This window comes from Papaver somniferum, unplaced genomic scaffold (assembly GCF_003573695.1).
Source record: "Papaver somniferum cultivar HN1 unplaced genomic scaffold, ASM357369v1 unplaced-scaffold_137, whole genome shotgun sequence".
Taxonomy (NCBI): Eukaryota; Viridiplantae; Streptophyta; class Magnoliopsida; order Ranunculales; family Papaveraceae; genus Papaver; species Papaver somniferum.
Window position 1 is genome coordinate 22,909,250 of NW_020622934.1, and position 72,089 is coordinate 22,981,338.

General features: G+C 36.8%; 4 protein-coding genes across 4 annotated transcripts; 2 read left to right on the forward strand and 2 right to left on the reverse strand.

Annotated features, from left to right (window-relative positions):
* The first annotated feature begins 14,282 nt into the window (after positions 1–14,282).
* On the forward strand, positions 14,283–17,838 carry LOC113334457 (ubiquitin carboxyl-terminal hydrolase 13-like). Its single transcript, XM_026580704.1, has 9 exons — positions 14,283–14,984; positions 15,810–15,894; positions 16,000–16,119; positions 16,323–16,445; positions 16,579–16,659; positions 16,783–16,871; positions 16,968–17,076; positions 17,168–17,236; positions 17,368–17,838. The coding sequence occupies exons 2-9, from the start codon at positions 15,841–15,843 to the stop codon at positions 17,620–17,622; spliced, it is 900 nt and encodes a 299-aa protein (XP_026436489.1). The 5' UTR covers positions 14,283–14,984; positions 15,810–15,840; the 3' UTR covers positions 17,623–17,838.
* Positions 17,839–21,486: 3,648 nt separating this feature from the next.
* LOC113334703 (serine/threonine-protein kinase prpf4B-like) lies at positions 21,487–22,104 on the reverse strand. The gene has a single exon (XM_026580894.1). It carries the CDS (start codon positions 22,102–22,104, stop codon positions 21,487–21,489), a length of 618 nt encoding a protein of 205 aa, XP_026436679.1.
* A 32,896-nt stretch (positions 22,105–55,000) lies between these two features.
* LOC113334402 (cytochrome P450 76A2-like) lies at positions 55,001–56,156 on the reverse strand. The gene is made up of 2 exons (XM_026580661.1): positions 55,863–56,156; positions 55,001–55,703 (listed from the first exon to the last, which is right to left on the reverse strand). Exons 1-2 carry the CDS (start codon positions 55,989–55,991, stop codon positions 55,263–55,265), a joined length of 570 nt encoding a protein of 189 aa, XP_026436446.1. The 5' UTR covers positions 55,992–56,156; the 3' UTR covers positions 55,001–55,262.
* Positions 56,157–56,389: 233 nt separating this feature from the next.
* On the forward strand, positions 56,390–58,168 carry LOC113334354. The gene is made up of 2 exons (XM_026580627.1): positions 56,390–57,115; positions 57,357–58,168. Exons 1-2 carry the CDS (start codon positions 57,012–57,014, stop codon positions 57,667–57,669), a joined length of 417 nt encoding a protein of 138 aa, XP_026436412.1. The 5' UTR covers positions 56,390–57,011; the 3' UTR covers positions 57,670–58,168.
* The last annotated feature ends 13,921 nt before the right edge of the window (positions 58,169–72,089 follow it).

Here is a 72,089-nt window from a genome sequence, read left to right on the forward strand (position 1 = left end):
TATCCCTATTGGCTTGGTAAAAGCCAGCCTGAAAACCATCAGGTCCTGGAGAACTCCAAGCTGACATATGTTTAACAGTATTATGTATTTCATCACCAGTAGGAATTCTAGTGAACTCAAGATTGTCTTGGTCAGAGATGATTGTAGGCGAAATATCAAAAGTAGTAGCAGATAAGCAAGGTTTAGAGGTTTTACTAACAGACTCAAAATGATTAATAAGTAAATTGGCAATGTCATCTCTATCATCATACCAAACACCATTAGCATCACACAAAGAATCAATATTTTTCCTACACATTCTCCTATTAGCCAATGTATGAAAGTATCTAGTATTGTTTTCCATTTCTGTAATAAACTTATCACCAGCTTTTTGTCTATAAAATTCAGTTTTAATATTAAACCAGTCATCCAAATTCTTAGTGAGACTAAATATCCTATCATGCAGAGCTGCTGTAATAGGAGCTCTCTGAGCCACTTCCAGTTGGGTTTGAATATTGTTGATATTCCTATCTATGTCACCAAACTCAATTCTATTCCACTGGGATAATCTTAGCCTAGTGTTTTGCTGTTTAGAGACAAGTTTAAAAGCAGGAGAGCCATGGGTATCATCATTCCAAGCAATTTGTAACTGATTTTTAAAAGCAAAGTGTTTCATCCACATGGCAAAGAATTTAAAAGGTCTCCAAGTTTTAGGATTGTCAATTCCAGTAGGAGTAAGAAGAATAGGATAGTGGTCAGAGCCAGCTTGCACTAAATGGGACAACTTAGCCTGAGGAAAATTCATGCACCAGTGACTGTTTCCTATATCCATGTCAATTCTAGATTTTGTTATGCCAGTGCCAAATTTATTACTAGACCAAGTAAAATCCCTACCAGTATAGCCTATATCCATGAGGCCACATATATTCATTTGGTCTTGAACATATTTGTCATCATTAGTGTAACCTGTGCTATTATGCAAATCATGAATATTGAAGTTAATATCACCTATAACTATCCAAGGTTGCATTATATTTTCATTAATATTTAACAAATAATCCCATTGCTCCTTTTTTTTCATCAAAGTAGGTGGAACCATACATGAAAGTAACTAGAACTTCTGGCTTATTAGGTTCAATCCTAGTAACTACATGAATCATATTATTAGAAACATTTTGAACATCACAGATGATACCATCTTTTCACATGAGAATCAAACCACCAACAAGACCTACTCTATCAATACAAACATGATTACAGTAGTTCAAAGAGTTAGCAAGAGCATTCATTCTATCACAATCAATTTTGGTTTCAGACAGAAATAAAAAATTTGGGGATTGTTTCTTAATAAGGATAAAAAGTTGATCTTTAGTGAATTTTTTGGCCAGACCTTGGATATTCCAAGCTAGAATTTTCATTTTTGGAACTAAACCATGGCAGCAACTGATGTGATTTCAAGTTGAGTTGTAATAAAAAGTTCGTTGAGACTTGTGAAAGCAATAGATTTTAGACTTAATTTTAAAGCAAAGAAAACAAAGCAAATAAATGTTGATATGTTGTGAAAATTATGGAGAGGCTGGAGCTAGGATTTCACCATTCATCAATACTTATGTGGTTCTAAATTAAATTATATCATGCAATTTAAACAATTGATTCGATTCTAAAGTATTGCCAAAATCATATTCCCAAAATATCAAATGTTAGTCACAAGTATAACGCATCAAGAGTCTAAAACTAAGCATGCATCATCAAGAGAAAACACATTTGATTAATAAGAATCATTTAATTTATTTTTTATCAATGCAATTAATCATATAAAAATATCGCATAAATTTATAAAATAAATATTACTATCTAATTCTTGAGAGAATGGCTTCCTCCGTCGCCCCAAGGATTGGGTTTAGCTCATCATTAGGAAAACACGCTCAAAATTCATTTTTTATTGCTCAAAGGTGGTGTACAAATGATGAATGGGAGAAACAATGATAATCGGGTTTGCAACAGTTATAAGTGTTACAAACTGAAAAGAACGATAGAATAGTATTGTTGCTGATTCTCGACCCACGGCTGTGTGTCGTTTCCATTGTTGAAAAATGACTGTCTTGGATGGTATGTTCTTCGCGTTCTTCAGATAAGCAGCAGCAGAAAAATATTTCTGGAACTTGATTTTCTCAACTCTGTGATGCTCTATAATCTCCCAAACTCTCTGTAAACCTTATATGATATCCCAACACCTATTTATAACCCAGCAACAGCAAAATCTCACGTAATAACTTCATATAATTCTCCATTATTCTTCACAGCCAGTTTAGGAAATAATTCAGATTTTTGATTTCTACACGCGTTCTGAAGCTTCCAAATTGCCAACTCCTTTACACTCTAGATAAATGTTAGGGTCTTCCAAACACGTGCAAACTCCTCTGCTGCTCGCGCAAATCTCGTGATAACCTCTTCCGAGAATAAACTCCCATGTTTTCTTCTCGCGAGTTATCTAGCCAAATTTAGTCGATCAAATCACTCATGATAGTTTTGTTGGGACATATCACAACTACCCAACAAATTTCAGCCCTTTAATCTACCCAGAACTCCTTCAAATATCGATCGAAAAATCACACAGTTCTGTTTTTATTTTCCCACCAAAATTCAGTTTTGAAATGTTGAAGATAAAGTGCCCCTATCCTGTTCTAGGGTGCGAATAGCAGATAGGTGTCGAGGACAAATTTGGGTGCTGAGGATGAATTTGGGCTACGCATAACCTTGGATGCCCCTTAGCCAAATCTTGGGTCTGTATAGCAAATGTCCTCCAGGGGTCCAAATAGCACTTTTTGAGCAACTTTTTCCACACAAGTGTATTTCTCCAAAAACACCTACACAAACATAAAAACACCATAATATGTACAGAATCAAGCACTAGCAATACAGACACTGAGGACAATTCAGACACAAAAATGTGTCTATCAAATACCCCCAAACCTATTATTTGCTAGTCCTCGAGAAAAACTAATAAAAATAAAAGCCTAAACTCACTAGGTGGCCCTAGTGACCGAGATATAGTCTGGGAAGGGTTTACCAGAGGTTTACCCTCAAAACCATGACTTCTAATTGGTCACAAGTATCCAAAGAGCTATGAGGACATATAGATTCTCAACCTATCTCCAAGTAACTAGAATGCCAGAGAAATTAAAGGTGTCAGCTCTAAAGCTGAACAAAGAATAGGGGATACACATCCGCAACACTTCTAGATAAAGAGATATCCGCTACACAGCTAGATAAACATTGTAAGATGCATCCGCTTTACAGCTGGATAAGATTAGGAGAGAGATAAAAATGAGAGGGACATCTACTACACAACTAGATTAATTACGTGTGATGAGTTGAACCAGTGCTATAAAGATCTTGTGCCAGATGGAAAACGGACTAACAAAGAAACCAATATGCATCTCTCTTCGACTCTCTCATTGTGCTCAGTAAAAACAACGTCTTCTTCGGCTTCAACTGTTGATGATAAACTATCTAACCTCAAAGAACCCTGACAATTAACTCTTATCCTCGATTTCTTGCTTGAAACTTCCTTATAGATTTCTACTTCCCTATGGCCTTATTAAACAAAATTTAAATGTACTATTTTTTTATTTTATTTTTGAAACAAAGACAACAATTTACATGGCCATTAGAGAAGGACTTTAGAACTTGGATCTTCACAACTTGTAATGTCTTGGTATCATGAACTTCAACAACGTATATCGTTTGATTTTCTTTGCTCTTGTAACTCAATCTTCAACTTTGATATTTTTTTTTTGAATTATTCTTTTCTATTGTTGCTTCTAAACCTTAAACGTCTTCAACTTTGTTCATATATTTTTATGTCGCTCCGCTTGTTGATGATGATAAGTTTCTACTGACAGAGAGTCGTAATCCAGTAACTAAGACTACATTGTGAGGTTGATTTGTATTTCTGGCATTTCCTTCTGACCTACTTGCCTTTCCATCATGGATGGTTAGGTCCATCACGGCTACTCTCTAAAAGGAACAAGTTCTCTCCTGAATGTCAAAGATCTCAATGTCTTTTTCTCTAATGTCTCAGGAGAATGTTATCCCTAGTAATTCCAATTTTCATCTTTTCGGTGAGAAACCGTATGTAAACTTAGCTAACCGGATACTATGTGACGCTAGAAGTTTCAAAAATGCAACTAAAAATTTCTTCCCCACCCCCAAACTTAAATATAACATTGTCCTTAATGTTTCTAATGAAAGAGCAGTACCAAAAGTAAAATAACTCGAGGAGAAGTTGGAAAGATAGTACCTGGGTGAAGAGAGAAATCAAAAACTAATATACAACATACAATCGCCTCGATGGTCAATCAACGGTAAACATGGTCCTCCAGAGGGACCTCCTCAACATCACCTATAGGAAAGGGTTCTAAAAAGGGTGTCAATCTCTGACCGTTAACCTTCAAAGAACTACTACCATCCGGTGTCTCAATCTCAACAGCTCCATGAGGAAAGACAGTGCGAACAATAAAAAGGACCTGTCTACCGAGAACGTAACTTCCCAGGGAAAAGATGCAAACGGGTATCATACAGAAGAACTTTTTGACCTTGAGAAAATGACTTTCTTAAAATATTCTTATCATGCACAAGTTTCATTTTGTTCTTATACTCCTTAGCACTATCGTATGCATCTCTAAGAATCTCTTCCAACTCATTGAGCTGGAGTTTCATATGGTCTCCTTCCTTGTCTAGTGAAAAATTTAGCTGCTTAACATCCCAATATGCTCCTTTTTCTAACTCAACAGGTAAGTGACATGCATTTCCATACACAATTCGATAAGGTGACATTCCAATGGGGGTCTTAAACGCAGTACGGTAAGCCCATAAGGCATCAGTAAGCTAGACGACCAGTCTTTCCGATTAGGATTAACTGTTTTCTCTAATATACGCTTTATCTCCCTATTGGAAACCTCTACCTGACCACTAGTCTGTGGATGATATGGGGTAGCTACCTTATGTGTAATACCATATTTCTTTATCAAAAGCCTAAAAGGTCCATTATAAAAGTGCGACCCTCCAGCACTAATTATAGCTCGCGGTGTACCAAAACATGTAAGTATATTATTTTTCAAGAACTCAATCACAACCCTATGGTCATTGGTTTTACACGCAACCGCCTCAATTCACTTAGAGACAAAGTCTACGACGACAAGGATGTAAAGTTTACCAAAATAATTAGGAAACGGACCCATAAAGTCAATACCCCACACATCAAAGACCTCAACAACTAAAATAGGGTTCAAGGGCATCATGTTCCTATGGGAAATGGTTCCTAACTTCTAGCAACGCTCACAAGTAACATAGTGACTATGGGAGTCTTTAAACAATGAAGGCCAATAGAATCCACACTGCAATATCTTAGCAGCAGTCTTCTTAGCACTAAAGTGACCCCCACAAGCATGATCATGACAAAAGGAAATAATACTGGACTGGTCACTCTCAGGTATACATCTCCTAATAATCTGTTCTGGACAATACTTAAACAAATAAGGATCATCCCAAAAGAAGTGCTTCACCTCGGCTAAAAACCTAGAAAGATCTTGTTTACCCCAATGTTGCGGCATTCGACCAGTAACAAGATAATTCACTATATTCGCATACCAAAGTGCTTGGGTAACAAAGAACAGTTGTTCGTCAGGAAAACTATCCCTAACAGGAGGAGAATCATCAAGGGTATCCACAACAAGCCTAGACAAGTGGTCTGCTACTACATTTTCTGCACCTTTTTTTTATCTCTAATGTCTAAGGAAAATTCCTGCAACAATAGGATCCATCTAATCAATATAGGTTTAGTATCCTTCTTGGAAAGAAGATACTTGAAAGCAGCATGATCAGTAAAGATTATGACCTTAGAACCTAAGAGGTAGGATCTAAACTTGTCTAAAGCAAACACAATAGCTAATAGTTGCTTCTCCGTAGTGGTATAGTTCAACTGGGCATCATTCATAGTTTTTATAGAATAGTAAATCACATGAAGTAACTTATTTTCTCGCTGACCTAGCACAACACCAATAGCATAATCTGAATCATCACACATGATCTCAAAGGGTAGGTTCCAGTTGGGTGCCTGGAATATGGGGGAGGTAGTGAGTAAATTCTTAAGCTTATCAAAAGCCTCTAAACAAGCATCATCAAAGAAAAACTTAACGTCTTTGCAGGTAAATTGCAAAGAGGTCTAGAAATTAAGCTAAAATCCTTAATGAATCGACGATAAAAACCTGCATGCCCTAAGAATGACCTAATATCTCTTACGGTTTTTGGGACCTGTAAAGTTTTAATAAGGTCAACTTTGGCTCTGTCTACCTCTATACCCTTCGAAGATACGATATGCCCTAGAACAATTCCTGAACGAACCATGAAGTGACATTTATCCCAATTAAGCACTAAATTCTTTTCCTTACACCTAGTCAAAACTAATGACAAATGATGCAAGCACTCATCGAAGAAGAACCAAACACTGAAAAATCATCCATAAAGACCTCTAAGAACCGTTCTACCATGTCAGAAAATATGCTTAGCATACAACGCTGAAAGGTCGCAAGGGCATTACATAGCCCGAAAGGCATGCGTCTATACGCAAAGGTACCAAAGGGACAGGTAAAAGTGGTTTTATCTTGGTCTTCTGGGGCAATAACAACCTGATTATAACCGCAATATCCATCTAAAAAGCAATAATGGCTACGTCCAGCTAATCTCTCTAGCATTTGGTCGATGAAGGGAAGGGGAAAGTGGTCATTCCTAGTGACCTTGTTTAATTTCCTATAGTCAATACAGACACGCTAACCCGTGGTCACCCGGGTTGGGATTAGATCATTGTTATCATTCTGGACTACAGTAATACTGGATTTCTTGGGAACAACCTGAACGGGGCTGACCCACTTACTGTCTAAAATGGGGTAGACAATGCCTATATCTAACAGCTTAAGAACCTCGGTTCGAACTACTTCTTTCATATTAGGGTTCAGTTGACGTTGCATCTCCCTAGAAGTTTGGTGTCACTCTCTAAATAGATATGATGCATACAATCAGTAGGACTTATACCCTTAATGTCTGCTATGGTCTACCCTAAAGCTTTCTTGTTTTTCTGAAGGACGGTCACTAGCCTACTTTCCTGATCACTATCCAAGTCGGATGCTATAATCACAGGTAAAGTTTCAGATGGGCCTAAAAACACATACTTCAGGGAATCTGATAATGGTTTAAGGTCCAACTTAGGAGGCTTTTATAACGAAGGAACTAGGGTAGACTCAGAAATGGGTAGAGGTTTGAACTTAGGTTTCTAGCCATTACTAGTGTCTATCAAAGGGGTTGAATCTAACAAAGCATTCACCTCATTAATCACATCGTCATCATCAAAATCAATCCCGAAGTGGGCTAGGCATTTATCTAATGGATCTTCTAACAAAGTGTTTGGTAATGACTCCTCGATTAATGTTCCTATCATGTTCACCTATTCTATGCTCGAGTCACCTAGTTCAGAGGGTAGCTTACTAATATTAAAAATGTTCAGCTCAATAGTCATATTAACAAAAGACAAATTCATAATACCATTTCGACAGTTAATGATCGCATTGGATGTAGCTAAAAACGGGCGACCTAAAATCACTGGTATTTGGTTCTCTGGGTTAGGGACAGGTTGGGTATCTAGGATAACAAAATCCACTTGTCGACCTCAATAAGAAACTTGTTGACCTCAATAAGAACGTCCTCGATCACACCACGAGGAATTTTAACGGACCTTTCAATAAGAACGTCCTCGATCACACCACGAGGAATTTTAACGGACCTTTCAGCTAACTGAAGTGTCATCTGGGTAGGTTTCATCTCACCAAGTCCTAGCTTAAGGTACACATGGTATGGCAGTAAGTTCACACTGGATCCTAAGTCAAGCAAAGCTTTCTCGACACGGTATTTACCTATTGTGCAAGAAATAGTAGGGGACCCTAGGTCTTTATACTTAGGAGTAGTGGTATTCTGAATAATATAACTCACATAAATAGCTAGGAAGGCTTTCTTATGGACACTAAGTTTTCTCTTTCACATACACATATCCTTAAGAAACTTGGCATAAGCGGGAATCTGCTTAATCGCATCTAACAATGGGAGGTTGATAGTAACCTGATTAAAAACCTCTAATATATCATTAAAGTTGGACTCCCTTTTAGTTGGAACTAGCAGCTGGGGGAACGGGGCTCTGGGAACAAAGCCAGGCTCAACAGGACCCTCATTGGTCTCCTTGGAGACTCTATCAGTCTCCTCATTTTCTGGCTCAGAAGGGTGAACTACAACATGTTCACTATCAGGCATGACAACCTTATTGTCAACTTTCTTTCCACTCCTAAGGGTTGTTATAGAATTCACATGATTATACGATTTATCTCCTTTAGGGTTATGATCAGTTTGACTAGGGAATCTTCCATCTTATCTTTCACTAAGAAACTTGGCTATTTGGCCGATTTGAAGTTCTAAGTTAGCAAGAGACTGGGAATTATTCTTAAAATTCTTCCGGGTTTCTTCTTGAAAACCTTAGTGGTTCTTTGATAACATCTCATGGTTCTTTGCTAACATAGTAAGGGTTTCTTCTAAGGTGGAGATCTTTTTCTTATTCTGAAACTGGGGTTGACCTGAAGAGTTCTTAGCATAACCAAAACCTGAGGGAGGCTGAGAATTACTAGACTGTCCTTGAATGGTTTCTCCAACCAAGAAAAATTAGGATGGTTTCTCCAACCAAGGTTGTAAGTCTCTGAGTATGGGTCAAACTTTTGTCGATTCTCAAACCTAGCATTGTTATAGACAACATGGGCTTGGTCTTCACTAACCTGACCTTCCCAAAACGAGTTATTGGGTTCTACTCCACAACTAGACACTTGAGAGGCTCTAACCCTATCATCAAGTTCAACAAGAGACCCATGTTTAGGATGATTCAATTACAAAGCTTCTAACCTTCTAGAAAAAGCAGCAAACTTAGCATCAGACCCGAAGCTTGTATCTACCACATTGGTGCTACTTCTATTGACCTAGAGTCTTTTGGGGGGTTCAACACAAGACTCCCACTGTTGGGATTTTTCAGCAACAACTCCTAAGAAGGTGAAAGCGTCATCAGCACTTTTACTGGTGAATTCACCAGCGCACGTAGACTCAACCATGTCTTTGGTTGAATAGTCTAAACCATCATAAATAATCTCTACGAGTTTCATCTTATCAAATCCATGGTGAGGACACTGGGATAGGAGATCATTGAATCTCTCTAAGAACCTATAAAGAGACTCTCCCTCTTGTTGCACACTAGCACTAATTTTCTGTCTAACAGACGCAGTTTTATGCTTAAGGTAGAATTTCATATAGAAAGCAGCAATAAGTTCCTGCCATGTTTCAATGGATTCAGATAGTAGGTTTTTCAGCCAGGTCTTGGATTTATCTCTCAAGGAAAAGGGAACCATCTTAAGTTTCAAGACTTCATCAGTAAGGTCTTTTTTTCTAATTGTCCCACAAATTTCCTCAAAGTCCCTAATATGAAAATAAGGGTTCTCATCATCTTTCCCTAAGAATATAGGGATCATATGAAGAATACTAAGTTTTATCTCGAAATTAGCCGTAATGGCTGGCAATTTAATGCACGAATCTCGGGTGGACCTAGTTGGGAACATGTAATCTTTCAAAGTTGCCATCGCTGGCACAGCTGAAGTACTAGGGGTATTTTCCTCACGAAGAGACAGATTCTCAAAACTGAAGTTTCCAAAAACAGGGCTCTCAAAAGAAGATTCTTCGATCTCCCCGCCTTCACAAGAAGAACTACTAGGCTTATCATTAATCAAACGACCTAGAGTGTTTCTTTTCCAAGCCCGCTCTTTAATAACCTTGGGCATACACTAGAAAAACAAAAGAAAAAGAAAGAAAACCTAAAAGGAAGGGAAGTTCTATGCAAACACAAACAAGGCTGACTCCACCACAACAAACCTACTGATTTCTAGCAAACAAAAAGCATGGTGGCTCCACTTAGATTGTTTCTAGACCAGCTTCTAATCCTTCGAAAGGGAATTCGTTACAATTTAAGCAAACCCCTCTGGAATCAATCCGAGTTTAAGTAAGTTGAATCGAGATGAGGGAATCTTAGTGGAGATTTGATACCCAAGGCCTCACCGGCGTTACAAGGCGGCGTATTCAACTCGCAGAAACCATCATGAACTTTGAAGCATGCTTAAAAGAGTAACCAATATTTTTTGAATGGCTTTCCTATTAACCTCGTTACCCTATAGGTCTCGTTCTAGTCAAATTTTAGTCTTAGGTTTGCGTTTGGTTTCGTTCTCCTAAGGCGGGCAAGAAGGGAACAGTGATGAAATCCGAACTGTTATCTTGTATGGATATTCCTTGCCCTTTACTAGGAAATTAAAGCAGTCGTTTTCAAATCCTCAGCATATATGCAAACGAAGGAATACAGTAACTCGCTGACAGGGGATTCGCGAGTGTTTCGACAAACTTACCTCCCGTACCAGACGGGGATGAACCGCTGAAGTCGACTCGGGCCACGACTCCTATGTCATGTACGAACCCGAGGGGCCGAGGCGATATCGTAATCGCCGTCCTTCTCTGCAAACAGTTGATATTTAAACTACCCTTTCGTAGGGTTTAAAAAAAAGTCTCTAAGTCCACAGTCCAAAGTCCAAAAATAAAGTGCAAAAGAAAAAGATAATCTAAAAAAAAAAAAAATTCTAAAAAAAATTGTCTCTCTCTCTTTTTTTTAATTAATTTTTATTCTTCTTTTCTTTCGCTCCTTTCGCCAAATCTTTAAGTATTCACCAAAAGCTTTGGCAAATTTTTCTTTCACTCCAAATTCCAAAATCTGTAAGGAAAAGACAAAAACCCAAAAACGTAAAGAAGAACAAATAAAATAAAATGAAAAACAAATAAAAACCTAAAAAAAAAAATCTAAAAAACTCTAGCCTAAAGACAAGTCCGCGTCGGCCGCGCCAAAAATTGATGTTATTTCAAGTTGAGTTGTAGTAAAAAGTTCGTTGAGACTTTTGAAAGCAATAGATTTTAAACTTAATTTTAAAGCAAAGAAAACAAAGCAAATAAATGTTGATATGTTGTGAAAATTATGGAGATGTTGGAGCTAGGATTTCACCATTCATCAATACTTATGTGGTTCTAAATTAAATTATATCATGCAATTTAACAATTGATTCGATTCTAAAGTATTACCAAAATCAGATTCCCAAAATATCAAATGTTAGTCGCAAGTATAACGCATCAAGAGTCTAAAACTAAGCATGCATCATCAAGAGAAAACACATTTGATTAATAAGAATCATTTAATTTATTTTTTATCAATGCAATTAATCATATAAAAATATTGCATAAATTTATAAAATAAATATTACCACATAATTCTTGAGAGAATGGCTTCCTCCGTCGCCCAAAGGATTGGGTTTAGCTCATCATTAGGAAAACACGCTCAAAATTCATTTTTTATTGCTCAAAGGTGGTGTACAAATGATGAAATGGGAGAAACAATGATAACCGAGTTTGTAACAGTTATAAGTGTTACAAACTGAAAAGAACGATAGAACAGTACTGTCGTTAATTCTCGACCCACGGCTGTGTGTCGTTTCCACTGTTGAAAAACGACTGTCTTGGATGGTCTGTTCTTCGCGTTCTTCAGATGACAAGCAGCAGAAAAATATTTCTGGAACTTGATTTTCTCGACTCTGTGATGCTCTATAATCTCCCTAACTCTCCGTAAACCTTCTATGATATCCCAACACCTATTTATAACCCAGCAACAGAAAATTTCACGTAATAACTTCATATAATTCTCCATTATTCTTCACGGCCAGTTTAGGAAATAATTCAGATTTTTGATCTCTACATACATTCTGAAGCTTCCAAATTGCCATATTTAACTCCTTCACACTCCAAATAGTTGTTAGGGTCTTCCAAACACGTGCAAACTTCTTTGTTGCTCGCGCAAATCTCGTGATAACCTCTTCCGAGAATAAACTCCCCTGTTTTCTTCTCGCGAGTTATCTAGCCAAATTTAGTCGATCAAAGCACTCATGATAGCTTTGTTGGGACATATCACAACTACCCAACAAATTTCAGCCCTTTAATCTACCCAGAACTCCTTCAAATATCGATCGAAAACTCACACAGTTCTGTTTTTATTTTCCCGCCAAAATTCAGTTTTGAAATGTTGAAGATGAAGTGCCCCTATCTTGTTCTCGGGTGCGAATAGCAGATAGGTTCCGAGGATGAATTTGGGCTACACATAACCTTGGGTGCCCCTTATCCAAATCTAGGGTCCGTATAGCAAATGTCCTCCAGGGGTCCAAATAACACTTTTTGAGCAACTTTTTCCACACAAGTGTATTTCTCCAAAAACACTTACACAAACATAAAAACACAATAATAAGTACATAATAAAGCACTAGCAATAGAGACACTGAGGACAATTCAGACACAAAAATGTGTCTATCAGCAACTACTTTTATGCAAAGACAAAAAGGAAAGTTTGTGAAAGAGAATTACCAAATTAACAGATGCCTCATTCATTCCATGGAAGATCTCCCTTGCATTTGATCTCCTTCCTCAGCCAAGTCATGGTCCATGCCATGAATATCTCCAGATGAAGTAGTATTTCCAGTACCTTGAGGACAATTTGAGATGCTAACATTACTGCTATCATCACCTCTTGATCTTTTAGTTCTTCTTTCCTCTTCATGTTCCTCTTTCTCAGCATTAATTTGTCTTATGCTTGCTTCACAAATTTGTTTCAACATTAAATCCAAGTCATTTATTATCTCCACTCATACTGAGTAGCCAAATCATTGCAGTAGTTGATATACTCATCATTAGTTTATCTTCTTATTTTAAGATCTTCAGCAACATTCTCACATTCCTCCTCGTCATGATCAATAATAAAACAATTGGGACAAAGAGAATGTGGTTGTCTTTCCCAGTGATATCTAACCCAAGTAACACCACCTGCTGTTGCGTTCCACAAACCACCCTTGTGTAATGGTTTCTTAAGATCAATTTTCACCCTTGCAGTAATCATACTGCCATAACTAGGTCTACAATTATCTGGGATTGTATGAATTTTAGGTCCCAGCTCAATCAATGCTTCATCTATTAATTACTTGCACAGAGTGATGTTCAATCAGAAGATTTTTGAATTGAACATTCCATTCTTGATGAGTGAATGTTTGATCCTTGATAGCAATAGATGAATCATACTCTTTTAGATTGAGATGACTCTTTGCAACATTCCATGGACTCTTTTTAAGCACAGCTTTCATAACTTCATCAGAACTGAACTTGAAAAGATAAATGTTTTTGTCCATACCACAAATCTCTTTAGTTTTGTATTGATTCCATAATTGCATAACTTCTTTCCTTAGAACTTCAGTTTCTACTGGATCTTTGGAATGGATTTTACCAATAAGAGTATGCTTCCATTCATTTGTAGCTACTGATAAAGCTCTTGAAGAACCTACAACACACACGCCTTACTTGTTTAGCTCCAAAGTCTCGAATCCTAGATCGTTGCATCTGAGAGGTAATGCCAGAAACTTGATTGTTTGAAGATGGAGACATTTCTATGAAATCTTGGGATTGGTTTTTTCCTCTAAAGAATAATATGAGAAGAAGTTATGATTTCTTGCTCTTATAAATATGCAAAACCTTCCAAAAATAACCATATATTTTTTATACTGGTATAACTGTGCTGAGTATTTTTAGGGAAGAAATTTCTTTGATAATATGGAGAATAATTCTCTGTATGGAAAAGAAAGAGAGTCAACTAATATGTAATTTCAAAGGAGTTGTATTTCCTATAATCACGCAAACTAATTTGGGGAAGGTGTTGTTTTTGAATTTTAAAATTTTGGATCTGAAAACTTTGTAACTGTCGAAATTCAACTCGGAAAATGAACTCAGTGCTAATGAACTCACTAACTTCATTATGATCATAAACATAATTCAAACAGTAATACTGGAACATACTGTTTTCATCCACCTTGGAGTTGATGGCTTGCAATACTGCTGATGAGACTGACCATAGATTGAAACTTGACTGCAACAATATAGTTGATAGAAGAAGAGTAGAAAATGCAATAGTCCAAAACCGGATGCCTTCCATGATAAACTGAATGAGGAGCCTGCCGGAAAATTAGAAACCCATTAGTATTAGAAATCAAAGACAAACTAAAAGAAAAAACTTAAAAGAAAGAGACAGAAGATTTTGTGAAGAGTTAAGAGATTCTTAAGATTCATCATCGTGTTGCAAAACAAATCGGTAGAATATTATATTTAGAGATTCATGGATTTTAAATCGGTATGAGAGAGATTTGGAAGAAAAATTAAAACTGAGTTAACGCAGTTTTCGTCCGATTCACATAGCAAAGAGAGAGAATGGACAACTAATTTCTTAAGGGCTTTTTATTGTTATTATTATAATAAGGCGGGTGGTTTTTTTTTTCGAAACACACACAGAGATCACATTCCATTCTCTCAGTTTCTTTTTTTTTTCTTCAGTTTCTTAGAATCTAGGTCAAAATCATATCATCTCTTCTCTTTGAAGAACGAGAATTGAAGAAGGATTCTTACAGGATTTCAACTGGAAACGAGAATTGAAGACGGATATTCACAAGATTTTGTTTTGAAAACGAGAAGTGAAGAAGGATTTTCTCTAGATTTCTACCGAAAACGATAATTCAAGAAGGATTTTCTCAAGATTTCTACTGAAAACGAGAATTGAAGTAAGATTTTCTCAAGATTGCTACTGTAAAACGAGAATTGAATTAGGATTTTCTCAAGATTTCTACTGCGAACGGGAAAGGAAATTCCAAGAAGAACGGTTGATCCATTTTCGCCGTTTCTTTCAATCGGTTAATTAGGGTTTTCAACTCAAAGATTCACTTATCATCAGCCATTTTTACTTACACTCAAAGCAGGTACACTTCTTTTCGCCATCTTTTACTTTTTCTCTGTTGGTTTTCAATTTAGGGTTTGTGTTCTTTCTTCCATATTTGAGCTTTAATTTGTCTTCAATTTTGAGTTTAGGGTTTTATGTTCATGTTATAGTGAGTTACCTTAATTTGCACTTAATTAGCAGAGATACCCGAGTCAAGCAGCAATTTTAGTAGCAGATTTCGTCTTCTATGATCAGCTTATTAGGCAACCATAAGCAAATTAACTTCTCATTTATTGTAGTTAGATCAATCAATGGAATCGATTAAGAAATTAACAAGCCTTAAAACCGTTGGAATTAGTTAAATCCCCTATGTTATTCATTCTCTCATGCAGTGCGTACATTGTAGGCTTGTAGTAATGGTCTCTCTCGGTAATGATGCATATTTGTTAGCAATTCATACAAAGTTGTTGTTTTAATGAATTAGTTGCTGACTGCACTACATGCTACCTCACCAAATGTAATTAGGCCGTGTTCAGTCTTGTAGGATTCAACTTAACAAAATTGCAAACTCATGTCTTTCCGAATAGAAACTATTCCTTGTTGATGTAGTATATGATTTGAGACTCTAGTCTCTAGAGCATTTGACTTGTACCAGTCGTCAGCAAAACAAAGTGAAATGATTTATATAAGAGTCCATATAAATATCTCTTCTTCATTAAGCATGACTTTGAACTCTTAGCAGAACAGTACTGATCATAGGTACTCTGACTTCTTTCTTGAAACTTTCTTTAACCTCTTTCTGCATGTATTGTCTTTGCGTTTACAATGTTTTTGAAAAATATACGATACGTTTATAACGTTGCAGATCAGTCAGCGCAAAGTGGAAGAGTGGAGAAATGGCTCACGACAAGAATGACATACCAGACTCTAACCTATATATTGTTATTAAGGTTTAAATCTCCTGCATTTCCAATTTGTTCTTTGATCATTTGGTAGTAATGAACCGCTCAAAGTGTATGTACATATTCATTGGTTTCTATATGTGGTACCTATAGGTCGTACGAAATGAGGACCTTTATCAGCAGATTGGAAGAGACGTTTACTTTGATCTTGTTGATCCCGAAAAAGTGCATAGTTTCCAGGTTCTCCGTTCTACGCGTTTTCATCATTTCAAGGTATGTACCCATTCAATTTGGTGATTAGGTTCAGTATAATGCTACTAATTAACTGGGAATTGTCGATACATTTAGGTTCAGTAGTTTATATGCTTAAGACGGTGAGAGATCTCCATGCACTTGCATTTGGTTTGTACGATATTTGGTGAATGCTTATGTAAACTATGGGCTTTTCTGGTGTTTAAATATGATGTGGCGCACAGGAAGTGGTTGCGGAACAATTTGGTGTGCCACTGCAACTCCAGCGTTTTTGGTTGTGGGCAAAGCTTCAGAATGAAACATATCGTCCTCATCACCTCTTAACGCAGGAAGAAGAAACACAATACGTAAATACTTCGGGCACCCAAATTTATGAACAGATGAATCATGCCAATGCTTATTTTGGTGCCTGAATGACTTGTTATTTTATTAATGGGCGACTGGTTATCAATTTCGTAAACATTTCTTTTGGAATTGTAGGTTTATCAGCTGAAGAAGGTGCCAACAAAAGCTGGGAAATTGGAATTGATATTGTTTTTAGAAGTTTTACAGACTGTTCCGGTAATTGTTGCTACGAACTAATGGCTTGCTTTTCGTACGACTTGACACTTAAATTAACTTATTTGTCACCTCAAATCTTTAGCATTTCTACTTTTCAGCAGTACTAATTTCTTATCCCTACAGAATGTTTATACCTTACATCAGCCACACAAGACAGGAGAAGATATTCTGCTTTTTTTCAAACTTTATGACCCTGAAAGCGCAGAAATTCGGTATGCATTAGGTTCATACCCTTATTACATTAACATTTTTGAGTTTACATCATGTTCTTAGATTTGAGATTTATGAAAACCTTAAACTTGTTGCAGGTATGTTGGGAAGCTTTTTGTGAAGGGTAGTGCTTTTCCCCAGGATATTCTTAAAAAGCTGAATGATATGGCTAATTTTGCTCACAATGAGGAAATTAAACTGTACGAGGTTAGACCACTCGTTATCATTCCATGGCACCTCACATTTACCTGAACTTTTCTTTTATATCACTAATGATATGTATTGTGTTCTGGGACAGGAGATAAAGTCTGTGCCCACAGTCATGTGTGATATCGTTAATATGAAACTAACATTTCTTGACAACCAGGTATGTATCGTGGATTTGTCAGTGTAATGTTTGATACACCATGCCTTCAACGGTAGTTAGTACTTCTGCATTATTCACCATGATCCTTTTTTGTTGTTGTTTTCGTGCTGTCTTTCTTTTTTGTCTCGCAGCTAGAAAATGGGGACATAATTTGTTTCCAGAAAGCTCATATGAATAGTCGCTACCCAGATATTCCTTCTTTACTAGGATTAATTCTTAGATGTCAGGGGTTACTTAGATATGAGGGGTTACAAGAGGCCAAGCTAAAGGTGAGTGCGACAAAGGATAAATTACAGAAAGCAGAAGAGAAGGTGATCGCGATAAAGGTTGAGCTGAAGGAAGCAGAAGCAAACGTTGGTGCTTTAGAGGCTATGATGAATTCCTGATCACTTGAGAAAATGAAGGTAGTCGGGTTGCATTGAACGGGCAGTCGTGTTGCTGTAGTATGTATATTGATGTCCTTAAGAATTTTCTATGTAGAACAGATGCTTATGAGTGATTCTCCTAGGGATAGTACTATTTTCCTTTTGAATAATGTGACTTCAGACATGTTGTAGATATTCCCCTATCTTTTGAGCATACAAGAATACCTTGCGCATATATGATGTGTATTCAGTTTAGCATCCTATCCTCTAGCTATTACACTTTTGTGTCTGCTTCCATAATTGAACTCTGTTGTTTATTTTTTCTAGACGCGAAAAAGGCAAACTTCATTCAAATGCTCTGTTCAGGATGAAAATGAGGATTTCAAAGGGTGATTTATTTTCTGGTTTGAAGAGCTTTAGGCGAGATAGTGTATGTTTGCTGCTTTGATCTGCCTGCATAATATTATGTTTTTCCAGCACGAATCACAATTTCACAACTTCATTTTACAGTGTAGATAACACATGAGCTCGAAAAATCGAAGGACTCAACTGTATTCTGCTCCCATTTGCTCTTTTCCTTGAAATTTGATACCCTTGTTGCTCTCATTCCTCACCATCACCTGCTCTCCCCATCAGTAGTGATTTCGTCTCAATAACAATGTTTTTCTTAGCTAGAAGTATTGTGAAAGCCTGAAACTTGAAGTTTGGTAGATTCAAAATTGAGATTATAGGTACATTTGTGTGTATGCTCATGCTATAGTCGGGGTCTTATACTACAAGCCTATTGCTTCACATGATAAATTATCACCTGCAGTTGACAGTGCGCAAGGGAAAATTAACGGATAGTTATTCCACATAACAACTTTGCACGGTAAGGCGAGATAAGATTTTTCAAGGGAATTTTGATGAAGTACCCGTTTTTCTGGTACCCACAAAATGCCCTAGTTTTCTTAAACTTTGTTAAAGTGCCCTTGAAGCTTAGATATCGGTCTTGGCCCACCAAAGTTGGTCACATCTTGTTTACTTGGTCAGGAAAATAATTGAAATTACTTAGCTGCCCTATTCTATATAACAAAAGAAAACCCTAGTACTAATTGCGCCTCCTTCTTTCTACTCGTTTTCTTTTTGTTTCATCGTCTTCTTCGAATCTCTTTTAACCCAAAAAATAAAATAAATTACGGTATAGAAAAAAACTCCTATGTCAGTCACAAACGCAGTATGTTCTTGATCTTCTTCGAACAAAGGTATTTGGTTATATCCTGAAAAATCATCCATAAATGACAGTCTCCCATACCCTGAGGTTGCATCCACCAAATCTCTTATCTATGGCAGCGGGTACGGATCACTCGGACATACTTTATTTAAATCAGTAAAATCGATACAGACACAAATTTTACCATTCTTCTTTGGAACGGGTGCGACATTTGACAGCCAGTGAGGATACTGCACTGGTCGAATAAAGCCTGCTTCCAACAGCTTTTCGACTTCTGCGGTAACACCATCTTTTTGGTTTGCGCCATATTTATGATTTTCTGACGAACTGGTTGGAACTTCTCATCGATATCTAGCCTGTGGCAGGCTACATTCGGATCTATCACAGGCATCTCAGCAAAACTCCATGCGAAAATGTCGGAGTTTTCCCTCAGCAATGTAATCAAACCATCACGTTCTTGTGCAGAAAGATCTGTCCCTACGAACGTTGTTTGGTGCTTCTCATCTCTAATCTGGACCTCGATCAGTTTCTCAACTGTTGGGGGTTCAGCTGCGTCCTCTCCCATATATGATTCTGGAGGGAGAGGATTCTGTAATTGCTATTTCTGCTCGACTCGCATGATTTGGTTCCCGCTAACTTCTGACTTCTTGTACTCGTCCATAGCACTCTCATGACATTTTTGGGCGGCCATCTGGTCGCTCCTAAATTTGAAGACTCCTTAAGGGGCAATAAACTTCAAACATTGATGATATGAGGGTGTGACTGCACCGATCTCATGCATCCAGTCTCGTCCTACAATCGCATTGTAGGGAGCTCGACAATCAAGCAACAAGAAATTTCCTAAAACGGACTTGTCATCCACTGTTATAGGTATCTTCACCTTCCCAATCGCTTTTGTAACTTCGCCACTGAAACCGATAATTGGATTTTCATCTTCCTCTATCAAGTCGTGTGGGAGATTCATAGGAATAAGCTCCTGAAAACAAAACGCTTACTGAGCTTCCTGTATCCACTAGAATCCGGTGTACACGAAACATGCCAATCCAAGCAGTTATAACGATAGCATCATTGTGGGGAGCATATACACCTATCATGTCTTCTTCTGAAAACTTGATCTTTGTGCAGCCAGCTCCCGAATTTCTTCTCCATTTCCACTGACAAGATCGATATGATTTGTCAAGTACCATGCTTTTAACTGCCTGAGCTTTCTTCTGGTTTCATCTTCCGATGCCCGCCTGGTCATTGAATGGATCCTGGCATGACTGACATTAATCACGTGTGCGTTAATCACATGTGATGTGCCAAACTGTCCAGGAACTTTCCCGAAATCCTTTTACACGTACTCTTGTAGCTTTCCAGTATCTATCATTCGCTGGACCTCGATCTGTAAAGAGAGGCAATTCTCAGTCTTGTGACCATGGTCTTTGTGAGAGCTGCAGTATTTGCTCTTATCACGTTTATCACGCGTCTCCGCTGACAAAGTTCTAGGGGGCTCAAATCCTCGCTTATCTTTTCATACAACTCTGTCATCCGTATGTTCAATGGTGTCAGCTTCATATCATGATACTTATGATATCCAGTTTCCGTTTGTTCCCCCTGGTTTTTCTCTCGAACTTCACCTCGATCGTTATGCTGTCCACTCAAACGGTTCTTTGACTTGTCTTTATTTCCATCATTTGGATGATTGGATGATCTGTTAACTTCTTCTCTATCTTTAGAATCATCCTCCACTCGAGCGTATTCTTCTGCTCGATCATATAGTTCTTCCAAAGTCTTTGGTGGTCTATTGACCAAGGACCCGTACGCACCTCTTTGATCATGTTGGTATGCCTGTTTTTAGGCTGCAATGACAACTTGATCGTTGGCTCCATCCACATCGGCCAACTCTTGCTTGAAGCGTCGAGTAAACTGTCTGATGCTTTCCTCCTTCCGAATTTCCAAAAGGAACAATGAATGACGTCCCTTCCGATCACGTTTGTTGTATTTATCGTTAGAGCAAAATTCATTGATCAGCTTATGGTAAGTCCCGATTGACTGTTCCGGAAGCTGATTGAATCGCGTTATTGCTCCTCCAGTCAGTGACTATGGAAACATCTTACACATCAACTCATCGCTGTACTTCCACAAGGACATGGTAGTTTCATATTATAAAATATGCTGATCTGGATCATTTGTTTTCTCGTCGAATTCTGGCAGCTTGGGAACTTGAAAATTCATTGGAGGCCGGAATTCTCTGATATTCAGTTTGAAGGAGACCCAGCGGCTCGATGCAACCTGTCCATCTTTTCCTCTCTGGAACGCTTTTTCGACATTACTTTCTCGATCATCTTGCAAAGGAGAGCTTTTGTTATTGCATCCACATCGCCATCTGAGGAACTGTCTTCCTTATCATAACCTCGGTCCTCTGGAATATGAGCTTTAGTTCTCATTCTTTTCCTTTGTGTTCAAGTGGCCTCTCTTCTAGCTCTGCCTTGCTCCGAACGAGCATAGTAATCGGGATATAATTCTCTCCCATCGTGCCGATCTCAAATCTCATCTTCATCGTTCCTGAGACGTTTTGAATGGGTGGTAGTTCTGGCCGCACTCTGATGAGTCGCAGCTGGCCGGGTCTCTGCTCGCCGCGATCTTACAAGCCTTCGTTTAGGTAGATCTCCAGTGACCAACATATTTTTCTATGGCCGATCAAGATCGACCACTTCTCTGCTTCGATATGCAGCTTTCGGGCTAACTTGTCTTCCAAGGCACTGCCATACAGACCGACCCCTCTGGTTGTTCAGATTACCAGACCTAGGACCAGACTGGTTCTCACGTTCCAATATCAGGAGAGCGATCTCTTTCTCGCACTCGTTCAGCCGATTGTGCAACAGTTCATTTGTACTAGGAGTCGCAGTTCGTCCGTCTCGCTGGCCCTGCTGATCGTTTTTCCTTCTTGACGGACTGCCGAATACGCGTTCATTGTTTCCTTGAACTTGTGGGTTTTCCCCATCAACGTCCATTCCTTCGTTGTCGATCACTGGTTGTTTTTCCCTTTTTCGATTCAGATCTGGAGTTCTGTTGCGGAAACGATCTCGATCTCGTCCACCATCCAGGGATCTGTTATGAGCATGATCTCGATCTTGATCAAGATCTAGGGCTCTGTCATGAGAATGATTTTTACCCAGCATGTTTCCAATGGGTATTGCTGGGGCTGACTGAACCTCGATTTCATGCCTTTCAGCTTCGCGTCTCCTGCACTGTTGGGAATCGCTAACAGAATCTGCCCTTCGTGCAGTTTGTCTGATTACTTCCATAACTCGATTTGGTAAAACACGAATATCTTTTCTCGAAAACCTTGGTCGGCGCCAATGTTTGTATGGTAAAATTACTTCTACCCCAAACAAGATGTTGATGATGATTTTGCTGAAAATCAATACGTTGTTTATTCTCCAATTGAATTGAGTAATTGGGGGGGGGGGGGTACCTGCAAAAAACCCTCCGATGCTAAAGTCAGATTAGGATTTTTCACAGATAATTTTGTGTGTAAGATTGCATACTTTTTTGGGTTATTGAGCCTGTATTTATATGGTCCGAATTAGGCCTTCAATCCCAATTTCGAAATGAATATAATTCATCTTAATTCCCTTGCATGCCTCCCTGCATTGATATTCTGCATGACTGCATGGCTCTGGAATAACTGGCCCTTGCATGCCTCCAGTCATGAATTGCGTTGACTGGCCCCTGCATGCCTCCCTGTAGTAACTGGCCCTGCATGCCTCCCTGTCATAACTTTCATTCACTGGTCCTGCATGCTTCCAGAATCTTCCTCATAGATTTAACCAAAATGATGCAAGGGGTTTCCCAAATAAATGAGTACAAAATCCCAATCTCAAGAGGGAAGTTTATACAAGCCCAACAAGAAGTTTACATAAGCCCACAGTGGGGCTGAGAAATCTGCAAGGCTAATCAGCATGGGGCGGAATTATCCAAGGGCTACGGAATTAAACTTCGCTTGCTACACCGAATATGTAACTATCATATTAAGTTGTATCGTGCTACACCGAATAAGGAACTACCATATTAAGTTGCACGCGCTACACTGAATCAGGAAGAACTGGCCGGACGGTGCAGCCGTCGCTGGGAACCACCGGCGTCACCTGCCGCCGCTATCGAACATTGCCGCAGGACACCGCTGGGCATGGTCACTAGCTTTGGACGCCACTGCCGGCAACTGCTGTTGCTATTCAGTCAACTTTTCTGGAGAAGAAGAAGATTCCGGCATCCTACTGTTGTTGCCGTCCCGGAGAAGATGAAGACGCCGGTCCTCTGCTGTGATGACGTCATGACGGAAGATGCTAACGGCATAGGAATATGCGAACGGTGTTGAAACGGTAACGGAATATTCCGGAAATATGCTGATAACGTCAATAACGATAACGCAATATGCTACGGAATCTGCATTTGCTGACGTCATCGCTTAGTCAGCTGTTGACCGTTCTTTGTTGATGACGTGTAAGTCTCTGGTTGGTCAACCTACGCTGACGTGGCACATCCCGGTTCGTCTAACCTGCTGATGTGGCGACTTGTTGACGTGGCACGTCATGGTTTGCCCACCTTGCTGACGTGGCACATTCTGGTTCCTCCACCTTGCTGACGTGGCAGTTGACGGTTGGTCAAAAAACGATGGCATGGCACGCTGACGTGGCACTGGTGATGGGCTCCTTAGTTGCTTGACTTGGGCCTATGCACATGGGCCTCTATGTAAGGTGTTTGTGAGGCTTAGTTAGCCATGCTTGGATAACTTGGTGAGCATATTAGGCCCAATGAATCATACTTAGATAGTAGGAGGAGGTTTGTAGGCTTAAGTTGGCCCATTTTTGGTGTAGAATATTAAGGGTACAAACAATGTGCATTATTGAACAATAGAGAATTAAAAGGCATTTATGATTTGAATGAGGTATCTGAGCCGGACAAGCCTGAGTCTCAGAGCTGGGAGCCAGAGTTTAAGGTGTTGTTTAGCAACCAAATAAATGAGCAACTGGTATCTGATGCTAGAATGGAATTCACCCGTAAATAGATGAGCATCTGGAAGATATATTTTTTGATGTTATTTCATCAGGAAGCTCTCGAATTTTTCCTTCTGATAGTATGATTGTCGAGATTGTGCCTGAATGCAAGAAAATCCAGCTTTGGGAAAAAGATTGTTTTATGATATTTCACCTCATCTAGATAACTTCTCACCAGAATCGGGTTTTTTTACAAGTGGTGGTGAACTAAAGATTATCAAGTTATGAAAAACGACCTGATTTTAATTTTGAAACTGTTGATGCTCATTATTCTTTCTCTAAGGATTTGGATGAAGAGGAGGAGGAATACTTCACACCGTATAGAGAATTAAAAGTAGATAATAGTCAAGCAGCATTCAGGATGTCTCTTAATTCAACTGATCCAATTGAAACCAATATTTCTCTAGGATCTAACTCAGAAGAATATTAAATAGAGCTCAAGATAGTATCCTGATAGATCAATTTGGTTCATTTATAAGGTATGATTATTTTAGAGTAATTGTATATGATTGGTTTTTGTCGAGACAAATGATTTGAAAAAGTCATTTACCCCTGTGAGTACATAATCACCACCGTCCATGTGTCCTTCAAGCCACTTATATACCATGAAATACACGTGCATCAAATATGAGGACATGTGTTCAACACCCTAACAATAACAAGAACCTTCGACCATCATCACACATGTGGCATGTGAGATGAGAATCCAACGGATAAACAGTTGAGGAGTACCAGAGGATGAGAACGCCGCAAAGAATATGGACATCCAAGAACTTCACTTTATCACATCTCGAGGTAAATTTGAATCCACGGCTGATAATAGTCCAAGAGACCGTGAAAATACAAGTCGGCAGCACAGCTGTCTAGACGTGGGATAGGCCAACTACCCACATTAAATGCCAACAGATGGGTAATACGTGGCAGAACATGAGTGGCTGGTAGATAGGTGCATCATCGTGATTGATCGTAACGACCGAAGGATCATCGGGAGGAGCACGACGGGCATCAGCAGAGTGGGAACACTGATCAAGGAAGTGTGTTACAGCTGTCAAAGGAGGGACCCACCCGAAGATCCTATAAATACCCAACTTCAATATATATCAAGGGTTCGACTAATTCAGACTTAGAGTAGAACTTTAGGAGAGAGAAAAAGAGAAAATATTAGGTATGAACCATAACTATGTAATCTGATTTCTATCCTCCACTCAAAGTCATTTGAATTAAACTATGTAATTGCTTAAAACCATAATGAAACCTCTCAACACCCCGTGGATGTAGGCCTCAGTGCTGAACCATGTAAATCAGCATCTCATTTACTTTTCGTACTTACTTTATCATCATCATAACTACATTCAGCGTCTTTACTAACGTCATCTTGATAAGTTCATGCATTTTCATCATATTTTAATTTGTCAAGCATTTTATTAACAACAATAGGCTTCGATGCACATCATCGCCTCTCTTTACCTGTTCCCGTATTATTTGATTATTCAATTTATTACGTTTTAATTATACTGTGAATATTGATTGTGGACATGAAGATACCTTCGTTACTTCGGTGTTCACAACCTCTTATCTACGACCTGTTGTATTCGTACCGGCATAAAAAGGTATTTTTATAGTAGACAAGTACCCAAGATTCTCAAATTTCATACAAATCAGCTAGCCCTGTATTGTCGCTTAAATCAGACTCCATGATCATCTTTTCCACATTTCTTCGAAATCTTGTATTTTGTAAGTGAAAAGGCGAGGGTACCCAAATATACCTCAAGCTAAAACTTTTCCTACCTATAAGTTCTTTCTCCGAAAGTGATTGTCTATGGACTGAGTCGAGACAATACAACTAATCGGTTCACACTTCGTGTGATCGTCTATGGATACGAGGTCGAGACAATACAACAACGACGTATGTTACTTGATAAAAAGGTTAGGACTTAACCAAACACAATAGGATTCACTTATCAAGTAAATAAGAATTAACGTTTGTGTAATTTTCTTTAATTATAATGAACAATTATAATGCGGAAATATAAAGCAAATGACACAACAAGATTTTATTAACGAGGAAACCGCAAATGCAGAAAAACCCCAGGACCTTGTCCAGAATTGAATACTCTCCGGATTAAGACGCTACACAAAATTACACCAACTTCGTATAGTTGAGACCAAGCAACTAAACCTATAGTTCACCTAGTTCCTTATGTATTCCCACGCCTCCAACTTATAAATAAGTCACGTACTTGGAACAATTCCTTTGGTTCGTATTTCAAACAGTAAAGTAACAACAAATCTGTTTGGTATCAACTCTATTCAACCAAGTGATATGAGTCGGAAAAAGGCTCTTCTGTTTATCTTAACATAAACTCCTTCATCAGGTCCTTAGATATATCTTATGTTCAATTACCGAAGTAATCGTTTAAGATTAAGCCAACAACACTATTAATCCAAATAATTATTTTGATGCCTATCTACTCAATTAATCAGTCCAATCTATCACAAGGATAAACCGATTATTAATCGGATCCTCTTTTACTGAAACAAGTATTGTGCACACCAAAGATTATGAACCCACAAATCAGAAATCTTCAATATCTTCTTCGTCTTTAAATCTTCTTAGATCTTCAATAATAACCTGCACACAATCACTTGAATCTCTTGTGATCAATCACGCACAGAACGGAGTCTGTTAACAATGCATTATCACAAGATCGTCTTTAAAACTAACAACAATATAAAAATCCCTGTCGAAACTCTGAATTAGTTTGAGTGAATCTTATATCATAAGAGAAGATTCTCAAGCATAAACAAACTAGGTGCAATAAAAGTTCAACCACCGTTAGTCAATCAAATCAATGAAAACAAAAGATAAACCGAAATTATCTAGTTTCCCACCAACGGTACACGCTAGAGATTCTCAATCCCAAAGAATACCTTAAACTGAGCGGCCGTAAGAGATTTCGCCTAATTAGGTTACTCTCCTCTCCGAATAAGCGGCTACACCAGTAACAACACAACAAAGAGGAAGCTTGTTGTTACGAAGGATTAGTTTGCTAGAAAGGCAAACTTCAAGTGTTTATAGACAAGGAAGTTTGGACACCAAGGAATTTCCAAAACCGAAAATATTCACAAGATATTCATTAAAGCACAAATTCAGTTTTCATAATTCCTGGAAATGCTCTGTCCAAAAATAATGATCGAAATCTCTCGGAAAATCTTTAATTAGTAAATGCACATTACTAATTCTTATTTTCCTACAAAATGAAATTAATAACCTTAATTAAAAGATTCTCAACTTATTTATGTTTCGATCCTGGGATTCTCTTCCCTTAGCTATTAAGGAATAACTTTGAACAATTAAATAAATAAACATTCACAGCAGTGTTCAAAGTATGTCGACATTCTTACTTTGTAAGTTCTCTTTCACACTTACAACCTTGAAACCGATTTGACACACTTCCAAAAAAGTTTAGAATTGGTTCATCTAAATTTCAAGAACTATGTGGTTGATCAAATAACATTCAATCACAATCATGGGTTTAACGGTTCTACCAAAACAAGTTTCGGTTCTACCTTCTATGTGAGTACTGTGCATAGTCACACTAGCTATCCAAAATTCGGTTGACTAGGTACTACGATCGGTTCCCCACATATATATGGTATCTAATTGCATATGAAACTCTTAGCAATTCTGTTTTTAAGACAATTTTTGCATCTTGTCTTATTTTTCCCTTTACCATTAGGTGATTTAATAACATCGGAAAACATGTCCATTCTTAAAATGGGTAAATCACTAATGGAGGAGGAAGAAATAAGATTGACAACTAATGCAATATTAGCTGTTTCCTCCTCTTTAAAATCGTATGAATCAGAGGTCTTATCTAGATTTACAGCCAATGCCTTGCTTCCAGTGTATATCTTAATATTGGGACAGTCTTTAGCAATATGACCAAACCCTTTAAACTTAAAGCACTGCGGGTGATATTCATCATCTTCTTCATGATCCTTTTTGGCAGGAAATCGATCATGTGGGCGAGAGGATCGATAAGTATCCTTAACGAATCTCTTGTTTCTTTTTTTTAAGAGATTTCGAAATTGTCTAGTAATTAATGACAATGATTGTTCAATTTCATCATTAGAATTTTCTGCAATCTGTTCATCTGAATCATCCATCTGTCTATTCCTTTCCATTGGAGCTTTCGGAATTCTTGCAGCTTTAAAAGCGATTCCTTTACCTTGAATAGACTGTGATTCATGATCAACGATCTTTAACTTTCCAACGAGTGTGCTTCGTGAGAGAGTTGAAAGATCGTTTGCTTCTATGATTGCATGCTTCTTAGAATCGTATCTAGATGACAACGATCTGAGAATCCTGCATACTATATCTTTTTCAGAAATACTCTTTCCTAACAATAAAGAAGCATTAATTATCTCATGGAGTTTAATATGAAACTCTTCAAAAGTGTCGTTGTCATCCATTCGAAGGTTTTCCCAATTGTAAGTGAGAGTTTGAAGTCTAACTTCTTTCTCTGGTGAATTTTCTTCGAATACAATCTGAAGATTATCCCAAGCTTCTTTCTAAATTTGACATGTTGACACATGATGTTGTAAATCACGACTTATAGCATGAATAATAGCATTCAAACCATTTGAATTCTGCTTTACAAATGCCTTTTCTTCGTTTGAAAATCCACTAAGCATTTAAACTTAGTTTTCGAATTTTCTATCTTTGTACGAATATAACCATCGACGACTAATACACAAGTATTAAAGTCTCGTGATTGAAGAAAATATCTCATAGTAGATTTCCACCATAGATAGTTTGTTCCGCCAAATCTCGGCGGTATGTTAATTGAAGTCGATTCATGAGAACTCGAGTTCATTCTTATAGGTTTGATCGCACTAAACACAGATTGTTAGATGTTTTCGTGTTTTCCTGCTCTGATACGAATTGAAAGGTGAGGGTACCCAAATATACCTCAAGCTAAAACTTTTCCTACCTATAAGTCTTTTCTCCGAAAGTGATTGTATATGGAATGAGTCAAGACAATACAACTAATCGGTTCACACTTTGTGTGATCGTCTCTGTATACGAGATCGAGACAATACAACAACGAAGTATGTTACTTGATAAAAAGGTTCGGACTTAACCAAACACAATAGGATTCACTTATCAAGTAAATATGAATTAACGTTTGTGTAATTTACTTTAATTATAATACACAATTATAATGCGGAAATATAAAGTAAATGACACAACAAGATTTTGTTAACGAGGAAACCGCAAATGCATAAAAACCCCAGGACCTTGTCCAGAATTGAATACTCTCGGGATTAAGCCGCTACACAAAATTACACCAACTTCGTATAGTTGAGACCAAGCAACTAAACCTATAGTTCACCTAGTTCCGTCTGTATTCCCACGCCTCCAACTTATAAATAAGTCACGTACTTGGAACAATTCTTTTAGTTCATATTCCAAACAGTAAAAGAACAACAAATATATTTAGTATCAACTCTATTCAACCAAGTGATATGAGTCCGAAAAAGGCTCTTATGTTTATCTTAACACAAACTCCTTCGCCAGGTCCTTAGATCTATCTTATGTTCAATTACCGAAGTAATCGTTTAAGATTAAGCCAACAACACTAGTAATCGAAAGAATTGTGTTGCTGCCGATCTACTTAACTAATCAATCCAATCTATCCCAAGGATAAACCGATTATTAATTGGATCCTCTTTTACCGAAAAAAGTATTGTGCACACCAAAGATTATGAACCCACAAATCAGAAATCTTCAATATTTTTTTCGTCTTCAAATCTTCTTAGATCTTCAATAATAACCTGCACACAATCACTTGAATCTCTTGTGATCAATCGCGCACAGAAAGGAGTCTGTTAACAATGGATTATCACAAGATCGTCTTTAAAACTAACAACAATCTAAAGATCCCTGTCGAAACTCTGAACTAGTTTGAGTGAATCTTATATCAGAAGAGAAGATTCTCAAGCATAAACAAAATAGGTGCAATCAAAGTTCAACCACCGTTAGTCAATCAAATCAATGAAAACAAAAGATAAACCGCAATTATCTTCCCACCAACGGTACACGCTAGAGCTTTTCAATCCCACAAAAGACTTTAAACTGAGCGGCCGTGTGAGATTTCGCCTAATTAGGTTACTCTCCTCTCCGAATAGGCGGCTACACCAGTAACAACACAAAAAATAAGAAGCTTGTTTTTACGAAGGAGTAGTTTGCTAGAAAGGAAAACTTCAAGTATTTATAGACAATGAAGTTTGGACACCAAGAAATTTCCAAAACCGAAAATATTCTGAAGATATTCATTAAAGAACAAATTCGGTTTTCATAATTCCTGAAAATGCTCTGTCCAAAAATAATGATCGAAATATTGGAAAATCTCTAATTAGTAAATGCACATTACTAATTCTTATTTCCCTACAAAATGAAATTAATAACCTTAATTAAAATATTCTTAACTTATTTATGTTTCGATCATGGGATTCTCTCCCCTTAGCTATTAAGGAATAACTTTGAACAATTAAAGAAATAAATATTCACAACACATGTTTAAAGTATGCAACATCCTTACTTTATAAGTTCTGTTTCACACTTACAACCTTGAAACCGATTTGCCACACTTCCAAACAAGTTTAGAATTGGTTTATCTGACTTCAAGAACTATGCGATTGATCAAATAACATTCAATCACAATCATGGGTTTAACGGTTCTACCAAAACAAGTTTCGGTTCTACCTTACATGTGAGTACTGTGCAAAGTCACACTAGCTTTCCAAAATTATTTTGACTAGGTACTAGGATCGGTTCCCCGCATATATATGGTATCTAACTTATATGTGTTGCACATGTCCATAGGATCGGTTCCCCTTTGCCTAAAAACGTGTTGCACATGTTCATAGGATCGGTTCCCCTTCTGCTATAAACCTTGTTGCACCTCATACAAGGATCGGTTCCCCTTTGTGATGTACTTCAGTTCTTACTAGGATCGGTTCCCCTTTTCCATATTTGGTCAGACATAAAATCACAAACCCGATCATACCATCTTGGGTGATTACTTAAGATCGGTTTCACTAATAAAAGTCATACCAATACATAAGTCAGGCCTTTGTGAATATTTCTACCAAGAACACAAACAAGTTGTGAACGGTTATATTCAATCACACATATTGGTTATTCATAAGATATTTAATGAATAACAAAACAAATAACGCCTGGCGATTTTCTTTTCGATTCACAAACAAGTTTATGAACTTACTTCCTTAGAACACATGTAAAACATTGTTCCCTAGGATGAAATCCTCACCTTATACCCATACATAATCACAATAGCATTCAAATGATTATGGAGATGTCTTATCTAAAAAATTTAATGGTTAAGAAATAAACCTCGTATTGTATTCCTTAATACTATGTCTATCTAGAGTTCAAATATGATTCGCAGTTTTTTTTCTTCAATATGCACGACTTGAAAGATACGTTAGGGAATGAAACAGTTCAAGTCAAATATCACTAACCTCAAGTAGAAGGATGATTGTTGTCGTTGTAGATCCTTACTTCTTCACATTTTCAAGTCTTCGCAATACTTGTAATGTCTCATTATCCTAATATTTTCAAGCTAACCTATACGAAGTTGACTCTAGTACATAATCAAACGACTCTTAACATGAGTTTTGATTCACTAAAATATGATAATCAAACTTGAAATACCAACGCTTGGTGGGTTCAACCGAGCAATGCTCTAACAGTACGTATGATGAATACATGTTTTCATATCTCCCTTGAACTTTGACTTCTTAAAATAAACATGTGATAATTTCTCAGGGAATTTTTTCTTTATGTGTCGAAGGCATAAACGGTGGCGAGTGTTTGGGAAAACCTTATTTATAGAACCATCCATTGCAGAGTCTTGATCGGTTATAATGGCTAAAGGGTGTTTCTCTCCCATAGCTTCAAGCCAGATACTAAACAACCATTAAAATGTAGGTTCAGTCTCATATTTAAAAGTGCACAACCGAACAGAATAGTTTGATAATGGTGATTTACCCCCATAAATGGTGTAAGAGGCATCTCATATTTGTTCGTTCCGTATGTAGTGTCGAAAAAAACTGCTTCGCCTAATTGTTCGTATGATAAACGTGACCGTGCATCTATCCAGAAAAATTTTACAGCTCTACCATGTTGAACAACTTGAACTCTGTAAAATAACCGAGGATTTTTATGTTGTTTCTTGTCTAAATAATCAATGACCGATTGGCATCACCAACTTCTATATTTTTTGCTTGACATTGCGTAAATGATTCCAACAATCTCTTTTATTGAACCCAATATTTTCCCCCTTGAGGATTGCTGGAACTTTTCCAACTTCAGGGTTTTCCATACTAAATTTTTCTGTCATATCCTTTACACCTTCTGTCATGCATTTGTTGGACTGCATGCGCATTATTTTTCGCGGTGACACAAATTTGTGATTGTGTTTATCTGAAAATGCCATCACCGACCATATACTATTTTCTTCATCAAAAAGGATTTGCATCTTTGTTGTGCACCCACATTTTATAGTATTGAAAAATCTTTTTTTTTTGTCCACCCCTTCGATATTATCATTTTTAAATTTGTTTCCCTCGCGGGAGCATACCATGTAAACTGCTGTCACCTATTCCACACCTCTACGAGTTTTATTTGTTGATCGAAATTTTTTTTGTTAAAACCATTACGTTATCCATATTCTGTATCATACTCCCTGGCTTCTTCGTAACTGTTAAATGGCATCCATTTATACAGTGTTTCTAGGTTGTTACTTTTCTTATTTGAAGTCAAAGAATCATGAGTTAGTAATTCATCCATCACTCCTGGAATCAAAGAAAATACTATTAGCAATGCAACTAAGGGAATCTAGGAAATGCGGTTTGTGATACAAACACACCTATAGAGGGAGGTTTGTGTGACAAATCACCTTGAGATAAGTTTGTGAGGCAATTAATTATTATAAAAGCAAGCTTAGCAAAATATTTTAAGGTTATTTACCTCGAGAGATTGCGAGCACAACAAAGAGAGAATTGTAATCGTTTTCTTGTTCATAATCTAGAGAAGATATTTTCTTCGAGTTATGTTATGGTGTTTTTTTGTTTTCTAGTTTTCGTATATTATTATTCTGAATTCCCCCTCTAAATAATAGTCACCAAGGTACAAAGATCATATGTATTAGTCACCATTGAAACTCGAGGAAATACGCAAGAATATTTCTGAACTGCTGGAGGCAGGCTATATACAACTGTTTAAAGCTCCGTTTGGTGCTCCTGTTATGTTCCAAAAGAATAAAGATGGCTCACTTCGAATGTATGTAGACTATAGGGATTTGAATAAGATAACTGTGAAGAAAAAGTGCCCAATTCCTCTAGTGGTTGACTTGTTCGATAGATTAGCCAACGCTAAGTTCTTCACCAAGTTGGATTTGCGCTCAGGTTATTACCAACTGCGCATAGCATAAAGAGATGAACTAAAGACTACAATGGTAACCGGGTATCGCTCGTATGAGTATCATGTAATGTAATTTGGCTTGACGAATGCTCCTGCAAATTTTTGCAACCTGATGAATGATGTGTTTGCCGAGTATATTGACCATTCTTTAATAATATACTTGAACGACATAGTTATTTACAGTGATACTTTGGAAGAGCATGCGATGCATATTCGCAAAGTGTTTTCAAAACCTAAGGAGGCAAGTTTATATGTGAAGAAGGAAAAGTGTGAGTTTTCCCAAACCACAATAACTTTCATTGGCCATGTGATATCGCAATATTGTGTGCATATGGACCAGAAAAGGACAGAGGCCATTATTTTGATTGGCTTGATCCAAAGAAGCTTCATGCTTTCTTGGTTTTGGCTAACTATTACCGACGTTTTATAGTTGGCTATTCAAAGAGTGTATCCCCTTTGACGGATTTGTAGAAGAAGGACAAATCTTGGGCATAGAGACGAGTGTCAGCGGTCATTCGATTCATTAAAGGAAGTGGTCTCGACAGAACCATCTCTGTTTTCCTAGCTTCATGTCATGTAACGGCTAGCCCCAAGGCTTTTTGTAGGGGTGTAGTAATATGCTTTGTTACGGCTACGTATTAATTAGGAGTTAAATAGTTTAATTAATGCTTTATTGGTCGTTTAATTAATTGAGTAGGAAGTCATTAGTGGCGAACGATCAGGGTCTGTGCATCTTTTCCTTACAAATTAGGGTTTTTGGTATGGCCACTATTTAAGCTTATGTTGTATTCCTTTGTTGGTAAGAAATAAAATAAGAAGAAGGTTGTTCTCTAAGGAATGAGACAGTGGTTACTTGCTAGGGTTTCATACTATTGAGTGTTCAAGTTTGTGCTTGTTTCTTATACCAACTTGTTAAATCATAACAATTAGCATCAGAGCAGGTGAGATCTATCATGACAGGTCCTACGATCAAAGAATCGGAGAAAAAATTTGATAATAACACAAAAGAGATCAAGTATTTCCTTACACAGATGACGACAGATTTAAAGTCTATATATGAACTTGAAGCAAATCGCGGAAAGGACATGCATGATAGGACTGATCTGTTGCTATCACAGTTATTAAAGCATATGTGTGCTCAGAAGAGTAATTAGGAAGAGTCACGTAGGAGTATTGTTGGTGTTATGAATCCCCATGAACCCTCTGCATCATTACACCTCTTTAATAATTCATACTTTCTCTCATCGACCACCGAAACTGGATTTCCCAAGATTTTATGGCGACAACCCAAGAGGATGGTTACGCAAGTGTGAGAGATTCTTCTATTTGAACAAAAATATTTAAGAAAAGGACTATGTGGGTACAACATCATTATACATGGAGGGTGTTGATGGTGGTTTTTATCTTAAGGTTAAAATCGTAAAACCTTGCATCTGATGTGACGTCACTCTGTAAGGAAGCGGAGCCATGACTATCAACCTCTTCACTAGCATATTTATTGAGCCATTCAATATATTTACATGAAATTTATCCAGACTGGCGCATGTAGCAACTATCCCAGACACTCTGTAAATTTCGACGCCTTGCCTATATTACTTATTAATATAAGACTTACTGAGTACTTTTTCCGGGCTATGCTCCCCGGCAGAACCCTTAATATCGGTATGGAATGACGGATTTGTGTTCACTCGTAACAGAGTAGCACGGATTTCCGAGTACCAAAGTTAAGGCCCTTGCAAAAAACGCTCAGATTGAGAGCACACTGCACTCTGTAAATAAGGAATTTTGTGGCAGCACACAAAATCCAATTAATTTTTGTGATAACTCACAAAACTCATGAACCTAACTAATTTGCAAACTTAGGGTTTTGCGCCCTGCGCAATATACTAGACCTCGTTGGTCGAAATTACGCTTAAGCAACTAAGCAATTGATCCACCGCGGATTAATGGGTGCAGAATCCCGCCCAAAATAAGAAATCAATGAGTAACGGAGCCGCGGAGAAGGAGCAACAATGAAGCGTGGCCATGCCACAGGCCAGCCGGCGCCACTTGTCCACGCCCCATGTAACCTAAACGGCCCTTACTCCTTTGTCGACTAATCAGGTCGCTTTATACCTTCCACACCCCCATAAGTTGTGGTTGGGCCCGTACTTGCCGGCCCTATTCCCCATCGACCAATCAGGTCGTATTAAACTTGCCACGCGCACCAAAAAGTTATCCACGCCCATGCTTGGACGTCTCCCTACTTTCATTGACCAATAAGGTTGCTCTAAACCTGCCACAACCCTAAAAGAAGTGGAAATTGTGTCAAGAGGTTGCCATACTAAGTTGGATTCCCAAAACAAGCATGCCAGGCGCACATGCTAAACGGCATGCCAAACATTCCAAATCAAGTATGCCAGGCGCACATGCCAAACGGCATGCCAAATGCACATGCCAAACGCGCCACTTACCGCGGCAGCATGCCAAAACTTTCCAACCCACTCTCCGTGCGTGACCAGCTTCACAACGAACTTCAGTTTGGATAGCCTAAACCTTAGGCGCGGCCATGCTCTAGTGGCGGTGGATGAAACCCTAATTTCTAATCGTGGCACAAAACTATGCCACCTCGGGCCCTCAACATTCCATAAGCCGTACAGACTTAGGAAACCCTAAAAAAGGCGCCACACCATGGCCACTCATGGAAATATTTGTTCATGTGGCCGTTTCTACATGGTGGCCTGCCTATGGCTCCTTCAGCATGACTCTGGAATCGTTTGTATAAAATGCCATGCCACGACCACCTACCGCATACTACATGCCATATATGCTAATTAGGGTTTCGACATGCCAAACTCTAATCTAGGCAAAGTTGTCGCGCCAACCAAGGAAAAAAATGTTCCAAAAAACATGGGGATCAATGTGGCCATTGAAACTGATGTTGCCACACCACGTTTGAGTCTAACACCAGCGTGCCAAAATTTCAGAGTTCATGGCTACGCCAGGCGCCACTTACACCATCGTGCCGCTGGCATGCACAAACTATGCCATCCATTCCACCGTGACACTGGCTAGCCATGATCAACGGCTTCCCTTTGTCATGAGATGCGATCTCAACCATCCAAGTTCGCCACCGAACTGGCAGGCTTGTGGAAATTTTTAGGCGACCAGCCGCCTAAATCTAGTAGTCATGGATACGCCAGGCGCCACTTGCACCACCGGGCCACTGGCATGCACGAGCCATGCCATCCATGCCGCATCTCCATTGGCGTACACCAAAATGCCACTACGCCATTATCAGGCGCCAACATAAGGTAGACATAATCAACGGCTACCCTTCCTCATGAGATGCGATCTCAACCATTGAAGTTCGCCACCAAACTGACAGACTTGTGGCAAATTTTAGGCGACCAGCCAAGACGAGCCTAATAGCATCACATGTTATTTTCCTGCGGAAAGAATCTTGATTTTAACTTTCCACACATAGCAGAGTGCTACACGTTTTCCACGAAAACACTCGAGACATCAAACATGTCAAACACTGGGGGATACTCATCAGGGTATTGGTGGCAGTTTACAGCATGCGGCGTGCAATACGCCTGTTACAAGAAAGTGTCATAAAGCGGGGCGGTTAGTAATGGCAAGAAGTAATGGTGTAAACGAATCCTTCATTATGGAAGAATAATTCCTCACGTTACACGTTACTCCACTCTTCCACCACTCAATCGTTTCCACTTCCTACGAGACTAGGGTATGTTTTATTACGACTATATAAATAGGTTTCACCTATTTCCACCAGACAACAAGTTTTGGTCAGGAGAGCAACACAGTATCCAGAAATCACTTGATATCTTTTCATTCAGCTAGATAGTTCTACTTTCTGATACAAGTAACAAACAACCATACTTTCAGAATCAACGATTCTGGTCTCTACACTTTCTTCGCTTCCCTCCCTAAGACCAACCCTTCTCCTCCACTTTGTGACCGAAGCAAGCCTGGAACGACCATTTCTTGGTTTAGGCCAGATTTATACAGATTGATCTCTCGAATCAAAAGTACTCCCGTGCAGTACATTGTTTAGGGTCTAGACTCGTTTCTCATCCACACACACGAAATTACACAAAAACAGCAGAAACCGTTTTCACCCTTAAACAGAGGGTAAAGCAGATTCGTGGTTCTTCGACTATCAGATTGGCAAGGCTCAAATCTCGTGGTCTCATTTCAGTCTTGCAGTTTGTACTAGATTTGAGGACATAGAAAATGACAATTATGTGAGCATGTTTAATAAACTTATACAAATATATAGATTTGAAACACCTAAGGCCATCATTTTAAGCAAAAACCCTCATGTGACTGAATCATACTTCATTATGAGCTTTATTAGTGGGTTAAAAGAAGAGCTGAAGAGTACCATACAGATGTTTTAACCTACCACCTTATCTGAAGCCTACCAGTTAGCTAGACTACAAGAACTAACTATGGATGGTCAACAAAAGAAATTCAAAAACACTTACAGGTCCAACCCCATACTCCTTAACACACTTCCTAAGCCACCACATCTTACTTTCCTTCCACCTCGAACACCACTTTTAGAAACACATTCATCCCATCTTAGTATAAAATCACTCCTAAGTCGCCTCCCCAACCTAGAACTTTTATATCAAAACCCAACTACCCTCCAATTAAAAGGTTAACTTATGAGCAACTTAAGGACAGTAAAGGAAGGGTTTTGTGTTACAATTGTGATGAGAAGTTCACTTTTGGACATAAATGCAAATAACAAAAACTATTCATGTTAGCTTTGGATGAGATGGTGGGCGAAGAGGAGCAGGACGAACCACAGTTGGAGGCGGAGGAAAATGGTGAACCTCCAATTGAGTCAGACATGGATAAATCTCTTCATCCCCTCACACGGTGCTTTAGTAGTTATACCATCAGAATTCCGGGGTATGTTAAGAAAAAGTTCATCTCCATTCTCATTGATACAGGGAGTACTCACAGTTTTATTGATAAATATTTAGCTCAGCGGCTAGAATCCACAGTGGAGAAAATAGCTTAACTATTAGTCACAGTGGCAAACGGTGATAGGACCATCAGTTCTAGTGTATGCAAGCATCTACAATGATCAATGCAAGAAGTAAATTCAGTGGTGACTTGAGATTTCTTCCCGTGGGAGGATATGACATGGTTCTTGCTGCTAATTGGATTAAAACTTTGGGAGATGTGGTATTCAACTTCCACAAGCTTTGCATCAGTTTTATTCATAATGCATGGTAAGAAGATCACTCTGTCTGGTGCTAAAGAAAGCTTTTCCTGCGGATGATGGGCACTAATACTATCTCAAAATTCTTCAAGAAGGGTTGTTATGGTATTATGGGGCAATTATTCTCTATATCAACTTCCACACCCAAGCAAGAGATACCAAAACCAATTCAGCTACTTCTTCAAGAATATGTTGATATGTTTGAAGAACCAAAATCCTTACCACCCACAAGATCATTAGACCACAAAATCCCTCTTAAACCAAACTCAATATCCTCCAATCAAAGGCCTTACAAATGTCCTTATATTCAAAAATCAGTCATTGAATCTTTAGTCAAGGAAATACTTTAATTTGGAATCATTCAAACTAGTCATAACCCATTTGTAGCCCCCATTCTTCTTGTGAAGAAAAAGACAACTCTTTGAGATTTTATGTTGACTACAAGTAGCTAAATGACATTACCATAAAAGACAAGTTCCCAATATCAGTCATAGATGAGCTCTTGGATGAACTCAATGGCTCAGTGGTATTTACTAATTTGGATCTCAGATCAGGCTATCACCAGATTCTCATGTATGTAGCTGACATCCAGAAGATATCTTTTAGAACTTATGAGGGGCACTATGAATTCAAGTTAATGCTTCTGGACTGACCAATGGTCCAGAAACATTTCAAACTCTCATGAAAGAAGTATTCAAACCTTATCTGAGGAAATTTGTATTGGTATTCTTTGATGATATTCTGGTTTACAATCCTTCTCATGCTGAACATGTTAAGCATTTAGAAATAGTATTGGGTCTCCTGAGACAACACAAATTATACGCCAAGCAATCAAAATGTTATTTTGCACAAGAGGAATTAGAGTATTTAGGACGCATTATTACATCTGAAGGAGTTGCTGCTGATCCTTCTAAAACATCAAGCATGTTTTCACTGCTTACTCCTACTTGTATTAAGGAATTGAGGGGATTCTTGAGTCTAATAGGATATTACAGGAAGTTTGTTGAGGGGTATGGGATAATTTGCAAGCCATGCATTAATTGACCTTCTTAAGAAAAATGCTTTTAATTGGTCTGAAGTATGCATACCCGTATGTATTGGTTTAAATGCCCGGGAACTTAATATGCATACCCGTATGCATACTGACGTAAAGTTTAAGTCCGGGAATTCAACTGAGTTTGAAGGTATGCGTACCCGTTCGTATACTGGCGAACCCAAACTATGTCCGTCCACTTAGCTATGCGTACCCGTTTGAATAATTGAGTGGGCTAAGTTCTTGAAAAAGCGGGGGTACAACAACCACACCCAATATTTCGATTAGCAATCTGTATGAACTAACTCCAATATACTTTCAAATAATCAACTAGACTCAATCTTAATAAAGTATATCAAAGAGTTCTAATATCTCTATTTCTCGATTCAATTCTTAGTCAAGCAAATACAAAACGGCGAGTCTAATTGAATACAACAGAAATCACTTGAACGGTACCAAAGACCAATGTTCAAATGTCAATCAATGTAAATCAACAACCAAAGGTTGGATATTCTAATTGATTGATCTTAACGCACAACCTGTGATATTTCAATTATATAACAAAATATAATGCGGAAAAGAAATAACACAGACACCAGAATTTTATTAACGAGGAAACCGCAAATGCATAAAAAACCCGGGACCTAGTCCAGATTGAACACACACTGTATTAAGCCGCTACAGACACTATCCTACTACAAACTAACGTCGGTCTGGACTGTAGTTGAACACCAATCAATCTCACACTGATCCAAGGTACAATTGCGCTGTTTACGTTTCTGATCCCAGCAGGATACTACACACTTGATTCCCTTAGTTGATCTCACCCACAACTGCGAGTTTCTACGACCCAAAGTCGAAGACTTTAATAAACAAATCTGTATCACACAGAAAAATCTTTGATAATCGATAAATCTGTCTCCCACAGAAATACCTACAAGTTTTGTTCTGTCTTTTGATAAATTAAGGTGAACAAGAACCAATTGATAACCCGGACTTATATTCCCGAAGAACAGCCTAGTATTATCAATCACCTTACAATAATCTTAATCGACGCAGCCAAAGAAGATATTGTGGAATCACAAACGATGAGACGAAGATGTTTGTGACTATTTTTATATCTTTCCTATCAGAGATAACAATCTCAAGCCAATCGTTACGATTGTACTCAACACGATAGAATCAGCAAGATCATATCACAAAACTACAAGAAAGTAGTATCGGTCTGGCTTCAAAATCCCAATGAAGTCTTCAAGTCTTTAACCTACAGGTCTCGAGAATAAACTTAAGGTTAAAGTAGAATCGACTCTAGCTTATACAAATAGTATCATACAGGAGTTGTGGGGATTAGGTTTCCCAGATGCTAGAGTTCTCCCTTATATAGTCTTTCAAATCAGGGTTTCCAATCAATGTTAGCTTAGTAACAAAGCAATTCAATATTCATCGTTAGATGAAAACCTGATTAGATTCAAGCTAATATCTTTCAACTGTTGGATCGAAAACTTAGCTTGTTACACACAAATGAAATGCACGATTTTAGGTTTGTGTAACCGTACCCAAACATGTACATTTGTTGGTTCAAATGTAGTTAACCAAATAGTTATCCATATGAGCACTTTCATATCAACCATATTCTTCTTCACCATAACTAGTTCAAATGACTCAAATGAACTAGTTAGAGAGTTGTTCAATTGTATAAATCTTATATAACTATACAAGACACAATCGAAGCAAAAACGATTTTATTCACTCAAATCGATTCATGAACTTTATAGCCACGGTTTCCAATTTACATTCCTTAGTTAATATAATATAAGTTCAAAAATAATCGTCTTTAGATATAACCAACTCAAGTACGCGGACTTAGTTCGCGGACTTAAGTTCCCGGAAGGAGTTCTCAAACTCTAGCAAATATTCTCGGGATGAGAACCTCCGTCAGTTCACGGACTCGGTTCACGGACTGAGTTCACAACTCTTGTTCCGGTTTTCTTGATCAAAAAAGTACGCATACTTTGGTTCAAGGAATAAGGACTTATACATATATGTTGCCACACAATGCTTATATCCAACATTGGTTATATAATCTAAACTCTCATTTCAATCATTGAAACATTCTTAGAGGACGTTATATAGTTGTTATTCACAAACCATTTTTCGTCAAAGCCATTTTCAAAGTGATTGAAACATAACATGACTTTCGCCACTAGGTAAAGACGAAATTGGCCAAAGCGAAAGCTTACCAACACATATTTCGAGAAATAGATTAGCGAGATAAACTCGGCTCGAAATAGAAAATGTGTATAATCAAAGTCCATATAGAAAAACGACTTTTGTCTCAAGATAGGAGATATATTAGATAGACTTTTGAGTGATAGATAAGTTCAAGTCTCCACATACCTTTTAGTCGATGAAGTTCCACCAGTTCCTTGAGTAGTTATCCATCTTATATGATGATCTCCATGGAGTTCTTGAGCTCAACTACACTTTCTATCCTAGTCCGAGACTTAGCTATAATAGACTAGAAATCAAGATTTATAGTTTTGATCACTAACATTGACAAACATGCTTGAGATAGCAACGCATACGAGTTCGATCGAGCAGTGCTCTAACATTTCTAAAACCGATTTGTTCATGAACTAACACATTTATATATTAAGGAATGCAATATTTTGCAAACCGTTGCTATAATGTTCATGAATTGATTCATTTGAATCAAAATCGATTTTGCTTCAATTGTGTCTTGTATACTTTTATGAGAATATAAACAATTGAAAAACTATATAATTAGTTTCATTTGAGTCATTTGAACTAGTTATGATTAAGATGAACAAGGTTGATACGAAAGTGTTCATATGTCAAACTTCGGTTAACTATTGTTGAGCCAACAATGTGCAAACATTTGGGTACGGTTACTCATACCAAAATGTAGTCATATTTCATTTGTGTATAACAAGCTAAGTTCGATCTAACGGTTGAAAGATATTAGCTTGACTCTAATTAGGTTTTCATCCAACGATGAATATTGAATGTTTTGTTACCAAGGTAATATTGATTGCAAAACCTGGTTTGATGACTATATAAGGACGAACTCTAGCAACTGGGAAACTTAATCCCCACACCTCATGTGTGTTACTAGTTGCGACTAGAGTCGATTCTCCTTTAACCTAGGTTTTTCCTAAAACCATTATAGGTTAACGACTTGAAGACTTCATTGGGATTCTGAAGCCAGACCCAACTATTTTCTCTATAGTTGCGTGTTCTGATTTTACTTTGTTCTATCTTGTTGAGTATTATCTTCTCTAAGATTTTCTCGAGATTTTATCTCCGATAGGTAAGATAAAAATTAGTCATAAACATCTTCGTCTCGTCGTTTGTGATTCCACAATATCTTGTTTCGCTTCCATACGATTAAGATTATTATGAGGTGATTGATATTACTAGGTTGTTCTCCAAAAATATAATTCCGATGTATCAATTGATTCATGTTCATCTTCGTCTCTTAGTTGTGGGTGAGATCAGCTAAGGTAATCAAGTACGCAGAATCCGGCGTGGTTCAAGAGGCGTAAGGAACGCGACAATACCTTAATCAGTGTGAGATTGGTTAGGGATCAACTATGTTCCAGTCCGAAGTTAATTGGTAGTAGGCTAGAGTCTGTAGCGGCTTAATATAATGTGGTGTTCAAATATGGATTAGGTCCTGGGGTTTTTCTACATTTGTGGTTTCCTTGTTAACAAAATTTCTGGTGTCTGTGTTATTTCTTTTCCGCATTATATTTTTATATAATTGATATATCACAAGTTGTGCGTAGTTCAGTCAATTAGATAATCCAACCTTTGGTTGTTGATATAAATTGATTGAACTTGGTTAGTGGTCTTGGTACCATCCAAGTTATTTCTCATATTAATCCGGCTCACAGATTTCTATCTGTTCGATTGCAGATTGATTTGGGAAATAGAGATATAACTCTTGGGATGTATTTTCCTTGATTGAGTCTGACTATCTAGTTGATTATCGTGTGTAAATATATTGGAGTTAGTCCATACAAATTTCCTAAATAAAATATTGGGTGTGGTTGTTAGACCCCAGATTTTTCAATTGGTATCAGAGCAGGCAAACACGTTAAGACCTCATAAGTCTGTGTTTGTAGCAGTCTGGTTTCTGTAGATAGATTTTCTTAGTCTCAAGCACACAAAAATCTCTTCCAAAGTTTTTGATTATATCAAATATCTTGGGCTTACCTCAAAGGATAACTCCTTAGATGATTCTTCCGAATCCATAGGTAGAAAGTTTTTTCTATCAGATTCTGGTAACATTCGTCCTGATGAGACAATTGGCACTATGTCAAAAGCTGAAATGGAACTCACCAGAACTTTAAAAAAATCTGTTGAGATTATTGATTTCCAAGATTCTAAAATAAAGTCTCTTGAATAAAAACATGCTCAGCTCATTGATGAACTCGAGAAGTCTCTTGGTCGAGAACGGGAAATCTACAATGTTGTTGAGTCTTTCTCTAACAATATCGAAAACCTTGTTCAAGAAACTACCCTACAGCGTGAAAAAATTAGTGTTCTTGAAGATATTGTTAAAGAAGATTCAATTAGAGAAAAATGTTTGATCGAGACTCATTCATCAGATCTGAAAAACATTCGTGCTGAAAAGGAGAAACTGGTCGCATCTCTTCTCCTAGCCCAGGAACAGTGCAATTCCGTGAAAAAGGAAAACTCTGTCTTAATGAGAAAATCTTATTCTATGTACTTCTCTACATCTCACAAGGGATTACAATACATTTAAACCTCTATAATTTAATAGCCTTGGGACCACAAAATTTTATTAAGTTAAAGAGATATTAAATTATCGATAAGTTAATAATTTATTATTTTAAAGATTAATTAATAATATATAAATTTAAAGAATATTTCCTATTGATAAAGTCAATAAATTGAATTTGACTCATTCAATCCGAACGATTTGGAACTTGAAGTATTCTACTATTCATTGTTGACTACAGAAAATTAGATATTCATCAATTGGAAATTGTTGGTCAATAACCGTAATTAAACCATTTAAATATTTGGTCGGTCGATAACCGTAATTAAGGATGAAATACAATTAGATTTGAACTTCAAATAAAAACAAGCAACTATTGATTCGTATTTTCCTAAAGTTTGATGGGGATAAAAAACTTTTCAATTTTCTTATTAGTAATTATTACTTTATATAATATTTGGGACCTATAAATAGTTAAGCGAGATTTTTGAAACGTGTTAAATTATTATATTATCGAAATTATTATTTTAGCACTATAAGCCCAAAAAGGGACCAAGAAATTTTACTATTTTAGCGATTATTAATTTACAGAGGTTCTACTGTACATGAAGAAAATTACTCCAAAGGAAGCATCTGCTAAGATATGTATACATAAGTTGCAGTCTTCCAATATGGCTATGAGTTTGGAACAGGTTCCTTCCGGTGTCCCTCATCCACCATCCTGTTCTTTCTGTGGGAAAAGAAATCATTATGATTCACATTGTTTTGCTAGAAAGAAACAGATTTATGATCTTCAAGATCTACTTCTTTTTGTTGTTGACAGGGTTAATTGCCTGACAACATCCACAATGGATTTCATTCTTGCAAAAAACCAGAACTCCCATGCACAAGGTTTCCAAAATCACTGTTCGGGAAATTCTTACAGGAATCGTGTTCCTCTTAATGGTGCTAATAATTACACTACTAATGTACATATTCCAAGTGCGAATGAGAAGAAGTCTGGTAGACCTAAGTCTATAAGATGGAATTGTCTCAATTCTTATCCTCTGGAACCAATCTCTAGAGGTCCTAGATTTAATCCTCATAAAAATCCGTCTGATGGATATTCAAAGAGGTTTATGTCTTATTTCTCTGGAATAAGAAATAACCAATGAAAGGTAAGGAATACAAGGATCAAATATTTAGATGGTATTTACAATTCATATCTCAATGGCCATGGTGGGATTACTTCTCACTTTGCTACCTAGCTCTAGGTAATTTCATCCTTGTATCTAACTTGAGAGTTGCAAGGATGATATTTGCGAGATGCTCAAGTTTGGTGTTGATTACCATTTGTCTTTTATTTGATTTAGTTGTTTTCTTCTTTTGTGAAGGTTGATTCATTTCTTGATTCCTTTTAACTATTGTATCTTCTCCTTATGCCCTGATTAAATCTTTTAATTATTGAGCTATGAAGGTAAGAGATATCTGAAAACAGTGAGTATTTCGTTATTGTTTGATCGTTTCTGATCCATTAACCTTTTATAACTGGTCCAAGAAAGTCCGTGTCTTTCTTGAGTGTTTTAGGGTTTCCTTAACAAGGGGGTCCCTCTCTTGTTCAAACATATATATATATATTTTATATTGTTTTTCCTTCCCTAATAAAAAAAATGGAGAACTCCTCAAGACCTCAGGAAGTGGTGAAGCTTTAGATGGAAGAAGACATTAAAGGATGCGATTCAGTTCAAGATCTTGTCTTGAAAAAGATGATTGAAAAGAAAAAGTACAACTCCTGGATTGGAGAATCTGTCAAGGATTTAATCCTTTTTCATAATGACTCTAGGGTCGAATTTGCAAATCTTCAACTGCAAATGAATCAACTCATTGATGGTCAGACCAAAATCCTTGAAAATCAAAAGATCTTGATCAGAAATCAGAAGAAACTCATCGTGGACTGTGTCAAAGCTAGGACGCTTTCCCACATTGTGGATCGAAAGGTTAATGTTTTAACCCATGAACATGGAGTCTCTACGGCCAAAAGAATCAAGGATATCAACGATATCTTCTATGATGGAACCTTCCAAAGGTATGAAGTTATCAAAGAAACTTGATTATGTCTAGGAAACTTCTTATGAGAATTTATTCTTGTGTTTTAAAAAGGATACCTATGGTTTGGAATAGCCTATATTGTGATTACACATTGCTATCGCCAACGGTTTTTATCTTGCAATGTTTTTAGATTTATTTATTTAAATTCTAAAGTTTATTTGGAAAATGATTTTGCAGTATTAATCTTTATTGGTTTTATATATTGCAAAAAATTGTTATTGGATATGTGTGTTTGCATCCGTGAACTATGATTGTCCCATATATGTCAAAAGTTAATCCTATTATATCATTATGCAAATATTGATGGAAGATAGGATGAACTTTTGATTTGCAAAGATTAAGTCTATGATATCATTATGCAAATATTGATGAAAAATAGAATGAATCTTTGAATATTCCGCAGTATTGATCTTTCCCTGATGCACTTCTATGTGAAAGTACTGTAAATCTCCGTAAGTTTTCTTATGTTGAGCATTTTTGATTAAATTAATCATAGGGTCTCTTGTGGTTAATTTAATTGAGTTTTCTGGATATAAATTCATGTTTCATGTAATTTGTTAATGTCCAAAGAAATCCTTCTTTTCTTGTGCAAGTAAGGTCGCTCTTGTTGTTCGTTTTAGGAATGACATTTTATGGGGGAGAGTTCTTAATTGAACTTGTGCTTAATTGCCAAATCTTTGTGGGGAGTGCGGCCGCGGAATATTGTACGAGTTTTTTTGTATCTTTATAAACTCCTTGATGAATACACTAAGTTTCGACTATGTGAAATCATCGAAACAAAGTTGATATGTTCTCTTCTAGTCATGAAGTATTTCTATGAGAATTTCATTATAATCCCACTAGTTTTCGTACCTTTGCCAATTTATATTGATAAAAAGGGGGAGAATTAATGTGTAGTTCACACTACAAATACATATGGTTTACGGATCATTATGTAAGGGGGAGTGGTTTTCATTGTGAGATGAAGTATTGACTAAGGGGGAGTGATACATATCACCGTAGTATTATTGTCAAAGTTGTGATAAAATTGGACTTTGATGCTGTGTAATAATACTATGACACTGTATAACAATAATTGAGAACAAATGTTTTCTTATTGTTATGGCTACGGATCTTCAACAACTATGATGCTGAGTTGAACACGTTCAGTATCACTGGAGTACTTGGAAGTGTCGAGGATTTCGATTAATATTGAAGAACCAAAGAAATCAAGCATTTGGATGAGAAGCTACAAAGTTTATTTATTTTGTATTCCATATGTATTGGTAGTTTTGTCACTAAAATTGACAAAGGGGTAAATTATTAGAGCACTGCTCGGTCGAACTCGCAAGCGTTGCTCAAGCTTGTTGTCAAGTTTAGTTTCCGAAGCTATAAGTTTTGATTTCTAGTCTACTTATATCTATGTTTCGGACTAGGATAAAATGTGTAGTTGAGCATTATACTTCACGGCGTTCATCGATTGAAGACGAAGAACTACTAAGGGGAGCTTGTGGAACTTCATCAACAAAAGTTATGTGGAGACTTGAACTCATATATCACTTAGAAGTCTATTTCTATTCGATCTCTTATTGAGACAAAAGTCGTATAGCTCTATAGACTTTATAGTATAAACATTTGATATTTCGAGCTGAGTTTAACTCGCTTACATATTTCTCGAAATATGTGTTGGTAAGCTTTCACTTTAACCAAGTTCATCTTATATCATGTGAAAATTTCCGAGTAACATCTTACATGGTTTGTGTGATACAATCATTTGGTGTTGTCTTGGAATGTTTCGTAATGATTATTTCAATAACTTGAAAATTGCTTTGATGCTAATAGTGTGTGAAAAACGCCTATTTCCATCCTCTAAGAAAGTTTCAATGATTCAAATAAGAGTTTAGAACACTTAACCATTATTGATATGTTATGTTGTGTACTCTTTCACATATGTAATCCATGTCCGGGAACCATAGTATGCGCACTCGTTTGCGTACCTGTTGGTTTAAGAAATCCGGGAAAGTATGCGTACCCGTTTGCGTACTGGCCTACAGGTTCATGTCCGAATTTCTGCTGGGATTTGAAGTTTGCGTACTGGCGTAACTCAATCTTAGTTCGGGTATTTCAAGTATGCGTACCCGTTTGCATACTTGAAGGTTAAAGATCTAAAATCGGTTATGAACATGAACATAAACATTTATATAATAAGGAATGCAATCTTAATTTTCAAACCGTGGCTATAATGTTCGTGATTGATTCAAGTGAATCAAACTGATTTTGCTTCAATTGTGTTCTTGTATAATTCTATGAGAATATAACAATTGAACAACTATTTAACTAGTTTCATTTGAGTTATTTGAACTAGTTATGATTAAGATGAATAAGGTTGATATGAGAGTAATCATATGAATAACCTCGGTTAACTGTTTGTGAACCAACATGGTGTACACGTTTAGGTAAAGTTACATAAACCTAAATGAGGGTACATTTCAGTTTTCTGTAACAAGCTAAGTTCGATCTAACGGTTGAAAGATATTAGATTGGTTGAATCAGGGTTTTCATCTAACGGTGAATATTGTATGCTTTGTTACCAAGGTAACTTGGATTGCAAAACCTAATTTGAAAACTATATAAAGGAGAAATCTAGCAATTGGGAAACCTAATCCCCACACCTCCTGTGTGTTACTAGTTGCAAAAACTATAGTCGATTCTCCTTCAACCTTAGGTTTCTATCGAGACCCTGTAGGTTGCGTGAATCCAAACCCAACTATTTTTTTGTAGTTGCGTGTTCTGATCTTTCCCGATTCTATCGTGTTGAGCACAATTGAAATAATTGACTCGAGATTAATTTCTCCGATATGCAAGATAAAAGTAATCAAAAACGTCTTCGTCTCATCGTTTGTGATTCCACAATATCTTGTTTCACTAGTCGATTAAGATTTGGGGATTCATTGAAGATTTGAGCCGAGAAAATGAAGAAAAGTCGTTGTTGTTGGAGAAATTTAGTCTGCTGTGAAAGAAATTGATGGCCGAAATAAAGAGGAAGGTTGAAGGTGGCCCTGATAACGAATGGGTATTACTCAGATTCAAGTTCCGATGCTCAGAAATGATGTCCACTGAAGAGCTAGTGTTTGAAGTGAATATGAAGAAGGATTTGTGTGGGGTTTTTGTAAATTGGAGAATAGGAAGAATGGGTTTTGCAGCTGCAGTTTAGTATTGGTGAGATTCAAAGGCTGTGACAGTGTGGTTTGGAGAAGCTATGGATGGCAGCTGCAAGTAGATGAGCATCAGCTGAAGCTGAAGCAGCTGCTTGGTGTTCTTGTGTGCAGTGGCTGAGTTGCAGGTGAACTAAACAAGGGATTGGAGCTGAACTTGTTTGCGGCAACGATGGCGATTTTGGTTCTGGAAGTAATATCAGTTGAAGAATGGAGATGCAAATGGGTTTGAGGAGTTAAATTGAAGGGAGTTGTGGCTTGTTCTTATTGATTTGGTGGTGATGTTCATGGTGCTTGCTAGTATAAGTCTGGTTTATCAATTGGTACCTGTTCACATTGATTTATCAAAAGACGGAACAAAAACTCTTAGGTATTTCTGTGGGAGACAGATTTATTCAATCCATAGACTTTTCTGTGTGAGACAGATTTGTTTATCAAGTTTTCGACTTTGGGTGGTAGCAACTCTTGGTTGTGGGTGAGATCAACTAATGGAATCAAGTGCGTAGTATCCTGATGGGATCAAAGACGTAAGGAACGCAACTGTACCTTGAATCAGTGTGAGATTGATTAGGTTTCAACTACAGTCCAGTCTGAAGTTAATTGGTAGTAGGATAGAGTTTGTAGCGGCTTAATACAATGTGGTGTTCAATCTGGACTAGGTCCCGGGGTTTTTCTGCATTTTCGGTTTTCCTCGTTAACAAAATTCTGGCGTTTATGTTATTTCTTTTCCGCATTATATTTTGTTATATAATTGAAATATCACAGGTTGTGCGCTAAGTTCAATCAATTAGAATATCCGACATTGGGTTGTTGATTGACAATTGAACATTGGTCTTTGGTACAGTTCAAGTTACTCCTCTTATATTCAATCAGGCTCGCAGATTTCTATTGCTGATTTCGGATTGAATTAAGAGTTAGAGATATTAAAATCTTTGATATACTTTACTCTAGATTGAGTCTGACTGTCTAGTTGATTCTTTAAAAAGTATATTGGAGTAAGTCCTCTCAGATTGCCAAAAAAATTGTTAGGTGTGGTTGTTAGACCCCCGCATTTTCACTAAGTGTGCAGAAATAATAACGCTACGGTCAAGTTTAAATCTAAGTTCTGTTGGTACATTTGTCCCTTGTTTCGGCTTACTATTTTATGCATCAAGTAGAGTGTGGGTGCTGGTTTGTTGGCTTGAAAAGATTGTGAATAGAACCTCTGTTTAGTATGGGCTGAATAGAGTTTTGGTCAAGAAGTGCAAAAATTGATTACAAACGAGTTGGATGAACTGTGCTGTGGAGCATAGTGCCATTGTCAAGATTGACTGTTGCATTTGGATAATTTGAAACTGTGACAACCATGGTGGACATTTTATTTTTCCTGAAAGGCGGGATCAAGTAGGACAAATATTTATATTTCTGGGGTTTTAAAAAAAATAAGTTTGTTTCATGTAAATTTATAAAAGAAAAGAAAAGAAAAATGGTTTCATGTAACAAGGGAGATGTCATGTGATGGATTCTCAAAGGATCAACAAGTATCAAATGAAATAAGCACGATCGTTCCTCCAATTTATTAGTTATGTACAAAAATACTGCTGGTGTGTCCATTGGATAATAGCCGAGAATAATTAAATACCATATTACAAGCTGCATAGCAAATCCGTCAATTTTAAATACCTGGTTAAATTGGGACCTATATCATTTAATTGGACCTATGGATTTTTTCATCCACCCCATAAAAAATGATAAGGAGTGTCTAAGTTTGATGAAACTACTATTTTATCCTCTATCAAATATTAATACTATTAATTTTTCCCCATCAAATCCTAATCATACAATTAAAAACTAAAATCAAAATCATAAAACTAAAATTATAAAATTTAAAAACTAAAATCAAAACCAAAATCATAAAACTAAAATTATAAAATTAAAAACTAAAATGAAAATCAAATTCATTTCCAACTCCACTTCAACTGCTCTTCTTTTCTTCTCAATCCAATCCTATAAACTAGGTTTAGTAACATAAAATTGCTTAAAAATTGAAAATTTTGAAATCAATTTTTACCTGGTTTATCAGAATCGGCTAACATTAATGTATATATGATCCGATTGCAAATAGAAACAGTTTATGTTCATGCCTACAAAGAACGATTGTTATTGATATGTTTTCTGGTTCGAGAAATTTGAACCAGAATCGGATTACATTAGCACTTATAAAAACCGATTGTTGATGTATAATGTTAGAATCGGATTTTATATGTGTGTCGAGTAAACCGATTGTTGTTCTCAATTTTTCTGTATCTTTTTTTTGTTAGAATCGGATTACATGAGCATTCTTATAAACCGATTCTTATTGTGCAATGTCAGGAATCGGTTTTTACATATGTATCGTGTAAACCGATTCTATTTAACCCATTTTTTTCCAGTTAATACTCTATCATAAAATGAGTATGAAATCATACTCGATTTCATTTCATTAACTCAGGTATAGAAAGAATTTTAATTTTATTTGATGTTTAACAACACATAATTCATAGATAAAAAAGAGAAAATTTACCCACAATCGGTTTACGTTCATGCCAATATAAACCGATTATGGATAATCGGTTGATTTTCATGTCCATATAAATCGATTCTGGGTAGAATCCCATTTCAAAAAATCGATGTATGTTTTTGAGGTTATAATCGATATATGTTTTTGACAACATATACCGATTCTGAGTTGGTGTTCTTCAAAAAATTTCAAATTTTCAAATCTTTTCATGTTCAGATGATTAATTAACACAAGTTAATTTCACATCTAACACTATACTTTACCACTAATCACCCGAATTAAAACTAATTAATCAGGGGTAAATTAGCCATTAAAAAATAGTTGGTTAAGGAGTTTCTATGAATTACTTCTTAATGATCATATTTTGTCATGTGGCTATATGCCCCAATTAAGTGGCATAGGCCCCAATTTAACCAGGTTTAAATAATCATTACACGAAGTCAACTCACAATAATGCATTAAATAATCAGGTGTAGTTAAAGGGATTAAGTTGATTCCCAAATGAGCGTGTTTTCTTTTGCTTTTATCTCCCTCCCTCCATCCCTACTATAAAGTCGGAGAACTAAAAAAATATAGTCCCTATACATAGACGGATATCTATTTCAATGTGATTTCTTCCCTATGTACTCTTATTAAAAAGTATGAAATTCACAACTTAGTTAATGTCTTTAGTAATTCTCAGAAACTATTATATTTTTTAAATACTTTAATGGAATAAAACCTTTTAATATATTCATATTTTACATATTTCCTAGACAAATATTGGAATCATGAGGGGTAAATTAGGTACAATTTGGAAATTTATAAAAACCAAGAATTTGAGAGTTTTTTATATGATAGGTTTCTTTTCACGTGAGAGTTCACCCCCGACTAACCAGACTATTCTCGGTTGGTTCAAATGAACATATCTTGGAGAGAACTAACTTTTAACGTGATTACAATTTATCAGCTGGCAGGGCCGTTCCTGAGAAACTTTTGTCCCGAAGCAAAAAAAAAAAGGAATTTATGCCCCCAAATATTTTTCTTACACAACTCTATGATAAAATCTAAAATCTAATTATTTTTTCTTCAAAACGTTAAATTCCAAACTTCCAAAGGTTTAACATTTGAAAAAAAAACAAAAAATACCAAAATCAATGAACTGAACACGTAAGCACTTCCATAAACCCTAAATAATTTTTGAATTAATTACACAAACATTGATCGATCAAAAAAATCCAACATCTTCCCATCAAAATATAAACCCTAAATATTATCTTTCTACATGTGTGTTAGAAATAGGAAAAGGGGAGATAAACATGAACTATTGAGATACGTTTTCCAATCAACGTTTAAGGATCGAGTACAAAAGATTCATGAGGTAAATAAAAAACAAAATTGTCTGGCAAAAACTACAAATATGATTCGTAAATAAGTCCCCAAATGTTAAGGAGTTTAAAGAGATTCATAAATAAGTCCTCAAATATTTATACCAATTAAACTTTTGTCCAAATTATTCGTGTGCCTTCATCATTAAGTCTTTAAATATATTTGATTTTTGGAATACCCCCAATGTCAAACTTAAGCTTTTGTTGTCCCAGGGCCTTGCTGCCCTGAAGTGGGGCTTTCCCTGATTATCCTATGGGGCCGGCCCATTAAAATCTTAATGTCATATCAACTGTTTTGCTTAACAAAATTGAAACTAACTCTAACAGTTTGATTTAGAGCTGCGGAGTTTATTTGAAATATTGATATCTTATATTTTTTTGATCTTTCTCAGTGTTAAAACGAACTCTTGAATAGATAATGGCAGGAACCATTTACATTTTATATAGTTAATATACAATGGGCCGTTCTGGTTTTAGTTAGAACTTGCATAAGTTTAGCATGGATGATTCCTTCGTCAATATATAGAACTTGCATAGTTAATATACATTTTATATAGTTAATATCACACCCTGTTTTAGATGGGGATGATTCCTTCGTCAGAACCCTGATTAGCACGTTTTATTTCTTCAACATAGTAGTAATTCGTGTAAGTGTGTCATGGTCTGACGATGACATGAAGTGTCCGACACGGTAAGTGTCCTAAACATAAAGATAGGCGTATATTGTCAATGAATACATGTCTCAGTTATTTGTTATTTCGCTACCAAGTGCAAATACAAGCAACACATGCCCACATTGATATTTAAGTTCTGTTCCACTGAAGTATGAGCTAGTTCGGACACAAGTGTAGTTGAGAGAATACGGCAAAAACTAAAAATAGATTGTTGAATAGCAGTGTTCCAAAATGATCGACATCTAACCTTGTCTTATTTTGTTATGTTTTTATGCTCTTGCTGTTGCTTCTGCTGTTTCTTGGTTTTTATTATCTCTTTTCCTTCTTGTTACATGTAGATTTATGATGCTAAGCTAATATTTCGCATCACAGATATGCACGGCTTCATCGGGTTTTTTTTTTGTAAAGTTCTCTGAACACACAAATGCAATCACCGCACTGCATTTTACTGGGAACAACAGTGCTCTCCTAGGTGCATGGTTAGATGGCATGGGATATGTTACATTATCGGAATTTCAGGACATTTACTACACCATCTTCTAGGCAATTTGTTTCTCTGGCAGCGGATCAGAGTGGTGAAGTGTGCTGGAAGTCTTGATTCTTTTGAGGTATGCTCTCTTTCCCAATGTCTTAATTAGATGCTTCTGATAGCATATAATTACCTAGAAGTTATATTCTGACAGTGAGCTGCAAAATGCAATATTTGTATAAACACAATCTTGCCAAAAGAGAGTGGTACGGCAAATTAAATTTCAAAGTTCATGGATGCATAACATAGGTTACAATTCCAATGTTGTCGAGTATTTGAAGTCACACTGCAAGAGCTGATGCTCTTGGTATTATTCTTAAAGGAGTATACTTTTGCAAGGACGTCTGTAGCTTTTCCCTCATGTCGATGGATTCAGGTGTGACGCCATTTTCAAGGGTCCAATCAAAAGATTGGAGCAATGACCCAACCACAATGTGAAGAATTTGGTGAGCCATGGGCTAGCCAGCACACATACGTCTTCCGGATCCAAATGGTAAATACTGAAAATGTTGTCCGCGGTAATCAGTAGTATTTCCTAAGAAACGTTCTGGATTGAACGAGAATGGATCATCCCATGAAGCTGAATTCCTTGCAATACCCCAAACATTAACCAACACTGCTGTGTCCTTAGGTATAATATGCCCCATGAATTTTGTGTCTTCAACAGTAGTGCGCGGTATGAGCAAAGGAGCGGCAGGATGCAATCTCAGTGTTTCTTTTATCACTGCGCCTAGATAGGATAGGTTTTCAATATCACTTTCTTCAATCCTTCTATTATAACCAACAACTTGGGCAATCTCATCTTTGGCCTTCTTCATTACCTCTGGATTGCGAACAACTTCTGTCATTACCCATTCTATGGAATTGATCAGAGAGTCGCTTCCACCGATGAAAATTTCCTGCATAACATTAGAAAAGTTTATTAGCAACTGTATAATATTAAAATTATCCTCACATTTAGAGAGTAGTATTTTATGATCATTTTGTGTATTCTCGAACAATTATATATAGCAGAATGTAATATAAAGTAAATTGTTCAAGTTAATTAATTTACTTACCGTTATAAACCAATTAATGTGTCTCTCTGACAGTTTCCTTGGTTCATCTTTGCCATTGCCTTCGAAGTCCATCAACAAATCCCAATAATCCTTCTCCTCGTTGTTATTGCGTAAAACATCCGTGCTCATTCGCTCCTTTATCAACAACGTTTGCACATTCGTGCACCGCCTTCGACGTTCTTTTGGCCAAATACTGTGGGTCTAAACTTCCTAACCATGGAAAGAAATCCGCTAGACTAGGCGTCGTAGCTAATTCTACAATCTCCCCAAGCAGGTGATAGAGTTTTGTCCCGGTTGCAGATTTAAGATCCATAACATCCTTAGAAAAGAAGAGATTTCCCAATAAATTAGCAAAAGCAACCAAAGTCAAGTGTTTTATTTTAACACTTCTACCTTCCTTCTCTTCTACAGATATCCATTGTATTATGTGATCTACAAATTTTCTTCGTCTAAATAAAGTATTCTTCATTGTCAATTTGTCGTACGAGAGAAAAAATTTGCATATAGTCGCCTATTCATTCGCCAGATTGGTCCATGCGGAGACCATGGAGTCCCGTGATCATCATTTGATGGTTGCAGCGCCTGGATCGGATGACGATTGATAAACGCTTGATCATGACTTTTGAATAACTCCATGGCAGCATCGGCGGAAGCAATCACTAGCGTATTCACCGCACCCATACGTATCATGAAAACCGGTCCGTATTTCTTTTGAAGTTGTACCAATCTTTTGTGTGGCGCCTTATAGTTATAGCCTAAATCTAAGAGGTTTCCGATCAATGGCCAACCTGGAGGACCCGGTGGTAATCGCCTTGAGTTGGTACTACTTTTCCAACCATGAAAAGTGTTGAGGAGCAGAAGTAACAGAGCAGCTGCCAATGCAAGGGAAATGGCTGTCCAGACGAACATACCATTTGTATAGATAGGATCTTTCATTCTGCAGGATTGGTTTCAGTATTAACAACTAATTCCTTGTTTTTGAGGCAGAGATATAAGCAGGATCTTTACGCGTTCCAATTATTCAAACTAAATGATGCATCTCACAACATGCAGTAAACTAATGCAATTATTCACTAACCAGCCGGGCTTTGTGGCGCACAAAACCTTCCGTATATCCAAGGGGCGCAAATTCTTCCCAATCCGAGGTAGATGCAAAATGCAGATCTTATGGGTCAATTTAGGATCTTTCATTCTGCAGATTCATCTGAAAAATGTCCTTCGATCTCTTTAATTGGTGATAACAATAATAACAGGTATGATATTTGGAAATTCTCTTTAATTGGTAGATTGGATTTTCTTCGAATTAAATTTGGTGATGCAATGGAGATCTTAAAAAATCAATGGAAGTTAACTGGTGAATGTCAATTGATTCCTTTGGGCAAAGGTTTTTTTACTATCAAGTTATCCAATGAAGTAGATCAGAATTATATCTGAAACTAGTTGGGATGTTCAGGATCAGGTATTGGGAACTAAAACTTGGATGCCAAATTTCAGGCCAGCAAATCAAAGAACATCTCATGCATTGATTTGGGTTTCTCTACCAGGGTTGAGATTGGAATACTGGGATGAACATACATTGTTTACTATTTGTGATGAAATTGGTAATCCAGTGAAAGTTGATAATGCTACTCTTAAATATTCAAGTGGTTTTGCCGCAAAGGTTTTGGTAGAAATTAATCTTGCCAATCCAATTCCTAACAAGTTATGGATTATTACAAAGTATGGTTGTTTTTCTCAGGAAGTTTTACTACATAATCTTCCAAAATTCTGTTCTAAGTGTAAGATTGTTGGTCATAGCTTATCATAATGTAGATTCCAGAAAGGATCTTCAAATGTTAATCCCACAACATCTTCATCTCAGGGTGTGAAGAATCAAGCTGAAGTACCTAAAGTGAATAATATTCAAAAGCCTTTTGATATTTGTCCACCTCCAGAAGTTCCTATGAATGTGGTTAATCATATAACATCTACTAATGTTGCTCCTCCAGTGAGTAATGAAATTCCTATCTCAAGTGGAAGATTTATCTCTTTACAGGATGATGAAGTAATTGTGGCTGAAAACAATTGTAGTCCCAGAAAAGAACAAGATTTTCTGACTCCTACAAAAATTCTTAAAGTGGTTGAAGATAATTCATTGGAAAAAAGTGAAGTCAAGTTTGTTAATTGTAAAAAAGGTACAGTATCTACTGAACAAATTCCTGTAACTTCATGGTCAAGAGTGGTTCAAAAACCTCCATCTGCAAAGAATGATTCAGTAGACAAATAAATCTCAATTGGTCTGTTAACTAATTCTCAAGATTCTTCAAGCACTCAATTGCCTAGTAAGTATAATTTAAGGAAAAATCAAGGAAAAGGAGGCACAAAAGGCCTCCATTCCAAACCATGAGAGTCTTATATTGGAATTTAAGAGGCCTAAAAAAGACCCAGATCTCAGAATAAATTATGGGCATTGATAAATCAATTTAATCCTTCAGTAGTTTGGGTTGCAGAACCAAAAGTTTATTGTACTTCTTCCTTTTGTAATAAATTGAATCTGCCAGGTATGCATAGTATGGTGATTCATAATTCAGTCTCAAATAACAAGGGTAACATTTGGTTATTCTGGAATAGAAATTTACCTACTCCTACAGTGGAATTTGGTGATGTTCTTATATATGGTATTCATGCTCATGTAAGTCTTGTTCAAAGAAGATATTTATGGTCAGAAATGGAAGTTATAAGTGGCTTAAATAAGCCATGGTTAGCTATTGGTGATTATAATGTTATACTTTCAGCCGATGAGAAGATTGGAGGTAAAAGTCCTAATAGAAACTCTATGTTGGATTTCAATAACTGTCTGGACACATGTGGACTAATAGAAGCTCCCAGTACTGGTCTACATCATTCTTGGTCTAATTGTCAACATGGTAATTAAAGAATTTTGTGTAAGTTGGATAGAGATATATTCAATCAATTATGGTTACAAAAATTTGAAAACTGGAGTTACAAAGTGGGACTAAGAGTGGCATCTGATCACTCTCCTTTGCTGGGTGGAGGAACTCAAATTTCAAAACCACATAATACCCCAATGAGGTTTCAGAAAATGTGGATTTCTCATCCAAAATTTATGGAGGTTGTTGAAGAATGTTGGTCTGAGCAAATAGCAGGTGATCAAGCTTTTGTATTCCAAAAAAAGTTAAAGAAGTTAAAAAACGTACTCAATGAATGGAATTGGAAGGTTTTTGGTAATATTAATGTTCAGATTAAGGAAGCTGAAGAAAAAGTGAAAGATGCAATGGTTATTTCAGACAATAATCCATTTGATGAAGTAGCTCTGAATAATTTGGTAGAAGCACAAAATTTATTTAACTCTAAAGAAGTTCAGCTGAATACTTTTCTTAAAAAAAAAATCTAGAAGTAAATGGATTCAACATGGTGCAGCTAATACAGGGTTCTTACATACTCAGCTTAAGATCAGACATGCAAGAAATTTAATAACTGAATTGGAGGATGGTAATGGAAATGTCATTGATGATCAGAAGCAAATACAAGATGTTTTGGTTAAATATTTTGAAGACAAGTTCAAGTATAAAGAAGTAGAAAAAGTTGACCATATGCTTAATGGTATTCCAGAAGTAATAACTACTGAGGATCAAAAGATATTAGAGGCAATTCCAAGTGCAGAAGAGATCAAACAAATATTATTTGCAATGGATGAAGATACTGCTCATGGGCCAGATGGTTTTTCTGTGAGTTTCTACAAGTTTTGTTGGAATGTTGTTCATCAAGATGTGGTGGGTGCAATACAGTTTTGCTGGAGAAGGAAGTTCATTCCTAAAGGGTTAAACTCAAATTTTTTAGTTCTCATTCCTAAATCTAAAGGAGCAAGGAATCCACAACAATTTAGACCAATTGGATTGAGCAATGTCAGCTTCAAAAATTTTACCAAAATTCTTGCTACAAGGATGGGTACATTAATGAATAAATTAGTATCACCTCAACAAGCATCTTATGTTAAAGGGAGATGCATTCAAGATCAGATATTATTGGCTTCAGAATTGGTTAATGAAATGCCCAAAAAGAGAAGATGTGGAAATGTAACTCTTAAACTTGATATATCCCAAGCTTATGATTCAGTGAGCTGGGAATTCTTATTTCAAGTGTTGCAGAAATTTGGATTCTCTAAATGTTGGTGTAATTGGCTTCTTATCTTGTTTCAATCAGCTAAAATCTCTGTAATGGTGAACGGTGGACCATGTGGGTTCTTCTCTTTAGGTAGAGGATTAAGACAGGGTGATCCCTTGTCTCCCATTTTATTTGTGTTAATGGAGGAAACTTTGAGTACAAGAATATCTCAGATGGTGCAAGAAGGCTTGATTTTCCCTATGGTGGAAAGAAAAGGTATTCATCCAACACACTTGTTCTTTGCAGATGATGTTTTTATCTTCATCAATGGAGCTAAGAAGAGTGTTTTGAATCTTATGAATCTTCTGGAGGATTACCAAAAAAGTTCTGGTCAAGTCATCAACAAGAGTAAAAGCAAAGTTTTATTGATGGGACCTCTGAATTAAGGAAAAATCAGATTAAAAAGATAATTCAAATGGAAAGAAGTTCTTTTCCTGATAAATATCTTGGTGTTATACTTGTAACATGGAGAGTGAAAGTGGCAACAGTATGGCCAATGTTTGAAATGATGCAGAGGAAGCTAGCTAGTTGGAAGGGCAAGTTATTATCTTTTCAAGAAAGATTGGTTCTCATAAAATATGTTTTGAGTAGTATTCCAGTTTATAACATGGCAGTCTATAAATGGCATGCATCAGTGACAAAACTTTGTGAAAGAATCATGAGGAACTTTCTGTGGTCAGGTGATGGTGATATAAGAAAGTATAACAAATTTTCTTGGAAAAAAGTCTGCATTCCATTCAATGAAGGAGGTCTGGGTATTAGAAGACTTGAGGTTATTAATAGAGCAATACTTATGAAAATGATGTGGAAAATCAATACTTCTAAAGAAGATTGGGCCTTATTCTTCCAGGATAAATATAAAGATAAAAATGGGAGATGGAAAACTCAGTGGCAGCAATCTTCAGTTTGGTCTGGACTGAAATGGGCTTGGGAAATGATGAAAGAAGATATCAGATGGATGATAGGGGATGGAGAAAAAACCTCAGTTTGGTTTGATTTTTGGATTGAATATGGTGCATTAGTAGATAGATTTGAACATCATAGATATGTCAATGAAAATAAACAATTGAAAGTATCAGATATCTTATCAAATGGTGAGTGGACCATCTATAGTGAACTTCATCAGATATTTTACAATATTCAAATGCCTGATGTAATGGGGGGAGAGGATACTATGGTTTGAACAAGGAATTTAAAAGGAGAATTATTGACTGCAACGGCAGTTGACAAAATGAGACATAAAGAACAACCAGTTCATTGGGCCAAGAAAATATGGTCTCATTTTCTGCATCCTTCAATAGCTAGTAATGTTTGGAAACTCATTCAGGTAATATATGTGGATGATCAGATAATGATGATGAATGGATATGAAGTTGTGTCATGATGTTGCATTTGTGAAGCTGCACAGGACAGTATGGAACACTTGCTCTGGGATTGTATCTTTAGCACAGAGATTTGGAGCTGGATTTGCACCATATTTAATTTCAATAAGCCAAATTCTTTTGAAGATATATGGAAGGGAGCCTCTAATTGCAGTCCTCTGATTAAATAGGTATGGTTAACTACTTCCTGCAATATTCTAAATGAACTGTGGTTTCAAAGAAATAAAAGATTCTTTGATAATATTAAACCTAGTATACACAGTTTCAAAAGGAGATAATGAATCTAGTACATGAAGGTGGATTAAGAATAACTAGCACTAAATGAAATCAAAAATATGATTTAGAGATTATTGATAAATTTCAGTTAGGATCAAGAATGTCCAGATTTCAGCTTATTAAAACATGTTACTGGTTCCCTCCTGAACAAGAATATGTAATGTTCTGCTGTGATGGAGCTTCATTTGGTAACCTTGGGTCAGCGGCTTTGGAGTTGTAGTTAGAGATTCAAACTGTCAGGTGTTAGGTGCTCTCTCTGGTGGCATTAGAATTGCTTCTAACTATCTAGCATAATCTTATGGGATCATGTGTGCATTGAAACTGGCTGTGCAATGGAAAATAGTGAAGATTATAATTGTCTCAGATTATAAAACTGTCATGACAGAATTTTCTCAAGGAAATGTTCCATGGTTTCCTAAAGGAAGATGGAGTATTGCTACAAGGAAGATCAACCAAATAAGATATCAACATTGTTACAGGGAAGTTAATTTTTCTGCAGATAACATGGCAAAGAAAGGAGCTTCTTTGGCAGCTGGAGTTAGACAAATTCACCTTGGAAGACCTCAATGTATGCGAAGAGTTGAAATGCCAAATGTTGTGTACTACAGATTTGAATGAAAAAGAAGAACAAGATGTAATTTGTGGGACTGAATAGTTTGGGCCTGAGTTGTTTACATTTTAGGTTAAAGTCTAGATTTCAGTTCTGATATAGGTCTGTATTTTTTGATTTTAAATTTGAGTCTTCTTGTAATTGAACCGAAATTTTGATTTTTTCAATGAAAAGTATGTGATTCAGAAAAAAAAAATATTGACAACTAATTCTTTGTTTTTGAGTCAGAGATATATAACGCATCTTTTTACGCGTTCTGATTATTCAAACTAAGTTATGCATCCAGCGTGGTACAACGTGCAGTGAACTAATGTACGAATAATGGTTATATAATAATGATATTTTATTTATATATGCTGGTAGCTATCGCCCATCTGAGAAGTTAATGACATTAGTTACCAAAATTTTAAATGCTTATAGTTGACTATTAGTACTTTCGAGCAAGGCGTAATAACATACACATGAAGAGCTCGGGAGAAGCAGGGGAGAACATGGTACAGATAGAAGAAACTTTAAGTAATCGAATTGTGTTTCCTACTGGCAATGGTTGTATTTGTCGACTACTTTCATTTTATTTTAGTTTTTGAAGCATTGACTACTTTTCATGATGTGACCGACTATGTTTCTTGCATAGTATTTTTTTTCTTTCTTTTTATACTAAAAATTAATATTTAATTAAGCTAAATTATCACAGTAATCCTTTTCCACCAGTCTTGTGATAAAGTCCGGAAAGATGGCCGAAAACCGAACAGTACTTGTACCATCTCTTGCTTGTTTTGCTTGAGCTACATTATTACCAAGTATGTGCATAGACTTATGAAACCAGAACATACTATTACTAATTTTTTTTTTTTTTTTGCTTGTTGACCAATAATTTGATGGAACCAACGAACCTGAAACTCTTGTCCATTTAAAGACTTCACAATCCACGTCAAATATTGCGTCGACAATTCCAGCCCGCCATTCCACATCTAATTCCAAAAATGCTAGCCCCATAGTCCTCCCCCACTTCCTCATCAAAATTTATGCCTTTAGCTCCTAGACATTTTCCTGCAAAATTACGAAGTATTAGTCCAATACTTCCTTTTTTAGTTTCTCGTATGAAAGAACCATCCAAGTTTACTTTCACAAAATTCTTATCGGGAGGAGACCACACTTTAATCTGCATTCTATCGGAGTTAGAATTCTGAGAGTCAGACAAACCTGCATACTGATTTATTAAATCATGAATTCCAGAAATAGTGCTTTGCACATTAGGCTTTATACTCTGGAAAATAGGAGAGCATCTGTCTGTTCTGTAAACAATAGTTATTTGTCTATTCTGTCAACTGATTTATTGAATTACGAATTCTAGAAATAATAAGGGAACCATAAAAAGTAGCTATTTGTCTATTCTGTAAACTTGTCCGGTTTTACAACTACCATATAACAAATGTTTTACAGTGGTTATTTGTTTTCCAGCTAACATAGTTAGGACAACCAAGAAAAGTGTTTGTTTACGGTGACTGAAGTGAATAATTATCAACATTGGGTTGGAAGATTTTCCAAGATTGTCGAGTTCATCAACTCCATCTGGAATTGATGGCGTTTCAAATCCTATTTCTACTGTTAATCAAAACTGGATTTCATGTCTCAACAATCCTGCTAGGGCAACAACAACAACAAAACTTGCATTTGATGAACCTAAAAGCATCGATGGAGAACCTATTGCCTTCTTCTCATCAGGTGAGATTCAACCTCATATTGAATTGAATGAATCTCTCGTTGTGGGATACTTCGTGGGTAAGGGGCTTGATTTTCTCTTTGTGAAAAAGAACTTAACAACTCTGTGGAAAACAAAGGGAGATTTTTCTGTGACTATCTATGGTGAACAAGCTTTCATGTTCAAGTTTTCACAAGAAGAGGATCGAACAAGAATTTTAGAAATGGGTTCTCTGTATATTGCCAGTAGATTGTTCTTAATTCGTCCATGGTCTCCATTTTATTGAACAACATATTGGTTCAATCAGATCTGTACATTATGGATGATAATTAGAGATTTGCCAATTCATCTTTGGAATGCTACTAGGTTTGCTAGGATATGTAGTCTTGTAGGAACTCCAATTATGACTGATAGCCCTACAACAATGAAAACTAGAATGTCCTTTGCTAGAGTTTGTGTAGAAATTGATTCAACCTGAACCTTTCCTTCAGAGCTTCCTTATCAAATTGATGATAAAAAGTATAAGGTGAGCGTTGAATATCCATGGAAGCCTACTTTATGTTCTCTTTGTAAGAGGTTTGGGCACTCAAGTGCTAAGCGTGGTTCCAATCATGCACCATGTGGGTTCCTAAAACTAGCAATGCTGCAACAGTCACTACGGAGGCTCATGAGACTAGTGCAGGGGAGACAACAGAAATGGTTACAAGGTCTATGTAACAAGACTTGGAGATGGTGGCTCAATCAAAGGAGATTTTGACTACTGGTGTACAACTTGATGGGGTCGTAGAAGTGGAAGCTGAACCTTCAACTGAAAATTGGACTATTTGTACTAAAAAGAAGAAGAAATCAAGCGGAAAAGGTGCTTCACAAGTTCAACCTTGCTCCCTGAACCCTTTTTCTGTTTTAGATACAGATGCTGAAAGTGTGAATGCGGAATTAGATAAATTTTTGACAGGGAGTAGAGAAGAAGAAACTAGAGAACAAGAGGGTAACAAGGGAGTCAGCGATGACAAAGTCACAATTGAATCTTGTGATGATTCTAGTGAAGAGTCGGAGTATGAAACGGATAACGAAGGTATGGTAGCTGAGAAGATGATAACTCTAGAAGAAATACCTAGAAGGAGACCTATGACTAAGGAGCAAAAGGTTGATAATCTTGTGAAGGTTAGTGCTTTGTTAGGTGTTGGAGGAAAGAAAGCCGACATGGGGAATGTATTCAGTGGCATAGTAGAAAGACAATCCAAGCTAACCCTGAAAAAAGAACTTGCTAAACTCAATTGGCCTAGGGTTACAAACAATGATATGCTTGGTAGAGGGAAAAAGGACCCCTGCTAGGAAGAAATAGACTGCTTGTATGTCTTTTATTTTAAGCTGTTTGGAGCTGGCAGGGAGAGTGCCTTTGTTAGTTGTTGTTAAGGCTTGCAGGCCTTAGTTTAGTTCCCTTTTGCGGCAGTTGATTAGTGCTTTCCACTTCTGTAATTCTGTTTTTTTCTTTCTTTAATAAAATATTAACCTTTCAAGTCAAAAAAAAAGTAGTAGAATAATATAAAATCATGATTTGAGAGTAGCACATTGAGAACTAGCTGGCAATATGCCATTTTCGAATTGAGACATAGACTGCTGCTAAAACTGGAAATAAGGAGATTACTGAATTTATAGGCTACAATCTTAAGCAAATCAGTGTGATATGGCAGAAGATTCCACTTCAGGGATGTGGTATTTTATTCTCTCTCATATTCAGATTAGTGCACAGCACAACAGACTACCATTGTAGTGCACCTGTAAATGGTAATGCACGCTTTCCAGGAGGGTTTATACATTTTCAAACTGTGGCTTTCCTCTTGCATATATTTGGATTTGGTTCACGCCCCAGATAATTAACCTAGCTGAACATTTTGGTTCATACAAGTTTATAATCCAAGTCAATTATCTAGTTCACCTAAGCTAAAAAGAAAACCTATGAGTGAAACTGGAACAGAGGAAAAGGCAATAGACTAAGACATAGAAATCGTGAAAAAACATAGAAATGAAGTTCATGTCATTCCTGCGCCTCCGGAAACGACTTCAGCAGCAGATCTCTTGTAAAAAAGGAACTCCAGCTTCATTTGCTATGGCATGAGCAAGCTTAGTCTTTCCACATCCAGATGGTTCATATAGCAATATCCCAGCTAAGGGTTTAAAACCCAACTCCTTAGGCACGTCTGGATTGCAAAGTGGAAACATCACTGCCCACCTCAACTCTTCCAAAACCTCTTTTAATTCTCCAATATCCTCAAATCGCAGTCCAGCTGCTTCCTTGATCACCTCCTTGTAATCGTCACTAATTTTTGATTCCCCATTTCTAACACCCTTTGGAAGGGATAATCTTCTCTGTCATAAGGCTTTTTTGACACGTTTGGTAAACAGTTCTTCGTTCATAGTCTGGATATTCAGAAAGAAGACGCTTAACAATTTCACGACTTCCGAGTTCATCATCAATATTGCATGATCCGATTCGATCAATTATTTCTTCAAGACTTACTGCCTCTAGACATATTTAAAAAGAAGAAACCCTAAATATAAACAAAGTGAAGAAATCGTATTAGGATTTCAATATAAAAAACTTCAACCCCAAATCATATCATAAAGCAAGATAATTCTTTTCTAGGGTCTAGGGAAGTGTACTATGCTGCGGAAGTTTTTGGTAGGTCATCAAATGTTCCAAAGAAAGTGAAACTTGACAATTACACCATTAATTAGAATGGGAACAAGGGATGGCCCAGGGTCTTATACTGGAGACCAAGGGTTGAAATATCGTGTTGACCAAAACATCATAAACAAAGAGTAGCTGTACACATGAAACTAGAACTGAAAAATGATTTGCAAAGAGCTTATGAGAATATTTATTATGTTGTACGAGATTCACCTAATAAGATTGTAAGAAGGCATAGCAACTGTATGATTCTGATGAAACCTACTCGGTATTAAAAGAGCTGCAGTTGTAAAAGTAATAATAAGTAAAATAGTCATTGTAAAATTTGATTCTGTATGGTGCAACTATAGTTTCCAATAAATGTTCAAGTCTTGAAAATTAAGATTATTAAATGCGCATCACGCTCCCAGTTACCCGATGTAATTAACCATACCTAGTGAAATCGAATGAAAAGAAATTTCCAGCAATGCTGTATAATCTCTGATGAACTACTTGCAGTAGGTATTAGCCTACTTACGATGTCTATTTTAGCAGTTTTTAAATCACATTTTGTCTATAAATCATGTAGATGGTTAGGAAGTAATTGACACAATTTCTGATTTCCCACAAATCACATGCTAGTAGGTGCTCTTGCATTTTGTTTGGGCCGTGTTCTATGTTAAAATTAGATGATCAAGCCTTACTATTAATTCAAATGTGATTGACTGTTGTGACTTAAATGGTAACCGGGAGCCTTAGCCAAAATCACTTAGTATGATTTGATCCCCTTCGGCTAGACAATCACGCACCTGTCTATGCCTTACACTATTTCAAAGCTGTAGTTGGTCTATCAGGAGATTCAGGATTATGCATCAAAGCGACAATCAGAGAGGAAAATGGTTTCAGAAAAGGATATTTACAATGTCAAAACTGGCAAATCCATAGAGGGTCTATCAGAAGCCATATCCTTAAGCTAAAGAAGAAACTTCCCACAGCTATTATTAAGCAGCAGGAAAGCAAAGGATTTGAGACCAGAACCCTAATACACTGCTGACAACAAGTTCGCTTCAAAGTGGCAGTAGGTTTTCGTTCTTGTTTAGATGAATCTTAGGCTCCGTAATCAGTTGGACTTCTGCAATACACAATGTATACCCTAAATTCATCTGCATGTCGCTTTGATGCATTTACTTTCCTGCAGGCAGGGTGCTTACCAGTCCCCTTTCCTAATAATAGTTGCACATGCTTTCTAGCGCTATGCCTCTTTATAATCTTGGTAAAACCAACCTCTTAACATTAATTTAGTTTGTCGCTCGAATCTCCCTCAATATGTGTGTACAACATAAATAAACACAACACACAATCTACAAATACAAGATTTGCATCCAATGAATAAAGAAGAAACTACTGTACTAAATTATGCAATAATGGTTAAAATGGTTCTGTAGCTTCTTGCGCATTTATAGGACTAGCAGTCTAGTACAGGTATCGCAGTGACCAGGTTTTGGGTGTTTATAGAGCACAATGACAAGGTCATATCTTTAAACTAAAAAGGAATGTCTCAGAGAAGCGTCAATCAGACTCCTAGCAGAAACGTTTCAGCTGGAAAATTTCAACGGGCAATGCCTGTGAAACCATGATCTCACGTGTTCCCTACACTTGAGGTTATAGTTACACAAATCGCCTGGTGATGCATTTGTTGAGGAAATGAAACATTCCCCAACAGAAGATGAAATCGCCTATGTTTTTTTATCCAATTTAGTGGTTTGTAACCCCCTTTTGGCTTCTTCGTGAACCAATGTAATATCTTCCATATTATCACTACTTGACGGAGCATCCATCTCTTACGATTTTCTACTTCCACGCAATAAAGTATCTAAAACTTTAGCAAAAGGAGTATGCATAACAAGTCTCTAATCTAGATACTCTATACATGCATATAACAAAACACCCAAACTTGTCTTTAATTTCTGCTACAATACTAACTTTAAAAACCCTAAACACTCTCTAATCGCGGTGACTTTGTACCAATACTATCTTAATTGAGTTCCTTCTTAGCAATCAAAAATTAACAAAGAGCATGTAAAACCAACCACATTAAACATTATTCTAGTTTGTCCCTCTAATCTCCCTCAAAATGGGTACAACATCAATAAACACAACACAACGATACAAGAACGACAAAATACAGAAGAAGTTCTGCAATAACAATCTACAAAAAACATTTGCATCCAATGGATAAAGAAGAAACTACTGTACTGTACTCAGTTATGCAAAGATGATTAAAATAGTTCTGTAGCTCGCATTTATAGGACTAGCAGTCTAGTACAGATGTCGCAGTAACCAGGTTTTGGGTGTTTATAGAGGAGAATTACAAGGTCATATCCAAAAATTGCGGTGAGTATTAAAAAGAAGTTTCTCAGAGAAGCGTCAATCAGACTCCTACCAGTTATGTTTCAGCTGGAAAATTTCGACAGTCAATGTCTGTGAAACCATGATCTCACTTGTTCCCTAAACTTGAGGTTATAGTTACATAAATCGCCTGGTATGCACTTGTTGAGGAAATGAAACATTCCCCAACAGAAGACGAAATCGTTCTTGCCTCTCCAGATGGAGATACCCATGTATTCTTATCCAATTTAGTGGTGTCTAACCCCTTTTTGGCTTCTTCGTGAACCAATACAGTGAAATAATTCTCAATGTTCGAATGTCTTCCATATAATCACTACTTGACGGAGTATCCATCTCTTACGCAATAAAGTATCTAAAACTTAAGCAAAATGAGTATATATAACAAGTCTTTACTCTAGATACCCTACATGCATCACACCCCAACTTCTTTTTTAATTTGAGAACGACTGGTCGAACACCTTCGTGGCCGGGTCGAATTACCAGCTCGATGGATCAAGCCTGGGCGGCTGCTCCGGACTGGACAACTCCGGTAGGGCGGGATGTACTTGGCAGGGGTGTCATCAGGGAAGTGGATTAATGCGGAGGATAAAGTGACGGAAAGCCAAACTATCGGCATCGAGAAGGGTCGAGCGAAGAGTGTTCCCCTTGGCAACAAGGACGCTTAGGCGGTTTGGCCACGCCGGCGGGACATCTAATATCTGCAGCACTCACGGTCTAAACGGTGCGATTAGCTCCCACCCAACCCGAATAAAGAGAACAAAGGGTCATTTTCATCTGGGTTGGGTTGAAGAAAAAAGAGAGTAACACTAGCATAGGAGAAGAAAGAAGGAGATCGGTTGGTTTCGCAGCAATGCGAAACATCATCACGGCTTCCTCATCCAAAACCATAATCACATCTCCATTAATCTAATCAACTGTATGATCATCTAAATTTGGTTGTAAATTGGAGTGCTTTCATTGAATTAATCGAGTTGAGGGTTCCCACATTTCACAAACGTACTATCACCAACGATTATTCACCTAATTGTTTATATAATTGTATGCCTTTCGCAGGTACATATAACATATGTTCTGAATTAAATTTATGTAAACAATTGATTTAAAATTTATAAACCCTAATAAAAAAAAAGAGGAGATTGTGATTAATTAAATCATATTTAATCTTTAATTTGGGTTTATACACAGTTTATCTGGTGGTAGTTCTTTTTCTTCTTTATTGGATTTAAGTTCTTCTTTAGATATTCTTCGATGGCAGTAGTGGTAGGGGAGACAGAAAAAACAAAACAACATCGTAGTAGAGAAAGAAAACTACAAATAGAAAAGTCAACCTACGTGAACGCCACATCAGCGGTGGGCTTGGCAACTGGTTTAGGGAGTGGGCTAAAAAGAATTTTTGTTTTTTTTACATTAATAGAAACGGTCCGCGAGTTATAACCCCAAAGGTTTCATTATCCATCCACAAAAAACCCCAAAAACAAAAATAACACAAAAATCCAAAAAAACAAAATTTTGATGAAACCTCATGGAATTTGATGAAACCAAATTTGAAATTTGGGGTTTTTGTGTCAATTTATAAAAATTGGGTTTTTTTTATCAATTTAGTTTAAGATGAGTTTTAAGGAATCCCAACATTTAAGTGGGGTTTTTGTACCATAAGTTTGGTCACCTTGGGTTTTTATGACTAGTTTTGTAATAGAAATGGAGAAGAAGACTGATGAGAGATTTTCCCTTTTAAGGTGCATTAATGTCTAAAGACGGTAAAAGAAAATCATAGTGGCATTTATGTAATATGTTAACATTTAAGGTGTAATTCAAACGTAAAAATATTTCTAATTAACCATCAATACGAAGTACAAACTTTTAAGAAAAATGATTGATTGCAACGCTGCTAGTTTTAAAATGTTCCACCAGCGATTGATATCTTTATTTATATTAAAATTTTGATTTATCTTATATCCTAAGGTTTTTGTTGTTCACAATCGAAAAATAAATAAATTAGAGTGTTTTGATGGTGCGCGTGTAATGCAAAATTATTACTAATGAAAAGCCATTCAAAGATTCTAAAGAACTGATTTTAAGGTCTCACAAAAACTATTTGAGACGATTCCTTTCATTCAGTATTTATGTAAGTTACAGAAGAAGGATTCAAAACCTATTCTAACTGATAGAACTAGTTTACAGGGTTGTTACAAGACTTGATACAATAACTGAGAATACATATGACTCGGATTACAGCAGACTTTGACTACTTGATACAACAAACTTGGACTATACACCTAAAGACTTGGATAGCAGGTGCAGCTCGTGCCATCACAATTGCTGAAACTATACACGACTTATACACGTCTAATACCCCCCTCAAGTTGGAGCATGGGGAGTGTCTGGACAAATTCCCAACTTGCTGACAAGACGTCGAAAAGAATCCACCCCAAGTGGCTTGGTGAAAATATCCGCCAACTGTGCCGCAGACGGAATATACAATGGTTTAATGAGACCAGAGAGAAGTTTTTCACGAACAAAATAATAGTCGATTTCGATATGTTTCGTCTGTTCATGAAAAACTGGATTTTCAGAGATATGAATAGCAGCTTGATTATCGCAATAAATTGGAATGGGTGTCGAAATTTTGACACGAAGATCAGTGAACAAATAGTGTAACCATTGCAGTTCAGATGTTAGCTTGGCGAGAGCCCGATATTCTGCCTCAGCAGAAGATTGGGATACAGTTGGTTGTTTCTTGGATTTCCAAGAAATAGGACTATTTCCCAACATTGTAAGATACCCTGTGGTAGATCCACGAGTAGTAGGGCAACCTGCCCAATCAGAGTCAGTATATCCTGCAAGAGATAAAGTACTTGTGGCAGAAAGAAAAATTCCATGATTAACAGTACCTTTAAGATAACGAACTACACGATGGGCAGCATCCAAGTGACCCGAACATGGGTGTTGCATAAATTGACTCAAGTAATTGACAGAAAAGGTAATGTCAGGACGAGTTACTTGAAGATAAAGA

What these genes read in the sequence shown, in the direction of transcription:
- LOC113334457 (XM_026580704.1), top strand. Translation starts at nt 15,841, where the DNA reads ATGGCTCACGACAAGAATGACATACCAGACTCTAACCTATATATTGTT. An exon ending in CGCGTTTTCATCATTTCAAG is followed by an intron (nt 16,120 to 16,322) that starts GTATGTACCCAT and finishes TGTGGCGCACAG; the next exon opens with GAAGTGGTTGCGGAACAATT. An exon ending in AGGAAATTAAACTGTACGAG is followed by an intron (nt 17,077 to 17,167) that starts GTTAGACCACTC and finishes GTTCTGGGACAG; the next exon opens with GAGATAAAGTCTGTGCCCAC.
- LOC113334703 (XM_026580894.1), bottom strand. Translation starts at nt 22,104, where the DNA reads ATGGAAGTAATCAGACAAACTGCACGAAGGGCAGATTCTGTTAGCGAT.
- LOC113334402 (XM_026580661.1), bottom strand. Translation starts at nt 55,991, where the DNA reads ATGAGCACGGATGTTTTACGCAATAACAACGAGGAGAAGGATTATTGG. An exon ending in ACATTAATTGGTTTATAACG is followed by an intron (nt 55,704 to 55,862) that starts GTAAGTAAATTA and finishes AATGTTATGCAG; the next exon opens with GAAATTTTCATCGGTGGAAG.
- LOC113334354 (XM_026580627.1), top strand. Translation starts at nt 57,012, where the DNA reads ATGCAAAATGCAGATCTTATGGGTCAATTTAGGATCTTTCATTCTGCA. An exon ending in GGTGATAACAATAATAACAG is followed by an intron (nt 57,116 to 57,356) that starts GTATGATATTTG and finishes GCCAAATTTCAG; the next exon opens with GCCAGCAAATCAAAGAACAT.